This window comes from Leopardus geoffroyi, chromosome D3, assembly GCF_018350155.1.
Source record: "Leopardus geoffroyi isolate Oge1 chromosome D3, O.geoffroyi_Oge1_pat1.0, whole genome shotgun sequence".
In the NCBI taxonomy this organism is placed as follows: domain Eukaryota; kingdom Metazoa; phylum Chordata; class Mammalia; order Carnivora; family Felidae; genus Leopardus; species Leopardus geoffroyi.
This window is the reverse complement of record NC_059339.1, coordinates 33838993-33910076: the sequence shown is the minus strand read 5'-3', so window position 1 is coordinate 33910076 and position 71084 is coordinate 33838993. Positions and strand designations below refer to the sequence as shown.

Sequence of the window (71084 nt, the reverse complement as noted above, 5' to 3'; positions counted from 1 at the left end):
TTCACAGTTCATGAGTTCAAGCCCCACATTGGGCTCTCTGCTGCCAGCCTGTCAGCGCAGAGCCCGCTTCGAATCCTCTGTCCCCCTCTCTCTGCCCCTCCTCCACTTGCGCTCTCCCAAAAATAAATACTAAAAACAAAAAAAAAAGAGTTTCCTCTGTTCATCTTCATATAATTGTAATATCCACATATAAGTAATTGATCATTTAAAAGCCAGTCATTCTAAAGAATAACCTTCAAATGGGAAAAATACCAGAGTTAGCCGGAATGTGTCTTTCCCTTGGATTCTTATATTATTACTTCTCAACCTTTTCTGCCAACTTTGCAGTATTTGAGAAGTAACCTGTGACATGCCGATGAAGCATCATGTATTCGGTCGATAGGTACTCAGTGCTTGGCTGCTTAGAGGTCCATATCCCCACCCAAAGTTTAGCTGGGGCTCATGGGCACCAGGGCCTGTCTCTGTGAGTTGCACGGTGCTCTCTTCCCTAGAATCTTGTCTCCTTAACTTTTTCCTGAGCTGTTTGAGATTACGCCCATGCTCATCCCTCTCTCCTCTCCCACGCCCGCCCCCTCGCAGGCTCTATCTCCTCCGCAGCTACTTGTAATTTTAAAAATATGTTATTTAGGGGGCACCTGGGTGGCACAGTTGGTTAAGCGTCCGACTTCAGCTCAGGTCATGATCTCGCGGTCCGCGAGTTCGAGCCCCACGTTGGGCTCTGGGCTGTCAGCTCAGAGCCTGGAACTTGCTTCGGATTCTGTGTCTCCCTCTCTCTCTGCCCCTCCCCCCCTCATACTCTGTCTCTGTCTCTCAAAAATAAATAAACATTTAAAAAAAATGTTAAATGTTATTTAGTATCTGACACTTTTGCTACAGAGTGAGTTCCTCCAGGGTAGGGACGGTGCCTGACTGGCCCATGCTGTTTCCATATCAGCGGACCTTAGTACTTTGCAAACATGTTCTAGATGAATAAGTGAACATTGAATGTAGCGTCTGGTTTCCCCACCAACCATAAAGCCTCGCTTTATTAAAAACTTCCCCAGAAAGAATTCAAGGTCACAGAATGCTACAAAATTTGAAAATAAATAAACTTCATCATAGCTCTGGCAATACAATTAGCAGACCTCTAGCTTCAGAAACGATCTTTTGATTCAATTCAGTATGTTTAGTTCTGTATAAAACATACCGACTTTTTTTCCTAAGATGAATGTTATTCTAATTATCTATCTAAAACTATGGTCAAGAGCAAACTTAATTATAAGTGCTCCTCTATGCAAAGACATCCAATGCTTGCCTAAGACAGAAAGAGAACCTTTATTCCAGAGGCAGAGAAAAGAATCTTGTCTGGGAAAATTACACACAGATAGTCCCAGCAACAATTGTGAAGATCTATGTCTTTTCCGTTCAATGCCTGGCAAGCAAGGCAGCTGAAGCTGGTCTCTGGGAGCCAAGAGCACCAACTTGGCTGACCTTGACCGGGACCCAGTCCAAGGCAGGGCACTGCCTGTAATGTAAGGGCTTCCAATGACAACCGATAAGTCTTGATACATTCAACAAGGAAAACTTACTAAATTTATCCCTTTTTACAAATTTGTATTTTTAATAAATAAGGTATAGAAGATGATAATTCAGGAGCAGCTGGGTGGCTCAGTCGGTGGAGCGTCCGACCCATGACTTGGCTCGGGTCATGATCTCACAGTTCGTGGGTTCGAATCCCACATCGATCTGGCTCTGTGCTGATGACGCCGAGCCTGCTTGGGATTCTCTCTCTCCCTCTCTCTCTCTGCTCCTCCCCCGCTAGTACTCTCTTTGTAAAAATAAATAAACATTTAAAAAAAGAGTATAGGGGTGCCTGGGTGGTTCAGTTGGTTGAGCATTCGACTTCAGCCTAGGTCATGATGTCATTCTTCCTGAGTTTCAGCCCCGTGTCGGGCTCTGTGCTGACAGCTCAGAGCCTGGAGCCTGTTTCAGATTCTGTGTCTCCCTCTCTCTCTCTCTCTGCCCATCCCCCACCCATGCTCTGTTTCTCTCTCTCTCTTTCTGAAAAATAAATAAAACATTAAAAAAAGAAAAAAAAAGATTATAATTCAGTTAGAAGGTTGATTTGAGAGCTGATTTTGAATATCAAAGACTTACTCTGTAGTTTAAACCGTAAGTTGCCTGCTGGTCGATGCTTACTCAAAAGCGAAACCCATAAAATCAAAGTTCTACAATGATAAATGAGACAGCTTCTAAACGGTGGCTCTGAAAATGAAGCTTTAGCAGGGCTACAAGATCTATTTGTTCAAGTGGATTGCTGCTGTCTCTTCCCCTGCTCCGAAGGGGAATCTTCTCTGTTCCTCTGCAGGACTGGCACTGGCCCCTAGAAATGAAGACACTTAGAGCAAATCACAGCTAATGTAAAAATGCTTCCTAGAACCACTCACAACCACCCTGCATTCTTATAACGGTCTGTCCGGGTGTGCAGACTCCCAGGGTTAAACCCGGAACCCACTAGGTGGAAATCACCAGCCCCCTTGTCTTTCTGTCCCCACTCTGATACTTGGTGGGTGGCAGAAAGCCAAACAAAGGCAAAGAGAAGCCACACAGGGAGTGTCCTTCAAAGGTAATGAGGCCAGTGGGGAGAACAGAAGTGAGCCGGGGCTGTGTGCCAGGTCAACAGAAGAAATCGGGGTCAAGCCTGTGGGAATACTGGAGATGTGTGCTACGGCTCCAAAGGAAGAACTGAAAACATGAGCTCGTGTGACAAGAGAGACCGGAAACATGAGAAATAGAAGCTTGGTTTCTAAATGGGGACAGGGGAGGTCACAGTGGCTGCGTGAGGGCCCTAAGGCAGAGTTGCATTCCTTGGGGAACAGAGGCGTTTGGAAGCATCAGTACGAGACGTGAGGTGCCTGGTCCTAGTCTGCTGGGGAACACGAGCGCCTTCGCTGAAAGTCTCAGTTTTTGCTTTTTGACTTTTCGATTTTAGCGAATCCTGCCTTTTTCCAAGCAGTTCCAAAGCACCGATGGGGACAGCACCTCACTCAGTTATTTGTTCCAATCCCGGCGATTTGAACCAACCTTGAGATTCCCAGGTTGAGGATCCAGGGGCGGATTGTGAGGTACAAAGTCCTTAAGCAAAAGATCCTCACCTCACCTCCCACCGAGTCATCTGCTTCTGCCACCTTTGGGCTGTGACATCCCCACCTTCAGCCCCCAGTCCTCCCCACGTCCCCTCCTGTCTGGGGATGGGCAAAGCACTGGCCTGAGCCATCAGTCAGAGCAGGTGGGGCAAACGCAGGGCCTGCACCAAGAAAGCTGAGCTCCCAGCCCTGGACTTGCTACATTTTCTTCTGTGTGAAGAGGAACTACTGAAGTCGTTGAAACAGGGAGTGGTATTGTCACACCGTGACACTGGGGCTTCGAGAAGGCTGCCGGGAGGATGATGGCTTCTACAGAAATCAGAGCGATGGCAGGATGACTGGCCGGTAAGAACAGGTTGGCCAGTCGTCCAGGCCAGAGAAACGGCCAGTGGCAGCAGGGATGGGAATGTAGGCTCATGTGGGACAGATTAAGAATCAGCACACGCCCTTCTTTGGGATTCTGAGTTCTAGAAGTTCACTGCACTAAGAATACTTTATAGGGGGGCCTGGGTGGCTCAGTGAGTTAAGTGTCAGACTTTCGCTCAGGTCATGATCTCACGGCTTGTGGGTTTGAGCCCTGCATCTGGCGGTGTGCCGACAGCTCAGAGCCCGGAGGCTGCTTCGGATTCTGTGTCTCCCTCTCTCTGTGCCCCTCCCTTGCTCACGCTCTGCCTTTCTCTCTCTCAAAAATGAATAAATATTTAAAAAAATTTTTTTTAATTAAGAAAAAAAAGAATACTTTCTATCCTAACATTACTACCGCCTTGATTATCCCAGGAGGTCTAGTGTCATCACTGGGAGGATCCCCTAAATACCTGTGACCAAAAGATAAGGTCACTTGGAGGCCATGGGGAGGGCGAGTGCTTGAGAGACTCTCAGCCTGGCTGGCAAGCTCTCAACTCCTCCACGGACCTGGGCATGAGCAGCTGCATTTCAAGACAATCTCTTAGGCCACCGTACCTTCTTTAAGCCCAGTTGTGTTCGGTTGCCTACCGAAGTTAGGTGGTCAAAGAGATTTACAGGAGAAAAGGCACAAGGCAGGCACAGAGCTGCTCTTGCATATGTCGTAGTGTCCCTGGAATGTGGGGACAGCATGTCCTGCTCCCGGACGGAGCTCATGTTTACCAGAAGCGCCAGCGAAGGCTGGACTCAGTGGCTCTCCTTGCGCCTGACTTGCTTAGACCGGGGAGGATTTGCAGTCCCGAAGCCCGTGGACTTCCAGACGAGCCAGCTGCGAGGGCTCTCAATGTCCTCTGCGAGCTCAGAGAGGATTTTCTGCCCACAGTCTTAAAACACTGTCCTTTGGAAAGAAAATACAACCAGCAGTAATGATGAGGGCACTGTCTACCAAGCGCTCAGCCTGTGTCCCTTCTGGGCTAGGTGGCTTGGAGGTATTTTTGGTAAAACCGACAACAGCTTCGCAAGATAAGCCCTCAGTGTGCTTATCTGCTGCTGCTTAGCAAACGATCCCGGAGCTCGGTGGCTTCAAACAACGACTGTTATTTATGTGTCTCATGGTAGTGTAAAAAGGCATTTAGATAGGTACGGAGGACCTCACCTCTGCCTCGCGACGTAGGGGACCCCGGCTGGGGTGGCCCACAGGGCTGGGAGCCGCCGGCAGAGCTGGGGGCTGGCTGGGCATCTCCCCCTCCACGCGCACACAGACCATCTCCTGGTAAACTCAGGGGTCTACCCATCATGGTGGCCTCGGGGTGGTTGTGTTCAGGGCTCCAAGAACCGCAGGAAGTAGTTGCTGCCTGGAACAACACTGCCGCCTCCACGTCCTACGGGCCAAAGCGGCCAAAGCACACCTTCCCACCCCGGGTTCAAGGGAGGAGGGGACACAGACTCCACCTCTCAATGGGAGGAGCGCCAGAGATTTGACTGCCATTTTGAATCCACCACGCTATTATTATGCTTATTTCGTACAAGAGGAGACTGAGGTTCAAAGAAGTGAAATAATTTACATCCTACGAGGAACACAGCTGAGACTGGCACGTGGAACTGCCTCGAAGCCTTTTCTTTTTCCAGTACCAGCCCTGTTCTCTCAACATGTGAACATTTGGTGAGCAGCAAAGAACTCTTCCGACCGAATCTAGAAGAAAGCGTAAGAACTCCCTTCGCCACCGCCACCTTTCACCCTCTGTCACTAGCTGTAGGCCCCCCGGTCCCAACATACAGCTGTAGAATCTAAAGTTTCCTTCAGTTTGAGAGGTTGTTCGAGGTAAAAGACGAGGAAAAATTACCAATGAGCAAAATCACCAATTGAAATGAGAACTACCTGGCGTGGGATAGGTTTCTCTCCACAGAGGATAGAAATATATTTACATTATGAAATACACTGGAATCCAATGGGAACCCCTTGTTATTATTAGATTTCCTCTTGAGAAGGATTCATAAGTGAAAACATAACTTGCTATTTTAGTATTTTGTTTTTCGGGGAAGAAAAAAACCCTTTGCAAAAACAAATTTAAAAGGCAAACCTTATCCATTTCAAGCACTTGTTTATTTTTCTTATTTGCCATGCTAAAACCGTCTTCTTTCAACCTCTGATTTTGTTGGGAGCTGGGAGATGAGGTTTTGTTTTGTTTTGTTTTTTATCTTCTTCTTCTGCTTCTTTTTTTCTTCCCCCCCAAATCTGGAAGGTCTCCTGTCTAATGTGGGCATGACTAAAAAGCCTTACCAGAGTCTATTTCTGAGCCCACGCCTTCCTCTGGCAATGGCCGTGGCCCTAGAGCTCCCCCCAGCGGGAAGAACGGGAACCGCGAGCAGAGGGGAGCTTGGTGCGGGCTGTGTAGGTTCACCGGGATTGCAGGGGCCCTACTGATCCCTGTGAACATGATTCGTCTCTGGAACTTTTACGTCTCTTTACTAGAATGTGTCCCACCATAGTGTTATTCTATCTTCACAGCGACACGAGAATCTCGAGAAAAAGGCTGCTTTTGCAACTCTAGTGCACTTGGTGGGCTTGAAATTTTCATGTTTGAGTAAGCTTTCCATCATAGACTATAGGCACTTTTTTTTTTTTTTTTGCCTTGTTTATTACTATTTGTTCATTTCTAATCACACAAGCAGAAGGAAGCTGTCTGTATGTGATCATGAGGCATATTCCTGAAGATTTTCAACCAAATCCAAACTTTGCCTGGCTTTAGATGGGACTCGACGGAGGAGGGGTGTGTTGGCTCATTCACTCAGCAGTTGGTCTTCTGCACTCCGATGGGGCCTTGGCATCGAGGGTCCCTTGTGTTCCCTGGAATAGGCCAGGAACACACCCTGCGACACCAACGTGCTGCTTTGCTTTATCTCTCTATTAGCCACGCTCCTTGACCGGAGAGCCCACTGGCTCAAGCCATCGTGCCTGCGTGTCTTCATTCAGCTGTCACCTGCCCAGTCAGGTAACTGCTCCCACCCTTGTGCGTGCACTGCTCCAGCTCTCTTCCTGCTTTATTTTCCAAGAAGCACAGATCCCACCTAGCATTCCAGCTGGTCGCCCAGACCCCCACCCTTCCCTTCCCTCCCCAGCATATAAACTCTGAGAGCACCAGGCAAGTCTGCCGTCTGTTATGTCCACAGCTGTACCCCCAGGGCCTGGAACAGTGCCTGGCACAGAGAAGCCAGTCCACAAATATCTCTTGAATGAATGCCTAAAGAGTAAACAGCATAGGGGCGCCTGGGTGGCTCAGTCTGTTCAGCGTCCAACTCTTGATTTCAGCTCAGGTCACGATCTCAGGATTTGTGAGGTGGACCCCTGTGCCCGGCTCTGCACTGAGTGTGGCACCTGTTTGGGATTCTCTCTCTCCCTCGCTCTCTGCCCCTCCCCCACTCAAGCATGTGCTTTCACTCTCTCTCAAAAATAAACTTTGAAAAATGTTTTAATGTTTGTTTATTTTTGAGGGACCGTAAGAGACAGAGGGTGAACGGGGGAGGGGCAGAGAGCTATGGAGACGTAGAATCTGAAGCAGGCTCCAGGCTCTGAGCTGTCAGCACAGAGACGAATGTGGGCTTGAACCGTGAGATCGTGACCTGAGCCAAAGTGTGATGCTTAACCAACTGAGCCACTCAGGCCCCCCTCAAAAATAAATTTAAACAAAAGAGTCAATAGCATGAACTCAGTCTACAGCTCTTTGTTCCTGACAGGTTCAAATTGTGCAATTCTTGAGGAATTTTTAATGTGGAAGATGCATGCTATTTGTAAAATTTCATTGATAAAGTCAATGTTGTGTTACTTCAAATTTGTCTAATTTATATTTGCACAAAATGTAGCCACACGAATGTATTCTTTTGCAACAGTATTAAATTATTGCAATTGAAGGCTAAAGCCATCTTTACAGGTGTATCTTTGGGAGGTAGTTTTAAAAAGAACATTTTCAGGATGAAATTAGGTTGTCTGCAAGCAGGCTAATAAAATATACAGTAGGACTCTACTAAGCCGATTTGGTAAATTGGTTTCAACTTTCATTCAAAGATAACTATCAAAGTAAGTTCTACATCTTTTCTCTTCTTACAAGTATTATTTATCAAAACAATTGTGTTGGTTAAAGGGGATTTTAAAAATCTGTTACTAAGCCCATTAATGCTGCAGATGTTTCTAGCTTTACTGTGCTCTGAACTCTTGGGAAACGCTGCCTAACTTTGTGTACAAAATAGTGAGAGGTATCACTTTTATGTGGAAAGTTCAGTTATGAAGGCAGCGTGTTGCCGGAGTCTGGCTCTGTACCAAAAGTAGCAAATCACTGCTGTTTGGATGGCCCGCGGCTCTAAACGCCTGTGCGAGTGGCGCCACCGTGTGTCTACTAGGGAGAAGTACAAGACCACCTCAAGGAGGCAATGAACTGGGAAAGTCTCTGTAAGGTGCACTTACCGCATCTGGCAGGGATGTTTCCTTCTCAGCCATTTGGCAACTTCTGTCAGTCGTATCTAATAAACTCCCCAATTTTTCAATGATTAGTGAAATTTCCAAACACTAACAGATATGTAGTAAAACGTGCTCCGATTTTTTTTTCTTCAGAAATATTTGAACGTCTATAATTGATCCATGCGCCTAAGTGGGTGTATTGTGTGAGTTGTTATTAAACGACTACAAAACAGGTTCCATTTTTTAAAAAAATTTTTTTTAACGTTTATTTATTTTTGAGACAGAGAAAGACAGAGCATGAACGGGGGAGGGGCAGAGAGAGAGGGAGACACAGAATCGGAAGCAGGCTCCAGGTTCTGAGCCATCAGCCCAGAGCCTGACGCGGGGCTCAAACTCACGGACCGAGAGATCGTGACCCGGGCTGAAGTCGGACACCCAACCGACTGAGCCACCCAGGCGCCCCGACAGGTTCCATTTTTAAGTCCACTAGAGTGGCTCAGGTATAGATTTCGGACTCTCATGGTTCTGGGTTCAAGTTCTGCCTTCCCATTTACTGATGGTGTGATCTTAGGCAAGTTACTTAGCTTCTCTGAGCCTCAGTTTCCTCATATGTGAAATGGGATCGTTACCGTGCTTCTGAGGTGGTGCACATGAAATGCTTCGTAGGGTTTCGGGCAGATTTTAGTTGTCCTATTGAGCCGTTTGTCTCTCAGCTGCCAGGGACTGCCAGGGTGGGGGTCTTAGCGGCTGGCCTCCATCCGGAGCCTTCAGGGTCAGGCAATCCGGACAGAATCCACTGCCAGCACTGCCAACACCCATCTCCTCCCCCACTGAGGCAGGGGCGACTGTGGCATTGTGGCTACATGGGAAGCTATGCTCTGGCTGAGGCCACACTGGTCTGCCATCTTGTGCCGAGGTAAGAGGAACAGCACATAGTGTGTCTGTTTCCATTCTCACACCCTTGCCCTCTTGTTCTGTTTCTGGAATTCTTCTGAAGATATTAAGGCATTAACAATGATGCTTGCAACAGTTTCCTATCTATAAATCCATCTAGAAATCACCCCGGGAGGAGCCACACCAAGGCTCTGGAGGAAGCAGCGTCTAAACGTCCTAACTCGTCTTTCTTTTCTTCCGCAGGAATGAGAGAATTGCAGAAGAGCTCTGAGTGAGCTCTGTTCTCCGTGCAGCCCTGTACTGGGTCCTGCAGAAGTCAGGGGCCCTGTCCCCCAAAGCTCACAGGTGAAGGGCAAAGGCAGATACTGCAGACCCTCAGACAATGCCAGATGGAGGCCCTGCGGCCACAGGGACAGGGAACAATTCACCAGTTAACCCCAGGTGTGCACATTGTGTGCCTCTTAAGGGTCAGGCATTGTTCTAAACACCAGCAAACAGACAGTACAAAGAAAGCCAGCCACACAAGGCTTAACTTCCACCAGGAGAGATGAACAATAAACAAAAATCTTCATAAAACAAGAAAATGACATCAGGTAGGGAGATAACAGATGCTCTGGGGGGGAAAGTAGGGCAATGCTGAGGACTGAAAGTGTGGGTTTCTTATTTTTCTTTTTTTAATTTTTTTAAATGTTTATTTATTTCTGAGGCAGAGAGACACAGAGCATGAGTGGGGGAGGGGCAGAGAGAGAGGGAGACACAGAATCCGAAGCAGGCTCCAGGCTCTGAGCTGTCAGCACAGAGCTCGATGCGGGGCTTGAACTCACAAACCGTGAGATCATGACCTGAGCTGAAGTCGGTGGCTCAACCGACTGAGCCACCCAGGTGCCCCAAAAGTGTGGGTTTTTGAGTCAAAATAGTCAGAGTTCATCAACCAACCTCTCTCCCACGCAGTGACAAAGACCCTTCATTTCCCTGAACATTCAGCTGAGGAAGGTGGGTCCAAGAATCTTGCTTTCTGGCAGCAGAGGAGACGAGGGGAGGGAGGTTTGTGCACATGAGGAGCCCGGGGATCCGGACATGGGCATGAAGAACTCTCCCAAGACCACAGCCCAAGACCACAGCCCGCCATTGGAGAGCCGGGGGTAACAAGCTCTACCTCAGCCTTGTTCACCCTTTGATGGAAATCACTGTAGTCAGATCCAAAACCAGGACAGCATGTGGGAAGGTAAATTTTTGTGGAGGCAAGATAAAGAAGGAATTTTTAGAATAAGAGGAAAGGATGAGTTTGATGGGGTCGCTTGAACCAGCAGCCAGCCTGGGGAATGAGTGGGACATTGAGCATCTGAAAAATTTTTTTTTAACGTTTTATTTATTTTTGAGACAGGGAGAGACAGAGCATGAACAGGGGAGGGTCAGAGAGAGAGGGAGACACAGAATCCGAAACAGGCTCCAGGCTCTGAGCTGTCAGCACAGAGCCTGACGCGGGGCTTGAACTCACGGACCGTGAGATCATGACCTGAGCCGAAGTCGGCCACTTAACTGACTGAGCCACGCAGGCGCCACCAAGGGACATTGAGCATCTGAAGGGGTTCAGGAGAGGAGGTGAGAGATGCCCCGGAAGGAGGCGAGGCAGCAGGTGAGTCGGAGGCAAAGGCCACGATGGCAACCTTTGCTTGGGTGCTGGAAGCAGCTGCTGTGATATCAAGAATTATTTTCATGGGGTATACCACCAGATTTAGCTTGAAAGACTACACTCTTTCGCCTTTCCTCAGTTGGTCCAATCTTTTCATTTTTTGGCTCACCCAAGCTGGCTTCCCTAATACCCCTCCCTCAAGCCCTATTTCAACCCTAATGTAGGAAAGGATTGGTGGAGGCGGGGGGGGGGGGTGGGGAAGAAGAAGGTAGAATATTTGTGTGCCCCCATTTACTGTCCCTGTTCTCCCTCCTCTTGCTCCCTTTCCTGTGAAGGAGAGTTAGCATGTACTTACACACCTTCCCTAGTCAAAGGTCTTTGGGAACATAGAACCCTAGCCTTCTTTCTTTTTTCCATTCTTTGTCGCTATTTAGCAAAAGTAGGTTTAATATTTGTGTCCTCTCATAGACCACAAGTTCCATGTGGGCATGCATTATGTCTTGATAGGGTTTAGAACAGGCTACCCCTAAATATGGCACCTTGGCTTAGTGAAAACTTTAAGATGAAGAAATTCGAGAAACAGCAGGTGCAGGATGTCTCTCTGACCTCGCCCTTCTCTGCCGGAGCAGGTCATAAGACCCTGCAGGAGAGGGAAAAGTTTGTCTCAGCTCTCTTGGAATCTCTGGCTGGGTCTGCAAATTAAACAGACAAAGATTAACAGGAGAAAAGCCTACAGGTATATTTCATGTAAGTTTTACATGGCATGGGAGCCTTCATAAGGAAACAAAGACCCCGAGATCCAAACCTGTGTACTTTTATCCTAGGTTCAGTGAAGAGTGGAATATGACAGGTTAAGGAGCAGAAAGCAAGGGTATTAAAGTGGCAGACGCTTAGCAAAGCCTGTTTGTTCAGCTTCTTCTCCTCCGTCTTTGGAGATAAGGATGTTGTTTTCCTCCAGGTGTAGGGAGGCAGCTCTTACGTGAGGGTTTTATGACCTGTTTTCAGAGCAGAAGGGCGGTGGGCAGAGGAATTCAGAGTGATCTTCCTGCTTGTACTGTTTTCTCAAACTTTCTCAGCTTAAAACATTCAATACGCCAAGATGACATATTTTGAGGATCATGTCCTGAACCCATCAGCCCTCCTATGAGATGTGCCCTCCTTATACCTGGAAAAGAGGACCTTCCTTATCTCAGAAGATGCAGGGATGCTGAGGGGACCCTGAATGATTAGTCCTTGTTAAGCTTCCCTCTGGTTACTACCCTTCACTCATACCCTTTGTCCTATTACGTTTTCCCGCAACTTTCCTTTCCTTCATCAACTCTAGCATCACATTCAGGTTTACCCACTTTTGCACGTCTTCATTTCCTTGGGAAGGCTCTTGTGTTCTGTGAAACTTCCATTAAGCAGATCTGTTTGCTTTCCTCCTGTTGATCTGTCTTTCCAGTCTAATTTACAGTGCCCCAGTTGGAGACTCTAAGTTGGGTAGAGGAAGATAATTCTTTCTCCCCTATGTTCCCTTGCTTACAGTTGTATCCTGTGGGTGTGGGCACGGTGCCTTGTGCAGAGTGGGTGCTCAGAAAATGTTTAATAAATGAATGTGTGAACAAGGGAGAATGAGGAGAAGCGTTTTGGTGCAGAAAAACTTCTGGGACAGTCAAATGGTTTTAGAGGTTGATAATGCTGGGTGGGTGTTAAGTCTAATTTCCCTTAAAAATGTAAGACTTTTCCTGTTTTCTGATAAAGGCCCCAGTTCTCTTATACTGAACCAGTCATTCCGGAGCTGTGGTGAACTGGAAGTCAAGGTCACAATATTTTGCAACTCCTTTATTTCCCCACCTTTTGAATCTGGACTTGCCTTGTGACTTGCTTTAACCAGTGAAAGCTGCGGAGGTGATTTTGAGTTGGTCCCAGAAGGCCTAGATTTCCACTTTCGCCCCCCTTGAAATGCTGTGCCTTCATATAGGGAAGCCCAGGCTAGATAATGGGATGATGGCGGGAAGCCCCATGTGTGGATGGTACTTATACCCAAGAAACTAAGTGAGGAAGTGAGGATAGATGAGAGGGGTTCACTGGAGAAAAGGTGGACTATTCGCGAACTGATACAGATAATTGGTAGATGGGCTGATGAGGCCAAATGCAAGATCTCTCTTCAATTGCTATTTCCTATTAACAAGAAGTTAAGAGTTGGCAGGCAAGCAGGCAGGCAGGAAGATTGTGTTGGAATTTTGAGGAGAAAGAGGGTGTGTCAACAGCCATCCAAGTGAGTGGGTGAGTAATTTGACAGGAAAATAAAGAACAATTGCTTAGCAGCACCAAAGATCTCCTTGATGCTTACGATCATTAGAATGAGTAATGTTGGCAAGCTGGCTTGTTTTTTTTCTCCAGCCACATTTCCTTGCTCAAGAGCAGTTCCAGAGTAGGTAGAGAGTTGGGGGTTTTCTAGACAAGGAGAGAGGAGAAAGGGACGGCCACGGAGGTTGAGGTTTAGTTACCAAAGAGTAGCTAAAATGATAGAACACAGAATCTACGCTGGGTAAAGAGGGGGAAATGAATTAAGAGTAGAAGGATAGGAAAAGGTGAGCGTTCTGTTGAAGGTGGAAAATTCCTGGCACGAGGAAAGGTGATGTGGAATGGCAGGAGGAGGTTAAGTGGAGGTTAAGTAGGCAGTTACGAGTAATTAGTAAGGTCAAGAGTATGATCCTGGGAATGGGTGGATGAGTTGGTGGGGTTAGAAACTGAGAGGCTGCCTAGGCATTGCAGGAATCGTCTTTGTGGATATTGAAATCACCGTGAGTTAGCAATTGAGCCAAGGGTGTTACTGGCTATTATTTCTGCTTGAACACTGCAAGCGATCCTAACTCCGTTTCATTCAGAGCGCTCACCGTAGTTTGTAGCGGCTGGGTGATTATTTGACAGTAACCAGGACGGACAGTCTGTTTTGCTTACTGACTGACGTATAGTTGGCGCTCAAAAGGCAGGATGAGTGAATGAATACTCTTTCAGCTATGGGACAAATGTAGTAAATTATAGCACCAACGTATTTTCACATGAAGAGAAAAGCAAGGCTCCACGAGGGCGGGGGTTTTTGTCTGTTGTACCCCCTGCTGATTTCCCGGTGCTTGGAACAGTACCCGGCACATATTAGGTGTTCAATAAATAATCATCGAACGAACGCCGGAACGAAACAACCACCGTCAGTGTCCACGGCGCCTGCGCTAGAAGCGCAAGGCTCACGCGAACCCTGGCACTCTGCGCCTGCGCGTTGTGTGCCTGCGCTGCCTCTAAACGCCCCGCCCCCAGCCTGCTTTGCCGCATTAGGTTTGAGCCCTACAGGCCTCTGTAGCAGCCGGGCTACCGCGTCGTCCCGGCTTTCCCCTCGGCGTTCCCACGCCTCCTCAGCCGGGCTCTCGCCCTCCACGTCAGGGCCCGGACCTTCGAGATGGCGGCTCAGAAGATAAATGAGGGGCTGGAGCACCTCGCCAAAGCAGAGAAATAGTGAGTGAGAGACACTGACGTGGGCCGCTGTCCCGGCGGTGGGTCGGTGCCCCCACCCCCGCCCGGTCCTGGCATCTGGGAGTTGGAGGGAGGGCGCGGGGAAGCGAGCGGGGAAGGCAGCGGCCTCCCGGAGGGGCTGAGGCCTGGGCGGGGCCAGCTTCTCCTCCGGAAGCGGACTTGGTCCCCCCCCCCCCCGCCGGAAGTCGTCTCCTCTGTCTTTTGGGGTCGGTGGGCTGGAGGCTGTGCAGCTGCTTCTGTTCTGGGCTCTCTGGACTGGATGATTGGTTTAGGAGACCGTCTTGGGCGCTGTAGTTTAGCAGCGTCCGTGGCCTCTGGCTACTAAGATGCCTGCAGCACCTCTCCTAGGCCCTGTTCGAGCCGACGAAACTGACCCCCTGGGAGATAAAATCGCCTTCTTGAAAACCAGCACTCCAAAGTAGAGTTGAGAAAGGAGCTACAGATGTACCCTGAAAACTCCGCAGTTGTCTCTTGTGTCCCAATATACGGTTTTTGGGGGGTTGAGCTTCCTTAGTCATTTTATGTGTTCGCCCAGCTTCTGAGATGGTACTAAGTAGGCACCCAACAGACATTTGCGGAACTGAACTGATTCGTCCAGTCCTTGAACACTCTTCTCCTCCTCCGTGTCATTACTGCAACGAATTTTTGTCTAGCGGTTCTAGAACATGAAAAAGTCTACATGGTGCCGTGTGTCAGATGCTTCACATAACTGATCTGAGATCTTTACAACTTTGGACGTGCAGAATCTCATTTTACAGAAGAGGAGGCGAGGCTTGGAGAAGCTTTATGGTGACTTGCCCGAAGCTGTACGGTTGAAAGATGGCAGCGCCAGTTTTTGAACAGTGGGAAAGTTCAAGATCTTTCCGGTGTACCATATCACTGCTTCCAGGCAGTGTGTAAGGTACTGGAAACGACCACAACAGTCTTGCTTTCTACTGAGAGCAAACAAAAGTATCATTAGAAAAGTGTGTGTACTAAGGACCAGAATAAACCTGTGTTAAGTTTGCTTTGGTAGCACAGGGAGAGAAGTTTATTCTGCCTGGGGAAATTTAGGAAGATTTCCCAGAGGTGATTTCTGAGCAGGGTGTTTTTAGACGGAGGGAAAATCCTGTGAGACAGAACTTATGCACAGGATGTAGTCTGAGCACAGCCCTGAAAATATGCTGGGAGAATAGTTAATGTAGAGTAGTTGTAGTGCCAGGGGATGAGCTAGAGCAGAGAATTTGGGGTCGGACTTTGAAGGGGCTGCTCCTCTGATGGTCCTGAACCTTAGCTCTTCTAGGGATCATATAAGGAGTGGGACATGTTTAGGTTTATTTTTGGCAAAAGAGGTGTGGCAGCAACATGGAGAATGGACAGGGAGAGAGAAAAGTGAGAACTTTGGCCTATTCAGTAAGCAAACATCTGCAAAGTTGTCCTGTGTATCTGTCCCAGCCACTGGGGTTATTGAGGTAATGAAAAGTGGTCCTTTGCTCAGGAGCCTAGACTTCACAGGTGGGCATATAAGTCAGATATTAAATGCAGTCAGAATAGAGGTATGCAGTGGTTTCAGTGGATATACAAAGTAAGGAAAAGTTACTATCCTCGGGGTGGGGGAAATGGAAGAAGAGAGCAGGCAGGAAAGGTGACTTTCCCATGACAGGTTAGTAGACTTGACCGGGGTCCAAATTAAAGTAACTGTGCAGGGGGCAGGATTGGGCAACATCTGTCAGACAGAATTGGCAATCCTTAATGACTTGACCGGAGTGAAAAGCTTGACAAGAGTCAGGGTTTCGGAGAGTTTGGAGAGATGAAGTGGAAGAGAGATCTTCAGCTATTGACTCTTCTCTTTTTTTATTTTTTTTTTTTTAATTTTTTTTTTCCAACGTTTATTTATTTTTGGGACAGAGAGAGACAGAGCATGAATGGGGGAGGGGCAGAAAGAGAGGGAGACACAGAATCGGAAACAGGCTCCAGGCTCTGAGCCATCAGCCCAGAGCCTGACGCGGGGCTTGAACTCACGGACCGCAAGATCGTGACCTGGCTGAAGTCAGACGCTTAACCGACTGCGCCACCCAGGCGCCCCCCTTTTTTTTTTTTTTTTTTAATTTTTTTTCCCAACGTTTGTTTATTTTTGGGACAGAGAGAGACAGAGCATGAACTGGGGAGGGTCAGAGAGAGAGGGAGGACTCTTCTCTTTTTTTAATTAAAAAAAATTTTTTAATTAAAACAATTTTTTTAAATTTATTTATTTATTTATTTGTTTATTTATTGAGAGAGAGAATGAGAGAGAGAGAGAATCCTGAAAGGATTCTGCAGTCACAGCACGGAGCCCAATGAGGGCTCGAGGGCTCGATCTCTGGGACCAAGAAATCATCACCTGAGCCAAGGTCAAGAGTCAGATGCTTAACTGATTGGGCCACCCAGGCACCCTTCTTTATTGACTCTTTGGACCAAAATATCAAAAACACTAACAGGTAGAGCCATTAAATTAACCAGTGTGCCTTCTCTCTTTCTTATTAGAGGTATTTAGTTGACTGGGGATGATTTGCTGTATTTTTAAATCTCTAGCTCTTTCCATGTGTAGCACATCAGACAGTACATTCATACTGTGTTTGGGTTGGGATTTAAGAAATTACGTTAGTATACAAAATATAACGAACCCTTTAGTGTAGGGTGAAGGATTAGAATTTTGTCTTATTGGAGTACTTCTCTAGTGTTGTGGATTAGACTGCAATTTAAACATTTTATTTTTCTGAGCAATAATATTCTTGGTGAGCTTAAAAAATTGCTCACACATTTGGATCTTATAGCAGTAAATACGCAAACACAAATGTTAAACATGCTTTTTGGCAAAAAATATTGCTTAAAAGTTAGGGCTGACAAAATAAACATGTATTTCTGAGGGCTCTTGGGGATTCCCCCGTCTTTCAGTTAGGGTGCTCCTTTGAAGCAGCTTACAGTTTTCTGTGTAAGTAGACTTTCCTTATTGAATTGAAATTTAGAAGCTAAAATGACATTTATTTAGCAGTTCTTATGCACACCCAAGTTTGACAGTGACTTTACTTTAGTGACTTTAAAGTCTTACTTTAAAGTTACTTCAAACTGTAAGTCTGAGCTTATTTTAAAATAAAAAAGGAATAAAATATTGAAGAAAGGGCAAGTAAGGTAAGGACTCAAAATTGATGGTCCTTTGCTTTGGTATCTAAGGAACCAGTGGTCATCCTGGAATAGCTTCTGTTGTTTTCATAACATCCTCATCTTTTTTGTTATCCTCCCTGTTCACTGGTGTGAGTTCTCAACCCGTGTTGCTGACTCCCTGTGTTGTTCCTCTGAATGTTTGTATTCTGTAGTCTTTCTGCTCATTCTCTAAGATATCCCTAGGGGATCTTACCTAGGCCCCTGGTGTGGCATAAGCCAGTGGCTCCTTAGTTAATACCTGTAGCCCCTCCTGAGCTTCAGCCTCATGAATCCCAACTGCTTACTTGGATGCTGTGCTGCAGAGGGTCTCAAGCGTTAATGCACCTCACGGTTTGTTATACTGTGATTGCTGCTGCCAGCCCGGGGTTTCTGGTTCTGTAGGTCTGGGGCAGGATGAGTTAGTATTTCTAGCATGCTTTCTGGCAGTGCTGGTCTGGGGACCCCACACTGAGAATTTCTGCTGTATGTGGATGTTATACCAACATTTCAAAAGAAGGAAATCCACATCTATGATAGTGAAAGGGAAAATGGCGAGGTTGTAGTTCATTGTGAATAAATTTGGGTAGAGGTGGGCAAGATGGGGACTTTGTACCTGGTGGCTTCCCCATGTTGTTGTTGGTATTTTGTTTTGTTTGTAATATGAAATTCATTGTCAGATTGGTTTCCATACAACACCTAGTGCTCATCCCAACAGGTGCCCTCCTCAATGCCCATCACCCACTTTCCCCTCCACCCTACCCCCCCCATCAACCCTCACTTTATTCTCAGTATTTAAGAGTCTCTTATGTTTGCCTCCTTCCCTCTCTGTAACTTTTTTTTCCCCCCTTCTCCTCCCTGCTGGTCTTCTGTTGAGTTTCTCAGGATCCACATATGAGTGAAAACATATGGTATCTGTCTTTCTCTCTATGACTTATTTCACTTAGCATCACACTCTCCAGTTCCATCCACGTTGCTACAAAAGGCCAGATTTCATTCTTTCTCATTGCCACGTAGTATTCCATTGTGTATATATACCTCAATTTCTTTATCCATTCATCGGGTGATGGACATTTAGGCTCTTTCCATAATTTGGCTATTGTTGAAAGTGCTGCTGTAAACATTGGGGTACAAGTGCCCCTCTGCATCAGCACTCCTGTATCCCTTGGGTAAATTCTTAGCAGTGCTATTGCTGGGTCATAGGGTAGATCTATTTTTAATTTTTGAGGAACTTCCACACTGTTTTCCAGAGCGGCTGCACCAGTTTGCATTCCCACCAACAGTGCCAGAGGGTTCCCGTTTCTCCACATCCTCATCAGCATCTATAGTCTCCTGATTTGTTCATTTTAGCCACTCTGACCGGTGTGAGGTGGTATCTCAGTGTGGTTTTGATTTGTATTTCCCTGATGAAGAGCAACGTTGAGCATCTTTTCATGTGCCTGTTGGCCATCTGGATGTCTTCTTTAGGGAAGTGTCTATTCATGTTTTCTGCCCATTTCTTCACTGCATTATGTTTTTTGGGTGTGGAGTTTGGTGAGCTCTTTATAGATTTTGGATACTAGCCCTTTATCTGATATGTCATTTGCAAATATCTTTTCCCATTCCGTCGGTTGCCTTTTAGTTTTGTTGATTGTTTCCTTTGCACTGCAGAAGCTTTTTATCTTGATGAGGTCCCAATAGTTCATTTTTGCTTTTAATTCCCTTGCCTTTGGAAATATGTCAAGAAATTGTTGCGGCTGAGGTCAGAGAGGTTTTTTTCCTGCTTTCTCCTCTAGCGTTTTGACGGTTTCCCCTGTCTCACATTCAGGTCCTTCATCCATTTTGAGTTTATTTTTGTGAATGGTGTAAGAAAGTGGTCTAGTTTCATTCTTCTGCATGTTGCTGTCCAGATCTCCCAGCACCATTTGTTAGAGACTGCCTTTTTTCCATTGGATATTCTCTCCTGCTTTATCAAAGATTAGTTGGCCATACTTTTGTGGGTCCAATTCTGGACTCTGTATTCTATTCCATTGGTCTGTGTCTGTTTTTGTGCCAATGCCATGCTGTCTTGATGATTACAGCTTTGTAGTAGAGGCTAAAGTCTGGGATTGTGATGCCTCCTGCTTTGGTCTTCTTCAATATCACTTTGGCTATTCAGGGTCTTTTGTGGTTCCATACAGACTTTAAGATTGCTTGTTCTAGCTTCAAGAATGCTGGTGCAATTTTGATTGGGATTGCATTGAATGTGTAGATTGCTTTGGGTAGTGTTGACATTTTAACAATATTCTTCCAATCCATGAGCATGGAATATTTTTCCATTTCTTTGTGTCTTCTTCAGTTTCCTTCATAAACTTTCTATAGTTTTCAGCATACAGATCTTTTACATCTTTGGTTAGGTTTATTCCTAGGTATTTTATGCTTCTTGGTGCAATTGTGAATGGGATCAGTTCCTTTATTTGTCTTTCTGTTGTTTCATTATTAGTGTATGAGAATGCAACTGATTTCTGTACGTTAATTTTGTATCCTGCGACTTTGCTAAATTCATGTGTGAGTTCTAGGAGACTTTTGGTGGAGTCTCGGGTTTTCCATGCATAATATCATGTCATCTGCAAAAAGTGAAAGCTTGACTTCATCTTTGCCAATTTTGATGCCTTTGATTTCCTTTTGTTGTCTGATTGCTGATGCCAGAACTTCCAACACGATGTTAAACAACAGCGGTGGAGTGGACATCCCTGTCGTGTTCCTGATCTCAGGGGGAAAGCTCTCAGTTTTTCCCCATTGAGGATGATAATTAGCTTTTCATAAATGACTTTTATGATGTTTAAGTATGTTCCTTCTATCCCGACTTTCTGGAGGGTTTTTATTAAGAAAGGATGCTGAATTTTGTCAAATGCTTTTTCTGCATCTATTGACAGGATCATATGGTTCTTATCTTTTCTTTTATTAATGTGATGTATCAACATTGATTGATTTGCGAATGTTGAACTAGCCCTGCAGCCTAGGAGTGAATCCCACTTGATCATGGTGAATAATTCTTTTTATATGCTGTTGAATTCGATTTGCTAGTATCTTGTTGAGAATTTTTGCATCCATATTCATCAGGGATATTGGCCTGTGGTTCTCTTTTTTTGCTGGGTCTCTGTCTGGTTTGGGAATCAAAGTAATGCTGGCTTCATAGAATGAGTCTGGAAGTTTTCCTTCCCTTTCTGTTTTTTGGAACAGCTTGAGAAGGATAGGTATTACCTCTGCTTTAAATGTCTGGTAGAATTCCCCAGGGAAGCCATCTGGTCCTGGATTCTTATTTGTTGGGAGATTTTTTTTCTTTCAATGTTTATTTATTTTTGACAGAGAGAGAGAGAGACAGAGCATGAGCGGGGGAGGGGCAGAGAGAGAGAGGGAGACACAGAATTGGAAGCAGGCGCCAAGCTGTCAGCACAGAGCCCGACACAGGGCTCTAACTCATGGACCGCGAGATCATGACCTGAGCCGAAGTCGGATGCTCAACTGACTGAGCCACCCAGGTGCCCCAAGGGAGATTTTTGATAACTGATTCAATTTCTTCACTGGTTTTGGGTCTGTTCAAATTTTCTATTTCTTCCTGTTTGAGTTTTGGAAGTGTGTGGGTGTTTAGGAATTTGTCCATTTCTTCCAGGTTGTCCAGTTTTTTGGCATATAGTTTTTCATAGTATTCCCTGATAATTGCTTGTATCTCTGAGGGATTGGTTGTAATAATTCCATTTTCATTCGTGATTTTATGTATTTGTATCCTCTCTCTTTTCTTTTCAAGAAGCCTGGCTAGAGGTTTATCAATTTTGTTTATTTTTCAAAAAAAACAACTCTTGGTTTCATTGATCTGCTCTACTGTTTTTTTAGATTCTATATTGTTTATTTCTGCTCTGATCTTTATTATTTCTCTTCTTCTGCTGGGTTTAGGCTGTCTTTGCTGTTCTGCTTCTATTTCCTTTAGGTGTGCTGTTAGATTTTGTATTTGGGATTTTTCTTGTTTCTTGAGATAGGCCTGGATTGTAATGTATTTTCCTCTCAGGACTGACTTCGCTGCATCCCAAAGCGTTTGGATTGATGTATTTTCATTTTCATTTGTTCCCTATATTTTTTAATTTCTTCTCTAATTGCCTGGTTGACCCATTCATTCTTTAGTAGGATGTTCTTTAACCTCCATGCTTTTGGAGGTTGTCCAGACTTTTTCCTGTGGTTGATTTCAAGCTTCCTAGCATTGTGGTCTGAAAGTGTGCATGGTATGATCTCAATTCTTTTATACTTATGAAGGGCTGTTTTATGACACAGTATGTGATCTGTCTTGGAGAATGTTCCATGTGCACTCAAGAAGAAAGTGTATTCTGTTGCTTTGGGATGCAGAGTTCTAAATATATCTGTCAAGTCCATCTGATCCAATATATCATTCAGGGCCTTTGTTTCTTTATTTATTCTCTGTCTAGATGTTCTATCCATTGTTGTAAGTGAGTTAAAGTCTCTTGCAATTAACCACATTCTTATCAATAAGGTTGCTTATGTTTGTGATTAATTGTTTTATATATTTGGGGGCTCCTGAATTCGGTGCATAGACATTTATAATTGTTAGCTCTTCCTGATGGGTAGACCCTGTAATTATTATATAATGCCTTTCTTCATCTCTTGTTACAGCCTTTCATTTAAAGTCTAGTTTGTCTGATATAAGTATGACTATTCCAGCTTTCTTTTGACTTCCAGTAGCATGATAGATAGTTCTCCATCCCCCCACTTTCAATCTGAAGGTGTCCTCAGGTCTAAAATGAGTCTCTTGTAAACAGCAAATAGATGGGTCTTGTTTTTTTATCCATTCTGATACCCTATGTCTTTTGGTTGGAGCATTTGGTCCATTACATTCAATATTATTATTGAAAGTTACAGGTTTAGAGTCATTGTGATATCTGTAGGTTTCATGCTTGTACTGGTGTCTTGGTACTTTGTGGTCCTTGCAACCTTTTACTCACAGAGTCCCCTTTAGGATCTTTTGTAGGGCTGGTTTAGTGGTGATGAATTCCTCCAGTTTTTGTATGTTTGGGAAAACCTTTATCTCTCCTTCTATTCTGAATGACAGAATTGCTGGGTAAAGGATTCTTGGCTGCATGTTTTTTCTGTTCATCACATTGAAAATTTCCTGCCATTCCTTTCTGGCCTGCCAGGTTTCAGTAGATAAGTCTGTTACTACTCTTATGTGGCTACCTTTGTATGTTAAGGCCCATTTATCCCTAGCTGCTTTCAGAATTCTCTCTTTATCCTTGTATTTTGCCAGTTTCACTATGATATGTCCTGCAGAAGATCGATTCGATTCAGGTTATGTCTGAAGGGAGTTCTCTGTGCCTCTTGGGTTTCAGTGCCTGTTTCCTTCCCCAGATCAGGGCAGTTCTCAGCTATGATTTGTTCTAGTACACCTTCAGCCCCTTTCTCTCTCTCTTCTGGAATTCCTGTGGTATGGATATTGTTCCGTTTGATTGCATCACTTAGGTCTCTAATTCTCCCCCTCGTACTCCTGGATTTTTTTTATATATCTCCTTTTCTAAGCTTCCTCTTTTTCCATAATTTTATCTTCTAATTCACCTATTCTCTCCTCTGCCTCTTTAGTCCGCACTGTGGCCGCCTCCATTTTATTTTGCACCTCATTTATTGCATTTTTTAATTCATCATGATTAGTTTTTAGTCCCTTGATCTCTGTAGCAATAGATTCTCTGCTGTCCTCTATGCTTTTTTCAAGCCCAGGGATTAATTTTATGACTATTACTGTAAATTCTTGTTCTGTTATATTGCTTAAATCAGTTTTGATCAATTCGTTAGCTGTTGCTATTTCCTGGAATTTCTTCTGAGGAGAATTCTTCTGTTTCGCCATTTCGGCTAGTTTTCTGTCCCTTATGTGTTTTAAAAGCTTGTTGTGTGCTCTGCACCTGTGAGCACTGCTATATTAAAGGAGGGTGGTACACTGTCCAGGGCCTGGCCCTTCAGGAGGTGTTTTTCTGGAGATTGTTACTTGATCTCTATTTTCGTGTCCTTGGTTATTTTATTACCCTACTGGTAGTAATAATTTGGACCCTCCACCAGATGTGCTTGGATTTGTTCCTTGGAGCAGCCCAAGAAGGCAGCTGGGTAAGAAGATAAATGCCGGTTTGTTTGTTTTTTTTTTTTTTAATGTTTGTTTATTTTTGAGAGAGGGAGAGAGCATGAGCAGAGGAGGGGCAGAGAGAGAGGGAGACAGAATCCAAAGCATGCTTCAGACTCTGAGCTGTCAGCACAGGCCTGACATGGGGCTTGAACCCATGAACTGTGAGATCATGACCTGATCAAGTCGGACACTTAACCGATTGAGCCACCCTGGCACCCTGTTGTTGGTTTTTTAAAATCACCTATAAAGTTATTAAAGCAGGGTTCTGACTTACACATGTAGTTGATAACTTGTGTCTTCATTTCATTTTAGCCTGAAAACTGGTTTTTTAAAATGGAAGCCAGATTATGACAGTGCCGCTTCTGAATATGGAAAAGCAGGTATGTGTGACCATAGCCTTGTAACTCCAACGTGTCATCTTAACATAGGCTGGTAACTTCTCGGCAAAGTACTTAACACTCGATGCTCTCTGTAAGATTTTAATAGTTAAAAAAACCAAAAAACAAAAAAAAATAATAAACCTGCCCAAACCCTTGCTTTGTTCTCACTTGTTATTTTCAGATGTGTTGACTGAGTGAGAGGTCCAGTTCCCTGCAGCTGTCTGTCCTGACGGCAGAGATGGGTAGGGTTGGTGGCACATAGCTGCAGGGTTTTTGCATTGTTCTTACATGCTTGAATTTCAGTCAGTTGTTTGCTACTTCCAGTTTTTCTGTTCTCTCTCTTGTGCTTCCTATAATTGAATAAAAATTTCTCTTAACTTTTTAAAATTTAGCCTTAATCTGAATAGATCTGCCAATCTTGTGTTTGTTTGGCACATGTTTTTTTAAGAGCCGCACTTTTTGAGATACACTGATAAGTGTTCGTGAAGTATGAAGCTGTATAAATCTTTGAATAAATTTATCTGTACATTAGACAAAAATGATCTGCAATATGCAACAGAGAGGGACTTTATCAAAAATTTAGCATTCAGTTATGGAATGATAGCTTTCGGCATATCCACAATTATTTTGGATATAAAGCCTAATGCAGTTTTTGAAGTGCTCTGAATACATTTGCAGTTGTGTTGCAGCCACAGCTTGGATCACGTTTGTTAGCCGAATGTAGAGACCACCTGTGTAATGTGCTTTTGATAGACTTTAGTTTTAGTATATCACCAAAGAATGAAGAAATCCGGTAAGTAGGAACTAATGAGTCTTTGACACTTTCATTTAAATCCTGAGTAAATTCTCTCTGTTGACTTACGCCAGTTATTTATGTTATACTTAAAAGGAAAATTATTAAAATCAAACCTCGTGTGGATTCTGTGGATACCTTGTACAAGAATGCTTTTGTAAGTGGAGGGCACAACGTTTTGCAAATCTCCTGAGGGAAATATAACACAGATTTGTTTTATATGCATCTGAGACCATGAGTTGCTTTCACAGATAACATATTTCAGGTCCTGTTTTGCCATTAAATCATCCTTTGTTTCTTTTCTTTAAGGGGTTATGCAAAATACATTTAATCATTAGAATAACTTTTTTAAAAAGCAAAACGTGGAAGCCCAGGGATGAAAATAGTTCGGTAGTTTATTTTCAACATTTTATTGAAGAGAATTTTAAGAGTTTGATTTTAACAAATACTTTTTTTTTTTTTTAAACAGTATCCTTTTTTACTTATTTGTAAGCAACCCTTGGCAAGTTTTCCAAAATCTGTAAGATCCTATTTTAGGACCATTCCTAATTGTTTTACTCTGATGACACTTTATAACAGTGAGCAATATATTTTAGCTCTTTGGACAATAGAAATGTCATTTTCACAGAAACCTACTGAACAGTGTAAACGCTTTAAAAGACAGACATTGTTAATGTTTTGGGCATTTATTTAAAGATTGTGACCAAAGGAGGGTTTATTACACAAATATTGAATGTGTTTATTGGTCTTCAGTTTCTAAATAACTTGAAAGATGGACTTAGCTGTAACTACAGCACTGTTTTTATTATTAACTGTAAAACTGGCGAAGTAAGGTACTGTCTTTTATGAGAGTACCTTATAAAGGCGTTAAAAAGTAGGTGTTAAAAAGACTTGGCTTTGAGTGAAAGTAGCACTGACTTATCGCCAGTAGTCTACAACGAAAAAAAAAGCAAAAACAAAAACAAACTTTTGAAAGTACTTCTAAGTTACTGGTAATCAAAAAAGTTACAAGAAAATTGCTTTTTAAAAAGTGCTGTTTTATAAAACTTCTTAGGTGTTTGATTAAAATAAGTATATTTTCTAATACTTCCCACGTGATACAAATTTTAGTAATGATTCGTTGGAAGTTTTGTCGTGATGGATTAGGACGTCTGTCTTTGTTGTTGTTCCGTTTCAGCTGTTGCTTTTAAAAACGCCAAACAGTTTGAGCAAGCGAAAGATGCCTGCCTGAGAGAAGCTGTTGCTCATGAGAATAACAGGGCGTATCTTTTTCAACCTTTACAAAGGAGTTCGGGAATTAGAATGATACGGACTGAAACTCGTTTTGTTATAACTTGGCTACGTGTGGAGAGAACAATGCTATTAAGTTAGAAAATGATTAGAAAAGTTCTGCATTTTTAACTGAGGGAGCATTTACAGAGACTTCTCATAATGTTTACACTGTTTTGCAGAACTGTAGTTGAGAGTTTAGTTCTGTTGTTTCTGGATTTTGCTCCATGGTGGTTTTACTTGGGCTGAAGTGAGGGAAATACACAGGTGCTGAAGAGTGAGGCAGGTAGTGGAAATTTTTAAAATACAGTCTTCCTTAGGTATTTGAAAGAAGAGTAGTTTAAATAAATTTTTCTAAGGTATTTGAAAATTTACTCTGTAAAAAATGTCTTTTTTATCTGCTTTGAAATTGTGGTTGTAATAACCTTGCATTTTAGTGAAACTTTACAGATAAATGGGCAGTGGAAAGAACTTAAAAATCTATGGTATTTTTATTTTTTCAGTGTTTTTTGTGAATTATGTAGTTTTAAGCGACATCAATAGGCATAAAATTACTGCTTCATCTGTTTGTAGGATTTGTCTTTTGGAACCAACTGGGGCAGTTGACGTTTTTTAAGTGGTAGATCTGTAGAAACTGTTGATTTGGTTTTTTTCCTTAATTTTAACTTTGTTACATCCATTCAGTCTTTTTCATGCTGCCAAGTAAGTAAATATTTTCCACGTTTTCATGTATTTGCAGTTTATGTTTTAAATGTTGCTGTTTTTCCATAGGTCGGTAAATTTTTCCTACGTTATAAATCCATAAATAGTGAATTATTCTGTATTGATTTAGATAAAATCATCATTTCCATTTGTTTCAGTCTTTACCTGACCCTTAGAAACCGAGTCACTCCTAAGATATACAGCGGTTAAGTTCAATTCACCAAATATTTTTAGGGCCATTTTGTTCAATGACCTATGAAAAAACAAGTATGTTTTCCCCCCTCTTCCTTGATAGTTAATAGTACTTGTGGAGAGAAGCAGGCTTTCTCCTGCTTTTGTGGAGAGTACCTGTTGCAAAACTTGGATTTAGTTTTGTCACATAGAAAGTCCTTTAACCTGTCTGAGTTTTACTTAATTTTGCATCTGCAAAATAAAATCCCTTTAACTCAGATGTCAGTTGTTTCCAAGGCATTATTGCCCTCAAAAATAAAAAGAAGAAAAAACTGTTACTCAAGGCCTAAAGCAGCATATAGTGCCTGAGCCAGTTTTAATTGATCTAACTTCTCCTATCTGTGGTAGAAAGTTTCCCCTCCTCCTTATTTCATTAAGATCTCATCTGAGAACTTGTATTCTCTTTGCAGAGCTTATGAGCAAGCTGGCATGATGTTGAAGGTCAGTAATGTGTCACAACTGTTCTGTAGGTAAAATGAATTAACTGGGTGTTAAAGTAAATTTGTGTTGAGATTGAAAAGTCTCCTTGCTGTAAGGTGAGAGGTGCATTTCCAAAGTATATTCTCTGTGTCTTAAGATAGGGAGTTTTAAAGGTGAAATTTAAGAGAAAACTTAATGGAGGAAACCAGGAACACATTTCTATGCTTTGTAACCAGGAGCTTGTTGATAAACAGAGAGCTCTTTGGGAGATTTCCCTACTCCTGAGAGCTTCAGGATGTTTTAATGCAGTAAAAATTTACAAATACATGTTTTTTGTTACTCTTGGGTTTTATTTTTTTTATTTTTATTTTTTAACTTTTTTTAAAATATTTATCTTTGAGAGAGACAGAGACAGAGCACAAGTGGGGGAGGAGCAGAGAGAGAAAGAGGGAGACACAGAATCAGAAGCAGGCTCTGCTCTGTCAGCACAGGGACTTGAACTCATGAACAGCGAAAGTCAGACACTTAACGGACTGAGACATCCAGGCACTCCACTCTTGGGTTTTAGAAGGAAGAGTTTTGCTTGTTTTATAAAAGCTGGCATTGAAAAGAACCTTAGACTTAAGCAATTGATATTTAATTCTGATTCTTGTTGAATGGAATAGTTGGCTAATGTGCTTGTGCCACTTTTCATATTTCTGCCTTATTAAAGCAGGTTGGGAAGTAATACACTGTTGTGGTGAGAAAAAACATGTTACTTTATGACACTTACAAAGCATGCCAAGTAGCAGTTGACATAGAACATTTCCTTTCCATTTTTATGTTTCCTAATACGGTAAAAGCTGTTTGAATTATTATGAAGCTTTAAGAACTCATGCTTTAGTAAAACTATTTTTTTTATTTTTAATGACTTTTATAATCTTACTGATTTTTTAAAGAGTACATGCTCATTGTAGAACATTTAGAAACTGGAAGGACCAAAAAGCGTTAGTAATGAGTTTATTTTTTTTTCTTTTAGTCATTTTTCTATGTACATACGTATCTTACTATTTACATTTAACTTTTTCATGCAGATTTTCTTTTTCATGCCATTTAAAAAATTACTTGCAAAATATATATCACGGGCTTTAAGAATTTCCATTTCCTTTGACCTAGGAATTCCAATTCTGTGACTCTGTTGTAAAGAGACAGATAGCAAAGATTTATGTGTAAAAATGTTTATTATATATTGCTTAAGAAAAATGGCAGTTACCTAAATTTTTAATAATAAGATATTTAAATAAATTATGGTGCTTCCTTGTGATAAACTGTTACGTTGCTATTGTAGTAAAGCTTTTCTGGATAAAACCTGCAACCAGATTTGGTGATGCAGGTCAGGTTATCAGCAGTTTCTTAGCAACTAGAAATTCTCTTGTAGCCGAAGGAGCTGGGTGTCTGCCCTGACCTTCTGCTGTCCCAGGTCCCCCTGAGAAATAGGAAGCTCCCAGGTGGCTCGTGTCATCTCATTTGTGGCTATTATTAGGATCCACTCTCTTAATACAGAAATGCTAGACCACTATAATTTATAATCCTCACAGCTTCCGTTTATATTCTAACAGCTGGGCTAAGACTTGAGTCTTCATAAAAAGATATTATTTTGACATCATTTCCGTTGTGATAGTATTGGTTTATTTGAGGATTTGAAGGCACTGCTTTGAATGAAGGAAAAATAAACCTAGTAGGTAGGGGAAGAGACAAGAGAAAACGCTTTCTGCCATGCTCTTGTATTTAAATTAAATGCCTTTGGACAGTCCTTAGCAGCATTAGGGGTCCTGAGCTGCTTGGCTCAGTGTTAATTCCGTGGGTTAAAATTTCCATCAGTTTGTCATACAGACCTTCGTAATCATCTGCCAGCAAGGCTTAGGAAGTGACAATATGTGGAAGGAGGCCAAGTGGAGGACACCACTTACTGGAGTCGCCCCTGGTTCTGTCATTGTACGACTGTTAGATTTCATATCCTGGTTGCTCCACAGAAGCAGTAGGGTGACTCAGGCACAAAACCCCTGAAAATAAGCATGTTTTTATTTTCCTCTTGATTTTGCCATGCTACAAGAACATGGGGAAGAGTATAAAATAGTGTAACTTTTCAGATGGCAGCCTATCCTTGTTTATTCCTTAGCTAAAGAATGAAAAAGTCATATTTGGACATCAGTAAGAATGAGACCAACAGGTTTTGTATCCTAAAGAATTTGCCAACTTAGTGAGTGACTGAACAGGCAGATTTGAAAACAACCCATGAAACGTCTGCATGGAGCCTACTTTAAGATCTAAGGATGTCAACCCTAAGTAGGACAATGCCACGTAAACCTTATATCTGGCTTGTAAATGATTATTGTTCTGTTTCTAAAAGAATTTAGATTTGGAGATAATAGATGTAAGGACCACAGGATGCTGAGACCTATGATCTCCTAGTGAGGCATGGAGTTAACGTGTTGGTGGCACTCATTGTGGAAAAGGGCTGCAGACTCTGATGGGCCCAGGGCAGTGGGGACTGAGGCAGGCCTGAGCGTGTAGGACAGCAGGGAGTGTGGTGGGGAGTGCGGAGAGAGGAGGCCACTGCAGGAGATGCCACACCTCCCGGGACATCCACTCAGCCTCAACCCACTCCTGCCATGTGGGAATGAAAACCTGCTGACGCCAGAGCTTGTGATACTTTTTTAAAATAGGAAGCTGTAAAACAGAACCTTTGTGAAAGTTTCTGATTTAAAACTACTGAATGGTTCAAGCAAGATGCACTTGGAAATGAGGTACAGCCCTTGAGCTGCTGGTTTGCAGCCTTTGGCATAGGCTTCGCACCTGGTAGGGACTCAGTAAGTGTTCAGAGAATTATAAATCCTACAAAACAGTCAAGAGCAAGGGTTTTGGTTTCTACCGTTGGTAGAGCTTTTCTGAAACTCTAAAGTGGTGATGAACTCTGTAGAACTCAACTGATAACGTTTTTAGTTTGGCAAAATGAACTTGATGGGGGAGAGTAACCACGTGAAGGCATTTCATCTTAAATCTATCTGTTGTATAACGTATTCAAACGTTAAAATTAATAAATTCTACTTTCATGAATAAGGAATAAAATGAATTTCTGATTGTTAATTCTGTGCTTAAGCTGATGCATTTATCCTTTGCCTAAAGGAGATGCAGAAACTACCAGAGGCCGTTCAGCTGATTGAGAAAGCCAGCATGATGTATCTGGAAAACGGCACCCCTGACACGGCAGCCATGGCCTTGGAACGCGCTGGGAAGTGAGTGTGTGGAACACAAGTCTGCATAGGAGCCATTGGCTTTTTGTCTTAATAAAGTCCTTGGAAAAACAAGTTTTCTATCTCTCATAAGAGTCCAATTTTCTTGTCTCATAGGCTTATAGAAAATGTAGATCCAGAAAAGGCTGTACAGTTATATCAACAGACAGCAAATGTGTTCGAAGTAAGTCTGAATTTTACTTTTTTCCTTTAAGTATACTTAGAATGTTTAGGTTCATTTTCTGTAGGAAAATAGAGAAATGCAGTGACTGCTTTTAAAGTTTTCTGTGCTCACAGTTGAACTGTAGTTTTTTATTAGACAGTTAATAAAATGGATTAACAGCTTTGGCATTTTCCCCCTGCCCACTTTGATTGAGTGCTGTTACTTTTTTATCAAATAATTATTGGGAGGAAAAGAAGATTCCTAGATTAAAGCAGCCAACTGTCTCTTTTCTCTGATTCCTACAGAATGAGGAACGCTTACGACAGGCAGTTGAATTACTAGGAAAAGCCTCCAGACTGCTGGTCCGAGGACGCAGGTAAGATTTCCAAAACTGTGTTGCTGTGTGTCCATGTAAACCTTCAGTCCACATTTGGAACCGTTAAGTAATGTGGGGAATGGCTTGTTAATCTATTTGGTGTGAGCCACAGGCGCACCAGGCCACCGAGTAGAAAGAGTAATGTCTACAAGATGGAACATGGAATTAAATATTAAAAGATCTGCTGTTTTTGTAAATCTGATGCCAAAATGTATCATGCATTGTGGTTTTATTGGTTAAAACCTGGCTCAGCAGTGTGGGAGAGCAGTTGTCTTGATATGTTATTTGGTTGGGTTATAACATGTTTCTCTTGAGGAGAAATTGCCGTACAGGCATAAATAACAAGATCCCCAGTGTTCACCCAGGGAAATTGACCAGTTCTTGAGAGTCAAATATTGTCATTAAATAGGGTATTTGCTTTTTTATCCTTTAAACTTATGACTTAATGCATAAATAGCTGGACCCCAGAAACCTAGAATGCTACTGGATTTTCCTTTATTTTTATTCATTTACCTTAATTTAAGCTTAGTAGGCACTCTCTGTCATTAATAAAATTGTTTGCCAAGACACTGTTTAGTACTATTTAAGATGAACACACTTAGAAAACTGTAAATCTGAAGGTAGATAACCTCATTAAAATTTGCCCCTACTTCCCTTGTGACAGAAAAGACCCAAGATCTATTCTGTGAAGGAATCAAAAAACAAATGACTAAAGAATCAGTTGACCTTTTTCTGAGACTGAATTAAATGTTTTCTTCATGAAGACAACAGATTGTAAAATATAATTCAAACAGGTTTAAAGTAGCATCGGAATAAATTAATATAGAATTAATAACTTTGGTGTGTTTTCATTTAGATATACTTCTTTATAGGACCTTCTTTCATTGGTTAGGATTTTTTTGTTGGGCTAAACGGCGTAGTATTTTTGTTGTGATTTTAAATTAAGAGTTTTGTATTAAACCGTGAGGCAAAACTTAACATATACATAAGCCTTGGGTCATTACATTTATTCATTTTACTTATCTAAGCTTCCTAGAGATCCAAACAACTGGAATGCTAACTCCAACGATTCCCAACTTATAAACGGTGATATAGTAAGTTGAGGTCAGTCCCTGAAAGGGTTTCTTACAGAAACAGAGCTGTCTGTGGTGATGGTCCCAGGTGGTGCAGCATAGCTGAAGTGTACCTGGATTCTGATTCTCTGAGCAGAGCCTCGCACTTGGAGAGACAGGCAACGGTGCCCTGGACTCTTCTCATCCCAGGGCAGACAGGCATGCCCTGGCATACTTTGTCCTCTTCTCATCCACTCCCTGACAGTCCTCCCTGCAACCTCCAGAGCCTTCTTAAGGCCCGACCGAGGTCCCTTAACCACTGAAGGCATCCGAAGCGAAGTTGGAGCTAGGGACAGAAAGTCAGGCCTGCTCTGGGCACGTGTGCGCGCTGCTTCAGTCTCCCCAGGGTATTTCTGCTTTCACATCTGCTCGCCTGTTGTCCAGACTGAGATTATCTAAAGCTGGTTTCTAGGGGGTGGAGCAAAGGGAAGGAGGGGGCCAGGAGGAGCTCCCCAGGAGGGCAGCTGAGCAGCCTTTTCTAGCTACATGTACATGGTCCCCGGCTGAGCAGTAGCCACCACCATTCCCAGAAGTTACTAGTCAACTGTAGCGTGTGTGATGAGAACCATTATTCTAGAACAAATACGGAGTTTTCTTCACAGTCCGAGAAAGTGGTATGGAGATGCTGGAAGGAGGACATTTATATGTCTAGGGCAGCCAGTATGTCTTTTATTTACTTCATGAATGTTTTATTGCTTTTTTTCTTCCTTTTTAGTAAAGGTGCATTGGAAAATAGTATTTTATGTAGTATCTTGAACAAAAATTTTATGGAAATACTTTCTTTAAGTTTTATAAGAACATAAAGATTGATTTGAATTTATTCAGGAGTGGTAAGGAATTTGATGTTTTGAAAACTATCACTGGGTATGGATAGTATGAAAGAGTTACAAGTCAGCTGTCACAGTACTGCCGTCAGAATTTCAGTAGTATGGGATGAGAAAAACCTGGAGGATATATGTTAAAAAAAGATAGCTGTGAGAATTTATGTGATATTTGAGTATTTTGAATATATACTTTGATTCTAATCTCAATTGGGGCTGTCAGTTGTCCAAAAGAACTAAAATAGTAATTTTATATAATTATAGAAAGAGCATCTAATAGAGTATAGCTTGCAGTTTTAAATTTTATGTTTGTTACATTTAGAATAATATATTTTTATATTAACGTGATTCTGTAATATTTAGTCATAACTTAACAGTAGTTTCTAAGTATAGTGACATTAAATATCCTGCCTAATATATTGGTATTAGTCTCGTGCTCTTCCCACATTTCTGGAGAGCCATAATTCAGAAGTGAGTCAGAGTTCATTTAGGTTCCATCTGTGAGGCCTTAAATCCATCCACACCAGTGCCCGTGTCCCCTCCCTGAACAGGCCCTTCCAGTTGGTTTGACTTAACAGACCATTCCTGTGCCTTCCAGAGAAGTTCTGAGGCAGCTGAGCTGGATGGTAACACTGTGTGGCTGGCGCTCAGTGAACCAAGTCAGAGTGCTTTCCAGAGCTTTGTCATAATTCTCAGTGAGGAGGATAATCCGACTTCTGTATCAATTAACCACCCCCACTACTACCTGACTCCCCACTTCTAAGGCTCTCTCTCAGACTCTCCCCTGGTGGCTGAGACAGTCACTGGATTGTAAACACAGGGAGAACTGGGTGTGTGTATGTGGAGTAGGTACTGGTTGAACGGAACTAGTTTCCTGTCCTTGTCCTGTCCTGTCTGTTGTGATGCCAAGGTTTATTAGGGTGATATTAAGCTTAGTTGGCAATGCGATGAATTGGCTGAAAGTTTTGTAGGTAGTTAAAAATACGTTCTGGATTTCAGGAGGCCGTGGAGGAGTTTTGAGTTATTGTGAGGGAGATGTCCGTTGAAAACTGGGTTGAGTGAAGTCCTATGACAATTTCCTGTCGTATGCACATAATTTTTGTGGCGCTTACATTTTATTTTATTTTTGAATTGTAGGAAGATCAAAAACAGTTTATTCTCTTTTCAGCAAAACTGGATGCATTTTATTGTTAGGAGTATTAAGAATTATCTCCATGTTCCATTATAATTTATGAATAATTTCCTGGATACATTTGAAAACAGTTGGCTTTATATGTCAGTTTCATGGACTTTTAGCCAAGTTGATCATTTTTTTAAATCACACATAAATAAACAGTATTTCTCTTAGATGGCTGTTTTGCTAACTAGCTGTTAGCACATGGAAATGCTGTTTTTATGCCAAGGAGATAAGTGAGTCACGTGTGAAGAATACAGCCTTTATCGTTAAATATATGAAAAACTTAAAATGTTAAGATTCCTACTAGAGTGGTGTAATCTGGTATGATGTTCACCGAATGTCCTGATGTAATATGTTTTATAAAACAGGATCTGGAATAAGCTCATGTCGTAATTACAAATGATACAAATGTATGTTACCCAGCATATTAATTTCCTTCTCTATATGACAAGTAACCACAAACCCAGCAGCTTAAAACAACAGTCACTCATTCATTGTCTCACAGTTCTGCAGGTTAGAAGCCCAGCTCCAGTATAGCTGGGTCCTGTGCTCAGAGTCTCATTAGGCTGGAATGAGGTGTCCAGTATGGCTGTGAAGTCATTCTGGGCTCATTGGCTGTTGGCAGGATTCCTTTCCTTGTGGCTGTAGGACGCACACCCATATTTTCTTGTTAGTCGTTGGCCTGGGGGCAGTCCTCAGCTCTAGAGGTACCCATGGTTCCTTGGCATGTGCCCTCTGGACGGTTTACAAGATAGTAGTTCTGTGGCTTCTTCAGGGTTGGTGAGAGCATGTCTCTTGACTTCAATCTCTGACTTTTTTTTTTTTTTTTTTTCAACGTTTATTTATTTTTGGGACAGAGAGAGATAGAGCATGAACGGGGGAGGGTCAGAGAGAGGGAGACATAGAATCGGAAGCAGGCTCCAGGCTCTGAGCTGCCAGCACAGAGCCCGACGCGGGGCTCGAACTCACGGACCGCGAGATCGTGACCTGGCTGAAGTCGGACGCTTAACCGACTGCGCCACCCAGGCGCCCCAATCTCTGACCTTTTAAGAGCTCTTCTGATTAGGTCAGGCCCATCCAGACAATCTCTCTGCTTCCCTCAAAGTCAGTTGATTAGTCACTGAGTCACTCCTCATAGGAGTGAGTTCTATCATATTGAGAGGTCATGCCCACATTCAAGGGAAGACTACATAAGGATATATATAAGGAGCAGGAATCTTGGGGAACAGTCTTAGAATTCTGCTACCATGTGCAATTTATAAACTGGCTTTGTTCCCCAGATTTATCAAGTTGGGCTTAAGAAATTCAGAATGTATTTCTCCAGTGAGCCTTATTTTTTTTTAATATAATTTATTGTCAGATTGGCTAACATACAGTGTGTAAAGTGTGCTCTTGGTTTTTGGGGGTAGATTCCTGTGGTTCATTGCTTACATACAACACCCACTGCTCATCCCAACAGGTGCTCTTATTGTATGAGGTATTAAATTGCCAGGGTAAGGCCCACAGAAATTCAATTTAACTTATAAGAATTAAACCAAGCCAATACTGTGTGTGTGTGGTGTGTGCACGCATATGTGACTCAACTATTCAGGCATAATTTTAAAATTATCTTTTTTAAAAGATAATTGTTAACATTTTTATATGTTAATTTGGGTTACGAAACAGCTCTTTGCCTCTGCATCCAAACAGTGCAGACTGCTTGCCCTTTTGGCTTTTGGGATGAGGCCTGCACACTTTCTTGAGGCAAGGGTTAGGTGCCAAGAAGGGAGTCCCAGGACGGGGCCATGGTACGCCTGTAGAAAGAGATGAGGAGCTGTGTACGGTGTGCTGGGATTGAGGCTGCAGAATGGGAAGGGCGAGGGCCTTGGAGGATTCGGGGGAACAGTGTTAGCAGTGCCTTTCCTTTTCATCCTGCCATCTGAGTGGGATGGAAGAAAAGGAAAACAGATGAGAGTTCATTGAAATCGGTGAATAGTGAGGACGAAAGGGACATTTTTCCTGGCTCACTGAGCAGCAGTGGAGCATGTGGTGGTGAGGACAGAGTTGGGGAAAGAACTCTCCAGCCAAGCACTGCCCTTGGGGTGTCTGGATGGCCTTAGTGGAAGGAAAGAACTCTGGGGTGATTAAATCAGGGCTTGTCTAATGCTTTTCATGGAAATTCACAGAGCAGTTTGTTGAATTGGATAGATGGCTCATTAATGGGTGATCTTTACCAGACTTAAACTTCTCTGTTTGAAGTAACTTATCCTTACGTGCTGCTTTTTGTCTGTCTGCTTGATGCCTGAACGGGTGAGTGGAGTGTTTCAAAGATAAGCCATGGGGCGCCTGGGTGGCTCAGTCGGTTAAGCATCCGACTTCGGCTCAGGTCATGATCTCACGGTTCATGAGTTCGAGCCCCGCATCGGGCTCTATGCTGACAGCTCAGAGCTTGGAGCCTGCTTGTGCTCTGTCTCTGTCTCTCAAAAATAAATAAACATTAAAAAACAAACAAAAACATAAGCCAGATGTGCAGAGCTCATGGAAACTGGGTTACTGAGCTAAAAATGCTTTATGTGTTATTTTCGCTAAAGTCTGTGCTATCAAATACAAAGGCGATCTTCCCTTTAGGTCATTTAGAGCTGCCTTGTTTGACATTTCTTTGTTTTGTCTTTAGGTTTGATGAGGCAGCACTTTCTATTCAGAAAGAAAAAAATATTTATAAGGAGATTGAGAATTATCCAACTTGTTATAAGGTATGCTTTGAAAGTGCTTATTTTGGCTTTATATTTGTTAATTTTTCATATTGGTGTAACTGTGTACCTAGGACTGGATTCCATGGATATTTTTAAAAATTAATTTTGGGCAAGATGGAGTAAGCCCCCTATAGTCTGTCTCTCCTGCTGATTACAGCTAAAACTTCTGGACAAAATATAAAAATTCCTGGACTCTGAAAAATAAAAGCAGAGGGTGAGTAAGCACTTGGACAGGCAGCCAGTACAGGAGATGGTTTCCAGAGTTTTCCCTATTTTTCTTGTGGCATTGCTTGAGAGAGGTCCCCAGTCCTGGAGCTCGGCAGCAGAGGCTCCAGCAGCTAAAACCCATCGACCCCATGTTTCTAACTGGAGGGACCCATCTATCCCGTGTTTCTCCCATGGCTTTGTTCTGAGGGTGAGTCCTAGTCATGTCAATGGCTGTGACGATGGTGCAGGCAGATGAAACACCGCAAGAGGCTTATCAGTCTTTTTGGCAAGAGGAGCTGGGACGATGAGCTAAGAGCAAGGTAGAACGCCCAGGAAGGAGAAGGGAATCCCGAGTGGGTGTGAGCAGGCGCCCACACAAGTTCTGGGTTTACTCTCCAGCTCCGCGTGTGCCGGACAGACCCAGAGCAGCAGGGCATAGGCTTTGGGAGCTGAAGTAAGATTTGACCACTGTCCAGGGCCCACAGCACCCTGGCAGGACTCTTGCTTGGGGCCGAGCTGCAGCGGCAGGGCAGAGGCGCTGAAGACCAGAGCCGCTGCCCGCCAGCCGCAGATGGAACCTGCAGTCTGAGCCTGCCTGCGGTATTGCCTGCTGAAAGCATCCATGCTCTCCTGAGAATTCTAGGAGAGTCTATGCAGCATAACATCCACAGTGTCCAGGATACAGCCCCAAAGCGCTCCACACAGAAGGAGCCAGGAAGTCGGCCAGTTTTCAAGAGAAGACAGTGGACACCCACCCAGAGGTGCCCCAGATGTTGGAATTACCAGGTCACAACTTCCCAACCTTTTTTTTTTTTTTTTTTTTAATGTTTTATTTATTTTTGAGAGAGAGAGACAGTGCAAGCAGGGGAGGGACGGAGAGAGAGAGAGAGGGAGACACAGAATCCGAGGACAGGCTCCAGCCTCTGAGCTGTCAGCACAGAGCCCGACGCAGGGCTCGAACTCACAAACCATGAGGCCATGACCTGAGCCGAAGTCAGACGCCCAACCGACTGAGCCACTCAGGCGCCCCACAACCTCACAACTTTGAAGCAGCTGTTGCAACTGGCCCATGAGGTGGAAAGGCAAACAGATGAATAGACAAAAGGACTGTTGTTTCCTCTTCTTTTTCTTTCTTTTCTTTCTTTCTTTCTTTCTTTCTTCCTTCCTTTCTTTCTTTCTTTCTTTCTTTCTTTCTTTCTTTCTTTTTTTCTGTAAATAAAAACTAAAGATGAGCTAAATGAAAATTTTGGAACTGAAAAGGCAATGTCTGCAATAAATATTGGATGAACTTAATCTGATAATGGAGATGATAAAAGATACAGTGAACTTAAAGATGGATCAGTAAAAGTTGTCTGAAGAACGGAAAAAGATTGAAAAACCCGTTTTGAAGAGCCGTTCTGCCAATAAGATCTTATCAGTCATATCTTTGGTCTTAATGATACTTTTGTGGGCTTATAGATAGTATTGTTCCTATTACCTAAAGTTTTTATGCATTCATTTGTCTTTTTCCTACTGTCTAAGAATTCCAGAGTATGATTGTGGCCTCACAGGTCTCCCCTCTTTTTCATTCCTTTTTCAAGATTGAGCCTGTGTAGATACTTAAGAGACGTTTTCTTACAGCGTGTGGTAGTTGTGTTCTAAGTTGTGTTATTCAGTGTGGTCCTCAGACCGGCAGTGTTGGGTCACCTGGGAGCAAGCGGGATTGCAGGCTTGCCTCGGACCCCCTAAATCAGCCTTCATTTAGCAAGACCCTGCGTGGCTCGTGGGCACAGTACAGTTTGACCTGTGCCGTTGTGTGTTCTCCTTCACGCGTCCTGTGGAAGCTACTAAGAATTTATAAGTCTCCGTAGGACTCCAGATGTCAGGGGATTGACTTTGCTAAACAGATGTAAATTTGGGCCATAATCACCTCTTCTGTTTTAGAAGACAATCGCTCAAGTCTTAGTTCACCTGCACAGGAGTGACTACGTGGCCGCGGAGAGGTGCGTCAGAGAGAGCTACAGGTAAGACGGAGGCAGCGCTGCCCGGATGTACGGTGTTAACGTCTGTAGTTCTCAGTGTCAGACCACTGCTTAGACAGCTGCTATTGGTCCTGAAGCCATTTTTGGTTTTTAATACATTTCATAGTGGTGGGGGGACTTCCCTAACCACTTCAGCAGGATTTTGACAAGTTGGGACCTTCCCTGTGTTTTTCTCCTGGGGATTTCGTGGGAGTGAATGATTTCAATGATTTTGTTCTGTTTGCCTTCTAAGAAAAAAAGAACAACAAAAAAAGGAGTAAAGAAATGTTCTCAGATTATATGTTACAGGAGGATCATGTCTTACTGAAGGTAGTTCAAATGAGTGGTCTCAGCCTGGGCACTGCTGACATTTTGGGGCACATACATAATTCTGTGCTGTCTGGCCTGTCCTGTGCCTTGTGGGGCGTCTGGGGCATCCCAGGCCGCTACCCACTTGTTAACAAAAATGTCTCCAGATATTGCCAAACATTTGCTGGGAGGCAGGATGGCTGGGGGGCAGGTGGAGATGTGTGACTCGTGCTTGCCACAGCATTCCAGGGTTCAGCGGGAGCGAGGACTGCGCCGCCCTGGAGCAGCTCCTTGAAGGCTATGACCAGCAAGACCAAGACCAAGTGTCGGAGGTCTGCAACTCGCCCCTTTTCAAGTACATGGACAATGATGTAAGTGGCCTCTTTTCTTTCCCCTTCAAAGGTGGAGGCTTCTAGTGAGATCATTTTTCTCCTGTGGGTGTGTGAGACGTTCCCCCTCTATTTTTCACCTCCGGCTACTGCCCGACAAGGAATGCGGCACTTGCCCTGAATTTCACCATAGTCTTAGACTGTTGAGATGTCAGCCATGTGGGTTCACAGCCATTTATGTAGCCTTCTAACTGTTGACCATATCTGTAGTTTTTAATTCGGTTCCAGTTCTCAGCTTTGCCTTCCTCCCGTAGACCTCTGTAGGTCGCTTAGTTTGAGTTTTCTTTTAGGCTTCACCGAAAGAGGCTCCTCAGATAGTGGCCTTTGTAATTCAGGGGCCTTGTCGGAGGCCCACTTCCGTGACAGCTGGTTGTGTGACACAGGGTATTACTGAACTCCTGAACTCTGGAAGCCTCACGTAACTCATCTGTAAGAATGGAGCAGCAGGTCCCTGTCTTGCCCACCTGTCTCGAAGAATAGATATGCATGTGGGAAACAGCCTCGCACAGTGCCGTATACAGAGCGCGAGCCGTGTCTGTGGGTCTCCCTTGTGTGTTTCCCTTTTCAGTAGATTGATGAGCCCCTGTTCCTTTGATTTGATATTAGAGCAGCTTAAGACCTTCGGTTTTTTGTAATGATGTATATAGGTTTTTTTCTTGATAAATTCTTCTGTAGGTTTTTGTAAGTTTGATGATTTTTGAAGAATTTGTCTCTAGCTTAACTTCTCATTTACTGCACAGATCTTTATTTTGTAGGTACCTGCCAGTATTACTTAGCGGGTCCCAATGATCTCAGATTCCTAGGTGTGGCAGAGAACTGATGTTTTTACTGGTTGCGTACCTATCACGTCACGGTCATGAGCCATCCGCTGGCAGAGCAGTGTGGGTTGTGCTGTGGGTGTTCTTCCATCTAAATGGTAGTATTGGTAGAGAACTAAGATCTGTCTCGTATAGATACCTACTGTTGACACGTGGCACACTGAGATTCTGGTCATCCAGCTCCTGAGAACATGTTTTGTCGTTGACAGTATGCTAAGTTGGGCCTGAGTTTGGTGGTTCCAGGAGGGGGAATCAAGAAGAAATCTGCAGCACCACAGGCTAAGTCTGAAGGCGCCACTGCCCCTGCCACCGAGGAAGACGAGGACGAGTACGCCGGAGGCCTGTGCTAGGGTCTTGGCTCTGCGGAAAGGAAGAGAAAATTTCTGACGTGCCGTTCATGGACTTGGACCTTGTCTAAGGGGATCCAGACTTCACTGCAGTCATGGTTTTGAAAATGCTAATAAAGACTCATCTTTAGTCATCATTTCGCGAAGTCACCCATTGTACCCACTACCTGAGAACTTTTTTTTTCTTTCCATAAGAGCCTTTCTAAGACACCCAGCAAGAATGAACAGGCAAATGTATTGTCACATTTTAATACAGTTGATTTTAAAATTTGCAAGCCACAAATGATGTTCTAAACAAAAGGGACAGTAGACATAGAAATTCTTTTCTCTTGGGCTTTTTTAATTTATTGTTAGAGAATTTTCATTTTATTTAATCATTGCTGCTAAAAGTAAAGTTTACTGGTTAAACAAAGTAGTATTTTAAACTTTTGTTTTGAAAAGGAGATTTATCCCCAGTGATATCAGATACATTTAAATTATTAAATCTAAGTCTTTTCAGAGGCAAGACCTGGACAGGATGCTATTTTGAGCCTTACAATATTGTTTAGCCCAATGAAAGGTACATTTAAAGTCTTACACGTAAACTGAATCCTTTGAAGGCATATTTAGCTCCTCTTTGAAATACATTTTTTCCACCTAAAAAAACACAGCGGCTCTCCCCGAATCCACTTGGTTTTGACTAAATGGGAATTAATGAGGACTGTTTTTATGCATTCTAATTCCCAGCAGTCTAGAACATTTCTTCCCTCCAAAGTAATTTTTGATTCACTTAGAGCTGTAACCGGACGGTAACTAGATGTGGGAATGCCGTATACCATAGAATTTTAGCTGAGAGGGAAGAATGGTTTCTGAAGCACTTCTGTTTAAAGGACTGACTACCAGCATTTTAGTCCTGGTGGGTATTCCTGAGAGATTATTTTTGAAGCATTCCTTTTTCACCTCTGTCTCCCAGTCTGCTAAGTGGAAAGAGGCACCGGTCAGCAGCAGGGTGCCTTCTGCAGGCAGGGTGGTTTCCTGTCCGTGTGTCCTGTCTTCACAGAGCCCGGCCTTATGTGAGTGCAGTGTGTGTCTGTTCGCTGCTCCCTGAAGACCCCAGGGCCGATCCATCACAATGTGTGGTGTTTAGCCATGGTTTTAGCCGAGGGAGAGGAGGGCTTAGCCAGGACGTTATCTTCATGTGGCAGGTGCTCTTGGGTGGGGGTGGGTGGGAGGGTAGACAGATTTATTGAAGACCCTATTTAAAATACTAGCAAACACAATGTTTGGATTCCCCAAGTTGCTCTCCTAGTTCTGGTAGCAGCCCATTTTCACTGACTGTATGGAGATTAACTCTGAACAATCTCAGTAAAGCTGCACTTAGACATTTGTACTGAAGGACATACTAGAATGCTGCCAAGGTCCCGCCATTGCTGCTGTGCCCTTTAGATCTAGTCGGAAACTTCGGGAGCCTCGTATTAACGCTCCTGTGAGCTAAGCCACCATCTGTCTAAACAGATTTGGCAGCACTTGAAAGATACTTTAGACCATTTGTTTAAAGACCATATTACCCATTGCAGCCTTGGAAAAATCGGTAACTTTTACATTCTAAGAACGAGGAGTGATTCAGTGCATTCTGCATCCGCAGGGCAGCTGACCCTTAGCAACGTAAAAGGCTCTGTTTCTTCCAAGTGCAGCCTCCTGCCCACGCTCAGGGACTGATGTGCAGGGCGCACGCTGTGGTGTCCAGGAAAGAGCCCTTGTTCCATCCTCACGCAGTTTAGTGTTCCACGCACGGAAGTCTGTGTCCTGAGTGTGGTCCGAAGTGGGAAACATGTGTTTACAACAACAAGAAAACCTTTTGCAGAGCTCGCGCCATCACTTTTACCAAAGTGGAAGTCTGCATGAGTATGCTCAGAATTGAATACTCAGTGTTCTATTATATTGTAAGTGAAGTCGACCTACAAATCTATTTAATATATTGAATTTCTTTGTACATAGAGTATGTATGGTATTTGTGTATGGAATCTGTGCTTCCTTCCTATTTTTTCCAGTTCTTTGCTGAGAAAACATTAAATGTGTTGGTACGGAAATGTAGATTATTGCTTCAGTGGGAAGATACTATGAAAATAAAATCTGTAACTATGATATATATATATGATATGAAAGTATGATTATTACTGTTACTCATTTCGCTTTACTTCCTTTCTTCCAAGAACATAGTCTCATTTATGTGATTTCCAGCCATACATATACAAGAACAGTATTTTGTTAGGTCCTGTATTCTGCTCTTTGGGAGTCAGTTAAGTACCTTTAGGAGTTAAACTATTTGAGTTTTTAAGATACTGATCCTCCAGTTAGTATAATACTGTACTATCTGCTGCTTGTTGAGGTAGAAGACTTTAATACCTCTTCCAAGAGAGTAATTCTTTCACGAAGGGAGGCGGTGGAAGTCAAGTGCATCATTTCCAGGCCAGACCACTTACTGCTGGAGGGACACTCACGAGTTCCCTTTCCCCTGCCACTCAGATCTGGAATGCTCCCGTGTCCCGCCCTGAGAGCGGAAGCCGTAAGCAGAGCCCTCAGCTGACCTGTGATGCACACAAAGCAGGAATGAACTTGGTTTCCAGTGCGTCTTAGTACGTAAAGACTGTCCCAGGATTTGTGCAGAAGTTGACTAATTATTCAAGAAATTTTTCCTGAAAAAATGTTATTACTTCTGTAAGAATATAAACCTGGAGTAAGGCACGTTTTGTTGTAAAGTGTTTTAGTTGGTCTTCGAAAAGCGTGTATGACTTGACTGTTAAGAGTTGATGGAAGCTATATTGTGTTTTTTGTGCGGCGCTGGTGAGCCAGGCTCCTGGACAAGCCGGCCCGCGGTGCTCCCAGCTGACTTGCTGTGGATCTTGGGCAAGCTGGCTTCCTCACTTAACCACAGGAGTCTCATGGCGTCTACTTAAAGGGGCTTGGGGGATTGAGTTCACAAACGCAAAGCACCTCACAGAGTAATTGACAAATAGCGGGTGCTCAGGGATGAATGAGATCATGAACTCTGGGAGAGAAAAGGTCAGTTAGTCGTTCCAATTTTGACAGCCAAACTTCCTTGCGAACTTCTGCATTTCAGACTCCGGCGTAAGTCATTTGATCTAAGACTTCATTTTATTCTCATTGTGGCCGGATGACAACTGAGGCCAAGTCTCTGCTAGAGACTTGTGTCCCTGTGCCTGTTGGCACCTCCCGGTTAGACTGACTGATGGGCCGCAGCCCTCGGGCTTTGCGTACCCAGGATGCTGCCTGCCGGCCTCTCCCACAGTTCCGTTTGCGTCCTCTACTGCCCCGTGATCTCTTGGAGGCTGACCTCTGCCTGCCTTCAGACCAGGACCAGTGGCTCTGAACCTGGGGGTGGAGTGCGGGGACAGCCCAACGTCTCCCTCCTCCCTCTGCAGGCTGTGTGGTGGGCCCTCAGCAGTCAGGTTCAGACACTGTCCCCACCCTCCTGGCCACAGTGGTTTGGTCCCAGACTTGGCTTCTGACTCCAGCTGAGCAAATTAGGGTTCGTTCCCTCCCAGAGAATGTAGGATTTGTTTTCACTCTCCAGATCGCCCTTTCTTCATCCTGTGTTATTTTGCTTCCTAGTGCTTCTCAGTACTTGAAATTATGGCATGTGTGCATGTGTTTTTTGTGTACGAATTGTGAAGAAAATGTGAACTCCATTAGGTTAAAATACGGCCGCCATGAGAGCAGGGCCTTCATTCTCTCCCTCACCTGTGAGTCTTTCAGAACAGTTTCTGGCACATAGTGGGCACTGAATAAATATTAATAGATACGGGAACAAAAGCACTCAGCAAATGTTATTCCGTTTGCTCTTACTGAAATCGGCTGGTCTCAGGGCGCCTGGGTGTCTCAGTCGGTTGAGCGTCCGGCTTCGGCTCAGGTTGTGATCTCACGGTTTGTGAGTTCGAGCCCCGTGTCGGGCACTGTGGTGACAGCTTAGAGCCTGGAGCCTGCTTCTAATTCTGTGTCTCCCTCTCTGTCTGCTCCTCCCCTGCTCATGCTCTGTCTCTCTCAAAAATAAATAAACGTTAAAAAAAAAAAATTAAAAAAAAAAAAAAGAAATTGGCTGGTCTCTGGTCCTGTTCTTTGTCACTCTGAATTTGTATTAGCCAATATTTATCCAGTGCTTTCAAACCCAGTAGATGTAGCATTTCTAAGGTCATGAAATGTTAACTTAGGAGCTTCTCTGTTTTCCCTGTCCCTCCATGCCTCATTTAGAGAGACTGAACATTCCCTGCTAGGTCTTAGGCCAAGGCACTCATAGGACAAGGCTCCTTAGGGAGGCTCTGAGAAATACCTGAGCACATGGAGATGCGTTTGGCTATTTGCCTTCCAGAGCCCAGCGAGGCCATGTTGGGTGAGTCTCAGGCTGCAAGTTCTCCAGATATCAGAGCCAGACCCTGAAGTTGTTTTATTGCTCGAAGCTGAGGTCCAGTCTGGCTTTGATTTCACAGGGGCGATCCATCAGAGGGGCGGAGATTGGAGAATCTGAAAACAAAATTGGTTTGAGCTGTGCTGTTCAAATCTTAGAACTTGTACACAGAAACCTTGCCTTTCCTCTTCAAGCCTCTCTGAAGCTCTTTCTAGAACCTGGGCTTCCCAGTTCAAGAGAGCAGAACATCCTGCCTTCTTTGCACCTACGACCTTGATGGTGAGAACAGGTGACATTCCAATAGCTTATTGCATGGGCAGCTTGCAGAAGTCCCCTTGCAGAAGATTTCTGTTCAAAATGAAACCAGTGTTTCACCTTTTTGGTGTGTTTAGGTTTAGTCCTTTGGCCAATAGCTCTTTTTAACTGTGATGTTAGCAAATGTTTCTTGAGATTTGATTGAATATGATTTTGATGAGGGAGGCTTTATAAAATGTCTGGGGCAGAGTGATACCTCCCAGAACCGTGCAGATGAATATTTCTAACTTCAGGGCTGACGTCAAGCATGCTACGTGAACTCACTCACAAAATTGAACTGTGATGTGTAGAGCGTTGTAGAATGAGCAACACGTTTTGATCTCTTCCCGTATTTTGGAAGTCGCTTTGTAGCTGTCTTGCGTTCTTCCAGCATCTTCCACGGCTCGGTCTCTGAATGTTTTCCTCTTCATATCCTCCGCTGTCTCATCCACACCTCTCAGAAGCCGCTTAGCTCCGGGGCCGTACCCGTGGCTTCTGTGGGCATATAGACAGATGAACACCCCACCGGAAGCTGGACCGTCCTGTCACCTGGCAGACGTATGAGAGGCATGTCCGGACTTGTATCTTCAGAGCTGAACATTGGCTTAAACGTTGCAATACGATAATCCTAACCAATTCTCTTGGCAAAAGCAGTGGGTTTCTGTAGCTGTGTTATCCGAGAAGGGTGCAGAAGGCACGAGAAGAAAGATGAATGGGACGGAAGTATTAAGATTTATCAGGACCCGACTGCCATTGTGACGCTGGCGACTTCTCCCACCGCTGGTGCTTACTCAACCGGGATGTATGGGTTGGCAGGTTACCGTGTGGCTACCCAGGATGGTGAGCGGTGGCCCTGCCCCCCCCTTTCCTGCATCCCCCTGCATCAGTGGTGTGCCTGTGGACAGCTGCACAAGGGAGGAAATGCAAGGATCCCCAAATGACCTAGAACTTCAAGGCTGCCACGAGTTGCCCCACAGCTGCTGGCGACCCATACCCAGCTCCAGTGAGTCTGGAGTTTGGAGGCCTTCTCTAGCCAGGGTCGACTGGATGATTTTTCTGGGCCCAGTGTCACATGAAAGAACAGGCCCCTTTGTTCAAAAACAGAAAAAAAATTTCTGTTTCTTTGCGTGTGTGTGTCTCTCTCTCTGCCTATCATAGTGTTTGCATTTGCTATTCAATGTGGGTGCTTCCGGAGCAGACCCTCATGGGGCCTTGGCCCTGCCGTGCACCTCTGCACAGGGGTGCATGCCTGACGCCGACCCTTCCCACACCCAGGCCGCCCTCCCAGCAGAGGCGGCCCCAGGTCGGTGGGCAGGGGCAGGGAGCCGGCTGCTGAGAAGCCTTCCCATGACGATGGGGAGGCGGACCCCGCATGAGCCAAGGCTCCAAGGTCCTGGCACATCCCCCACTATCCCATCAGATTGGCTTACAAAAGACACCTCCAAAGACAAGATTATTGAGAAATTCAAGATGACCCCAGGCGTGGGGCCCTTTGCGCGTGGACCCTGTGCAATTGCACCGGTTGCCTGCCAAAGGCCAAAAGTGCCGGAGCCCAGCCCAGACCTGTGGCAGCTGGGAAGCAAGGGCTTCAGGTCAGGTACGCATTTCTTGCTCTTGGCATCCCAGATGTTATTCCATCCTGGAGGAGTTCCTCAGGGGCCCTGTGGATCTTCATTCCAGAAGGGGGCTGACGATGGACCCATAGGAGTGCAGATGTTGTCACTGTCATTAGCAGGAGGGGGCCAAGGCCTTCCAGGCTCTCGAGTGCAGAGTAAATAAACACAAATAGCACTTCTCATGCTAATACCGACCCCTTCTCATGATCCATCTTCCTTGAATTATTAAGCTAAGAGACACCCCTGGGGGTGAGGGAAAAGTGGGGAGGTCTAAGGGGACCCAGACTTTATCAGTCTGCCGTAGCCAAGCCCTAGACCCAATGGGAATGCGTAGCCAAGCCCTAGACCCAATGGGAATGCCAGGGAAGGGCTGCTGGGGACAGGATTCTCGTACTTTACCAACAGACCCTCGGGGGCTTCTCTGCCGGCTGTGATTCTGGCTTGCCTGGATCCATGGTTTTCCCGTTGTGATTTCTCTTCCGCCTTCTCAGGTGCGGGGCACACGTCGGCCTCTCTGGGTGCCCTCTAGAAATGTCCTCAGACCAGGCGCCCGGGTGGCTCAGTCGGTTGAGCGTCCGACTTCGGCTCAGGTCATGATCTCACAGTTCATGGGCTTGAGCCCGGCATCGGGCTCTGTGCTGACAGCCCGGAGCCTGCTTCGGATTCTGCGTCTCCCTCTCTGTCTCTGCCCCTTCCCCGTTCGCATTCTGTCTCCGTATCTCTCAAAAATAAATAAACATTTTTAAAAAATAAAAGAAGAAATGTCCTCAGACCCAGTCTGTGCACGCCGATTGTCTGATAACTGACACAGAAGCCAGAGGCCTCCCACTTTAGAGATGCAGTAGGGGAAGCAGGGCAGGGAGAGCACATGGCCAGTCCATCTGGAAGGAGCCTTGGAAAATGGATGGAGAAGCAGAGAGTGAAGAAGACCTCCAACCAGGGCTGAGGGAAGCCACCTACCCACGTGAGAGGCAGGAAGCCCGTAGACCCAAATCAGACCGAGCCCCGGTTTTTCCCCGGACCCTGGGGATGGGAGGTGGGGGGGGGGTGTGTTGGAGGTGAGGACGTCCTCCTGGGGAAGGCCTGCTGCAGGGTTCGTGCTCTCATGAAGACGCTCCTCTCAAATCCTCCCCAGATTTCACCTGGGAACAGAGCTCTGAAGACACGCCTCATGCCATTTTCCACCAGAAAACATTTCTGGAATGGAACCTTTATTTATTGCTCATTTCTCTCCTCCCTTGGGGGGGCATAATAATTTAGGTTTATCAGGACAGTCCCAGGGCTCCAGGGTTAGAATTTTCCAGCCACCAGGTGGCGCTGCAGAGCAAGCTTAGAGCGGGCCTGAAGGGAGCCTGGGGGGGGGGGGGGAGGGGGGGCGCCTGGGTCTGTGGCCTAGGGCGGGCCGTGCTTCGCACAGACCAACTCCAAAGTTACTGCTCACAGAGACTGTGAACAAACTATAGGTTGGCTGATTAGGATTCAAAGTTACCACTCAGATGAAAACTTGCAGCTCTGTGTCTCTCTGAATCGTGCACTCTGTAGGCAAACCCTTGGTTATATTTATTTACGTGTCGTTACTCTTTTAGCATAAAATTATGTAGTCGACGTGAACAGGACTGGGCCTTCCTGAAGGCTCTGTCCTGGGCTACTTTCAGTTCTTCCGGTGGTGGTGAGGGGAAGGGTGGGGGGGGGGGGCGCGGTGGAGAGTAAGGAGGCGTTAACTTTGGCCAGGGCAATTCTTTGTATGGACCTGTTCCCCTCACTGCAGGTCACTTAGCTTTCCTTGACTCCCGCCCGCTAAATGCTGGCTGTGTCCCCCACGCATTGTGACCAACCAGTAATGTCCTCCTACATGTGCACGTGCCCCGCCCAGGGTTGGGTTAACGTCCCTTGTTGTGAACCAAGACCGCTTTGAGAATACAGTATCTCTCTGCCCTACCTTCTAAACAGATCTACCGTCAGAGCATCAGCAACATGGCTCTAGACCGTGTTGCCCTATATAATCCCCACATGGAGCTGCTCGAATGCAAAGAAATCAAAAGGAGATCCAAGTAAAATTCCTCTCTTTGGCCGCGCTAGTCACACCCCAAATGCTCGATAGCCCCACGGGTCCAGTGGCTACCGGACTGGGTGTGCACAACAGAGCATGTATTCGACCCCCCTTGAGTTTCACATACGCCTGATGCAGGGGACCTGGTATCCAGGCCCCCAAGTAACTGTTTTCGGTCTGACCCCACTGGGTTTATTCCTTCTCCCGAGAGTCACAAAGTTGCCTAAATGCAAAGTCCTCGGCCCCTCCTCTTTCTCCTTTCAGACTGGATTACTGGATTAGAGGAAGGTTTCCCAGGCTAGCAACCCGGAGACATTTAAACAGAGGACATTAAACAGAGGACACGGGGGCTCAGTTCCACAGCAGGCACCAGGCGGTGGCGGCTTGGGAGCAGGGAGCATGGACCCTCCCCAGGGAGGTCCTGTGAGCGTGGGCTTCAGCTCCGTGTTAGGCGGGCTTCTAAGTTGGCTCAACAAGTAAGAACTGTTAGCAGAGAGAGACATACTTTAAGTAAAATAAACATCTCCTCACCCCAGAGAGGAAGAGACACTCTAAGCGGCATCCTGGAGAAGCAATGAGCCCGCCCGACACTTTTCCATCTCAACTAGCGGTTTCTGAAACCCTTCCAGCACGTAGCATCTCCCAGGGTGTGTCTCAGACCATGTTCTCGTGAGATGCTCCTTGAGAAAACAGTTCTAAGAAAACAGCTCAGTGTTTAAGAAAGTCTACATAGTATTTTCTGGAATGCACTTTAGCATATTAAAGATTCAGGGAAGTTCTGGGGCTCCGGGGTGCCTCAGTTGGTTGAGTGCGGTGGTGGTGCATAAGCCGTAGCTAATTCTCCCCAACTTCGTCATCGATAACTTGACCTCGGTAGCTTGGAACCAGCCATGGTGGGAGTAGCGCCACCATGGAAATTGACAGAAAGCCCTAAGAATCAGGGCTTTTTCCGCTCTCTCGACCCTTTCTTTTCTCCAAAGAGTTGATGTCAACCACTGTGCCAGCACACCCCGGGGGGAGGGGGGGCACCAGCTTTTACCTGTGCAAATGCAGTGGCCTCCTGGCTCCCTGCTCCCATCCATTTTCTACCCAGCGGCAAAAACGGGGCTCTGGAAATACAAGTGGACCCATGCCTTGCTCTTCCTTAAAGCCTTTTGATAACCTCTCCCTGCACTTGGAAGAAAATGCAGGCTCTTAAGATGCTTTACGAGGGTTGTCCATGTGTCCCACCTCATTCTGTGCCAATCGCTTGCAGAAGTCAAGTGCATTTGGACTCGGATGAGTCAAGTCCATCTGGGCGGGCTTTGCCAGGAGAGCTGAATCATGAATGCCTGTGTTGTGAGATTGAATTTTATAGGCCTCATTCCCAGGGTGCAGCACGGACACTTTCTATATTTTGTAGAATTTTCCTTTCTGACTTTGCTGCCTTGTTAAGTCTGATGAGGAAAATAATCTAGACCAGCGCCGTCCGATAAAAATATAATCCGGGTCACGTATGTAATTTTCAACGTTCTAATAGTCATATATGTGAAAGAGTAAAAGGAAACAGGTGCAATTAACTCCAACAAAACGTTTTCTTTGGCCCAGTTCGTGCTGCTCCAGATATGACTTCTTCCCACTGGCCCTCTTCTGTGCCCTGGTTCGCTTCCACCCTCCCAAGGTGCACGGTTACCCTGGCTCGGACTTGGGGCATTTGCCTTCTGTCCTGTGGCATCCAGGGAGCCCTCTAGGGTGCCATCCCTGGAGACAGGCTCACAGGTCACTCTGGGTGGCTTCCCAGTCCTGATGGCTAGCCCTTCTTCAGGACAGCTGGTTTCCCAGCTCCAAGGCCCTATTCTCAGACTCCCAGCAGACCGGAGACTGTTACCAGGCACTTGCTGTGATCATTCCTTTGTGGCAAAGCAGCAAAGGCCAGGGGTCAGGACGGGCCACGCGAGGCCAGACTCCAGACTCCCCTGGGCTCTTGTATCCTTCATCCGGTTTGGGAAACCCTCTCCTTCCATGTAGCTTGGCCGGGGGGGGGGGGGGGGGGGGGCGGGGGGGGGTTGGGAGGGTGGGAGGGGGGCAAGACACCTACAGGTGGGGTCCGCTTCCAGGTAGGGGGATTTATCCTGTCCCGGGGGCGGTCCTGGAGGGGGTCGGGCTGGCACCGGCTGGCATCTTCTTTCACGTATTTTCACAAGGGCAGCCTTGCTTCCGGCTCCCCTCTTCCCGGGGATGCTGGCTCAGTTGGTGTCCAGGGAGACCTCTGCTGACACCCGTCCCCACAGGGGTGCCCAAGGCACGGATGGGAAACAGGGTCAGAGATGTGCAGACATCTGCTCAAATCTTCTTATATTCATCCCTTACGCAAGTTTTCACACACGAGTCAACGTTTTCTCACATGAGTCTGCCTGTGTCTGTAGGTTACGTGCATATATACGGACACACCTGTGTATATATCTGTATTTACACCCATCTGCATATATCTGAAAGGCAACAGTACCAAAATTTAACCAGGGCAGTTATTTTTAATGTCTATTTATTTATTTTTGAGAGAGAGAGAGACAGACAGAGTGTGGGAGGAGGACAGAGAAAGAGGGGGACAGAGGATCTGAAGCAGATTCTGCGCTGACAGTAGAGAGCCCGACGTGGGGCTCGAACTCACGAACCACGAGATCGTGACCTGAGCCGAAACCAAGACTCCGACGCTCAACCGACTGAGCGTCCCTTAACCAGGGCAGCTTTAATTAATTAATTTACTTTCCAAACACTCATAGAGCCCCTGCTCTGTGCCGGGCACTGTTCTAAGTTGTGTACAAATATGGCCCCGATTAACCCTCCGAACAACTGTATGAAGTAGATACTATCGCAGCTTCTGATGGGGACACCGACTCACAGTACCGTTTCTGTTACCCAATTCATCGCTTACTGCTTGGTTATTGTTTTAGAAAAAAACCTGACTCAACTTGAGGCGCCCTCTACTTCCTCCAAAATGTAAAAAGGACCACTTTGCATGTGTAAATAATGCAAGCTAAGAGCTTCCCTAGGATAGGGTTCAAGACGACCTCATTGATTTTCCTGGGTGAAGATACGATGCGGTTTGTGGCAGAGTTTCATTACCATTGTAATTTCCACCAGGAAGCAAACCGTACTTTGATTCAGCGGATGGAGTAATTGACGACTGTTCTCAGTGCTTTCTCTCGGATTTACACATTTACTCGTATAGATCCCTGGGAAGCAGTTTAACCATCACCCTGACAAAAGAAAATAAAAGTAGGGAACAACAAATAATGCTGAAATTATCTGAAGCGTTAGGGTGACCAACCAAGTCGATTTGCTCAGGTCTAGAGGTTACCTGGGACCTGGGACTGTCTGTTCTAGAACCCCAAGGGTCCCAGGCAAATAGAGCAATTGCTGTCCCGACTCTCGGCATAAGGCTTCTGACAGTAACAGATGCAAAGCAGTGAGAAATCGACACCAGTGAGGCTTATAATCCGGAGAATGTGCCCCTCGGACTCTTCACTTGGGACCCTGCAATGAACTCAAGAATGAGACTGTGTTAAAAATGGATATTTCCTGTTTTATACAAAATTTTCCTGGCCTTTTGCTGCTTTCTGTATTAATGTAGCTGCTCTGTATTTTAGATGCAATGCATTTTTAAAAAAGATCTCTTCTTAATTATTTTTAAGCCTCTTGACATGATTGCCCTTTAATATGCGACTTTTTTTTTTCTTCAAAGTCTGTTTTTTTTCAATGTCTGGTCTGCCTCTTGGTAAGAAGGTGGATCTCACCAAATAGAGGGGTATAGCTTATCTGGGAGGATTTCTTTTAAGTCTTCTGACTTACAGCTTTATAATTTGGCTATCCCAAGAAGAAGGTGCAATTCTCACCTTTCAGGGAAGTTGTTTTTAATGTTTATTTATTTTTGAGAGAGAGAGAGACCAGGGCTTGAACTCACGAGCCTTGAGATCATGACCCGAGCTGAAATCAAGAGTCAGATGCTTAACTGACTAAGCTACCCAAGTGCCCCTCAGGGAAGTTTTAAGAGTAAATTTTTCCACTTTACATCTGATCACATGCATGAAAGCCTATATGAAAAGAGTTCAGTTAGTTGTTCTTCTAGAAGTACAGCCTTTTTTTTTTTTTAATGAGCAGCAGACAAAAGTTTATTAGGATATAAGATCAGAAAATAAGAATAGCATGAAATCTCTCTTTACGGAGAGGGGGCATTTGAACATGAATGCCCTTAGAAGTAGAGCATTTTTCAACGTTTATTTATTTTTGGGACAGAGAGAGACAGAGCATGAACGGGGGAGGGGCAGAGAGAGAGGGAGACACAGAATCGGAAACCGGCTCCAGGCTCTGAGCCGGCAGCCCAGAGCCTGACGCGGGGCTCGAACTCGCGGACCGCAAGATCGTGACCTGGCTGAAGTCGGACGCTTAACCGACTGCGCCACCCAGGCGCCCCAGTAGAGCATTTTTAAGTTTGCTCAAAGGGAGCCAGGAAAAGTGAGCCACTAAAATCTAGATTAAAGATGACGTCCTGTCCCCTTATCACCAATGACTCCATATTTCCTCTCCATCACTCTCTTCTCCAGGCATCACTTGCTTAAGACAAAGGCAAGTTCTATGCCAGTGATGGGCGCATAAAGCTAGGGCAGCCAGTCTCACTAGACAAAGAATACAGTCAAAGACTCACTGCATAGAGACCATCACTTTCTAATTTTCTCTATTTTTTTATCTTTATTTTTGAGAGAGAGAGAGACAGAGACAGAGACAGAGTGTGAGCAGGGGAGAGGCAGAGAGAGAGGGAGACACAGAATTCGAAGCAGGCTCCAGGCTCTGAGCTGTCAGCACAGAGCCTGACGTGGGACTCGAACCCACGAACCACGAGTTCATGACCTGAGCCGAAGTGGGACGCTGAACCAACTAAGCCACGCGGGAGCCTCTGATTTTCTCCATGTTAATTAGTTGTTTTGGCCTCCTGCTGGTGCGGTTTTAGGTATTACCACGTCCCCACCCCTACACCCCCTTGTCCTTCCCGACAGGGAAGCCGAACAGTCTTGCCGTCAAAAAAAAGCCAATTAGTTTAGTCAAATAAGTGCACAGCCAAGGGAAGATACTTAGACTTCAGCTCAATCAGTGAAATGAATAAGGGATTCAAACTGTGTTTTCATGGTGCCAGAATAATTGTTTTAAATGAGGATAGTCCAAATACACTGGTTGTCTTTAATTTTGTGTAATTGATTTTATTTTTTTCTTGAAGGTTCTTGTGCGGATTCAGTGGCCATATTGCTTAATTGTGAAGACCTAGCTTCCGATGTCACCTTTCAAGCTATTTCGGGGCGCCTGGGTGGCTCAGTCGGTTAAGCGTCCAACTCTTGTGTTGGGCCCAGGTCATGATCTCACCGTTCGTGAGTTCGAGCCCCACCTTGGGCTCTCCACTGACAGTGTGGAGCCTGCTTGAGATTCTCTCTCTCCTTTTCTCTCTCTCTACCTCTCCCTCACACACTTTCTTTCTCTTTCTCAAAATAAATAAATAAACTGAAAAACATGCTATTTCGTGCAGAGTCAATTAGGATCCAAATGTACTATTTCTCTCCTGGTTAATCAACCAGTGATTCAGTGTCTTAGGGCAGCCTGGTGTGGCAGGAAGGCAATGGCCTTGGGCAGTGCACCGCACTCCAGCTGTGACAGTGGCCAGGCCACCACACCCCTGGCTTTCATTTCCTCTGCTGTGAAAAGAGGGGCTAGGCCCAGGTGCACTCAAGGTCCCTAAATGTTGAAGACTCAGACTTTATGACAAAATGACCTAATGCCGTCTTTCCTCCAGGTTGGCCTTAATTTATTTTCCTCCTCGTCACAGGTATAAAAATTCCATTTCTTAGGTCTCACACACTTACCACACCTGTAAGCCCTGTGAAGGGCAAGTAAGGTTGACATTGGGCGTCATGCCAAACTTCTCATCGCTGATGGCTATGGGAAGCCTGCTGTTAAGTTCGCTGCCTGGAAAGCTCCAGGCTCCCACGGTATGACCGGGCTTCCGAGTGGTGGAAACACTCGGTTCTGGGTCAGGCTGGAGGAAAGGTCTCAACACCTTCGGTTAAAACTTTACGATCTTTTAAGGTCCTGGACTTCTGCCACTTTTTCCATGAAGCATCCAGCATCTACTTTCCACATCTGCCCCGTCCTTCCTTGAGCTCCGAAAGCCTCTACCAGCCACTTAAGGACAGGGACTACGCTTTCCGGGCAAACTGTCTTTTCATTCACTCATTCCTTCGCTTGCTCTGAGCATCTGTGTTTGTGGAGGATTTTACATTTGAAGGATGTCATGTGAGTCCTGACAACCCCAGTGCCTGCCCTGTGATGCGAACCTGGATGCTCCTGAGAGAAGGGCGCTGGGTTCCCGGGCCGAGGGAACTGGTTGGTTCTGGAAGCAGCTTATGTCTCGGGGTCTTTCAGGACTGGGAAAGGGGCCAACCAATGAGCTTATGTAAATTTTTGTAAGATATTTTAAATATCTAAACCTTTAGAGAGAACCTTTAGAGGAAGGTTTAGAGGAGTCAAGGAAGGGCAAATACAGGGGCGCCTGGGTGGCTTAGTCAGTTAAGCATCTGACTTTTGATTTCGGCTCAGGTCATGATCTTGTGGTTCATGAGTTCGAGCCCCCAATTGGGCTCTGCGAGGACATTTTCTCTCTCTGCCTCTCTCCCGCTCACTCTCTCTCTCTCTCTCTCTCAAAATAAAGAAATAAACTTTTAAAAAAGATACTTTAAGTACAGCTGTGTTGGGCAGTGTCTTTCAATCCCAGCCTCTCTTCCCCTTCCCACGTGAGGAGTGAGTGGCCAGGATAATGATGGAGTCCGGATAAGGGGACAGTTTCCTAGTTTGTGCAGGCTGCTGTGACGAGGTACTATCAACTGGGTGGCTACAAACCATGGGAATCTATTCTGTCAGTTCTAGAGGCTAGAAGTGCAAGATTCAGGTGCCAGCAGGACCGCCCCTTCCTGAAGATTCTAGAAGAGATTTTGCCATTGCTCCTTCCCACTTCTGTGGCTCCTGGAAATCTTTGGTGTTCTTGGGCTTGTGGCTGCTTCACCAGTTTCTGCCTCCATCCCCACGTGGCCTTCATCTCTCCGCGCCTGGACCTCCCTCCTCCCCTCTTCTCATAAGGACGTCCGTCATCAGATTTGGGACCCACCCTGATCCAGCATGGCCTGATCGTAACTAATCACAGCTGCGAAGACCCTGTTTCCAAATAAGGTCCATCTGAGGCTCATGTTCAACTCGGTATAGGTTGGCTCTCCAGAAACCAACTCCGGGATGGGGATTTGCGTGTGAGTTTGGCTGGGGAGGCTCTTAACAACAGCTTCCCGGGCACGAGGGAAGCTGGGGAGAGAAATTAACAGAGGCAGCCGCGCACGAAGAGGAGTGGAGAGTGATAACACACTGGAGAAAGATGTGGGTTTCTTGCTGACTTGTCAAAACGCTGACATCATCCATGGAATCTGTAACGCTCCGTTACGCTGAGAACGTCAATTACATTAATGAACGTGGTTATTTTAAAATGTATTTGTGGGGCGCCTGGGTGGCGCAGTCGGTTAAGCGCCCGACTTCAGCCAGGTCACGATCTCGCGGTCCGGGAGTTCGAGCCCGGCGTCGGGCTCTGGGCTGATGGCTCAGAGCCTGGAGCCTGTTTCCGATTCTGTGTCTCCCTCTCTCTCTGCCCCTCCCCCGTTCATGCTCTGTCTCTCTCTGTCCCAAAAATAAATAAACGTTGAAAAAAAAAAATTAAAAAAAAATTAAAAAATAAAAAAAATAAAATGTATTTGTGAAAATTTGAATTATCCCGAAATCTTACGGTTAACATGTAGAAGAAACATGACAGAGGTTTCCTCAAATTTGACAAAAATTCAACCCACGGAAATATTAATAGTGAGCCGCTAACGCAAAAGAAACTTCCCTAAATTGCCAACGACAGAAAACAACATTTGTTCGATCACATTAGAGGAAAGCGGAATTAGCTTCTTCATAGAAAAAGGACAATATAAAACCGTTGTCATATAATAAAAGATGAGAGAATATGAAACCCCAGAATATTAGGAAAATGAAGTATTATAACATTACGACAGAGGGTAAGTTAATTAACAATTTTTTTTCCCCTGGGTTTTGGAATGCTTATGGTATTTGCCAGCTTTCAACATTTTTAGAGTGCTGTGGTTTCTTTCTCCTTCTCAATAAACATGCACTTCTAACCTAATTTTGTTTTCCAATTTTTCTTAAGGAAGGCTCTTTAGACTGTACACGCTTCAGGTTCCACGAAGGCTGGATCTGCCCTGGCTGTTGGGACCAGGAGGCTGTCCAGCTTGCAAGCAAGGGCCAGGAGGTGAATGTTTATGCCATGGGAACTCAGGACTCCCGGAACGCTACAGCACAGAGCCCCGTGCCGGTGAGGTGGCTCGTGAGCACCTGGGGGTCTGGCCCAGAGCAGCGCTGTAGGAATGGCCCCGAGGTCCCCCAAGGTCTGTCCCCTCCAGGACTCTGTCCAGCCCACTCTGGGAGGGTGAGGTACTACTTGACTTCTGGGCTTGGCTGCATTTGGGTCGCAGGTGTGAGGCTGAAGGGCAGGGGGAAGGGATAGCTTTTCTAGAAAGACTTCCCTGGACAAATTGCGATCATATCCATCAAGATGGAGGCCCCAGAGGCACCACAGAACGGCAGCTGTGTGCCTGTAGGGTCACACCTCCCAGCAGACATTGGACCTCTAGCTCATGTGGGGGCCATTTTGTTCCCATCACCTCACCAGGGAAAGAAAGAAAAACCAGACCTGTGACCCCCTCCAGCTGGGCAAAGGCCAGAATAATGTGTATTCCCAGCATAACATGTGATGACCAGGAAAATCTGGGTCCATTTCACCTATGAGCTTAAGAATTCAGCCTCCTTGGGTCCCAAGGGATTCCTTTGGAAAACAAGGTATAATAGAAGCTCTTTGTTGACACTGGCAGTGGGAACCCGAGAGCAGTGCGTGTCTCCACATCCGGGAGAACATGAGTCTCAGTATGGGCAAGAGAGCCCCCCAGCACTCCTGGGAGCACACAGCCCTCCACCCAGGTTTCCTAGAAGCCAGCGCTGAGGATGGAGGGAAACTTCTGCAGGGTCAGGGAGGCGCCACAATTCTCTCTTCAGCCCTCGCTGGCCATGCTCTTGCCCAAGCCACTGACCTGCCTCTGGGAGACTCAGAATTAGTCCCTGCAACAAACCAGTCCCTGCTCCTCACAGGGGCAGTGCCATTATCCAGTGACCCCGTCTTTAGCCGGGGATGGATTGCAGGTGTGGATGCGGAGGTCCTTCCGTTGGGGCGGACCAGGATGTGTGTTGCTGGCTGCACATTTTAAGCCACGCGTGCAGCTCCAGATGCGCAGGGACTTGGAAAAGAAACAATGGGCCAAGCACAGAGCTTGATGCCCCTTGGGCCCCCTCAAGCTCTACTCGGTTAGGTAAATATAATCTTGAGCTTTCTTGTCCTGAGTCGGAGGTACAGAGACTCGCTTTGACGCCGATCTCCCTTCTTGCTGGGAGTATTGCAGGACCCCTCCCTGACAGGTCCTCTCTGGTCTCAGGTGATCTCCAAGTGGCTGCCTCCCACTCACAGGCTGGTTGTGCAGTGACACAGCCGAAACAGGGAGGCGTCAGGCCTCACATGTCTGCGTCACTAGACGTGGGCACCGTGGCTCATGGCGTGCACCCTGGCAGCAGCCTTGTTCCTGTCTCCTCACTGTCTGGGTTGTCAAAGTCAGCAGCAAGTGTAAGGGGCCCGGAAGTGGACATGAAGTAGCGTTGGGCTCCGATTTGCACGGTGGCTGGAAGAGCACGGGTGACAGTGAGGCGGCCCCTGGAGGTTCCCCACTCTTGTTCCGGTCGGTGCTGTCCCCCCGGGTGTGAGCTTTGGGGCAATATGCCTTCCCCTCCCGCCCTGTTCCAGCCCCATTTCTCTTCTGGCTCGATAATAGTCCTTGTCAGGGGGCGCCTGGGTGGCTCAGTCGGTTGGGGGGGAGGGTCCCTTGCCTGTGGGTACTCCCGCCCTGGCATGGTCCTCCCACAGTGAAGCTGGGCTGACCTGGAGCCATGCTGTCTGCCTTTAGAGGCAAGGTCTTAAAAGACGCTGTGACTTCCCCCAGTCGGTCAGAGGCCACTCAGGCGGCTTTGTGGGGAGGCCCACACGTGTTGGGGTGATGGAGGGGTTCGTGGGGTCTGGAGCCAATGGCCGAGAAGGAATTCTAGAAGATGTCTTTGGTGCAAAAGGTGATTTTATTAAAGCACCTTGGACAGGACCCCAGGGGAGGAAGAACTGTGCTGGGGATGTAAAGAGTGGCTCCTTATATATTATGCAGTTGGGGAGGTAAAGTCAAAAGAGAGGCCTCCAGAGGGACTTTGATATGCTAAAGAGGACTCCTAAGATACCTGGGGCCTAGCTATTGTCAGGCTAAGGTTGTTTGCCCTCTGGTAAGGCACTAACAATTCTGATGGCAGGGGGTTCCTGGAGAAATGGGATACTCTGTATTTGCCTCAAGTATTTGTCAATGGGCTGCAGGTTATGAGGAAATTTAATTTGACCTGCCATTTCCTTCTTGCCTTTGTTCCTCCTATCACTATGGAGGGGTGATGTCGGGGCTCCAGGAAACCGAGTTTATAGGTTTCTGGAGATTAGGCTATTGATAAGAAGGTCTGTTTCTTGTAATTTACTAAGGTATTTGCAAATTGATGGAGACTCCTGTCCCGTATGCCTGCGATCTCTATCGGTGAACCATTTGTTTTCTTTCCTTTGTTCTTGGACAGCCAGGAGTGCCCGAGGAATATCACACATATCCCACCTGGGGCGCGGGGGGGGGGGGGCGGTGGTGTTCATAGCTTGCATTCTGTCCTCACCCATCTCACGCTCCCTCATCAAAAGGATGCCTCTGCCCACAGCCTGCACGAGCCTTCCAGTCACGTGAGTGAGCCGCCTTGGAAGCGGATCCTTCACCCCCACCCAGGCTTCAGACCTGCAACTCGGCAACAAGTGAAGAATGTGAGAGCAGATAGGCAGAGGGAGCCTGAACCCTCCGCGATATTGTGAAGCCACCGTTTAAACCCATTCTCACTATGCCCAGACTTCCCCGTTACACAGAGAAAGCAAACTAACCAGTTTGTTTAAGGCACCACGGAACTTGTTTGGCCTCATCTTTCCTGCAGTTCAGCCTCTCCTTTTTCCCTAGGTCCCAAATAAAACTTCACACCATTAGACCTGCCAAGGAGCTGCCTGCTTCTACCTTGAGGACACCCACCTTCGCCCTGCGTTCTTGGCTCACCTGGGCCGCCCTGCTGCTCGAACGCTTTCCTGTACCGTGGAACGTGCAATGGCCCTGGGGTGGGACAGGAGGAAGGGGCTTTTTTCTGGGGCTTTAGGGTGGATCTAAGTCTTTAGGGATTATTGAGAAGGGCAGAAATCTGACCTAAGTCTCTAGGAGTTGTTGAGAAGTCCCCCCCACAAACAAGTGGCTGTGCCCTCCTGGGAAAGCACTTTGTCTTTCCCCAACTTCCACATGAAAATATTGATGGGGGTCACCACCTTTGGAAAGGGAAGACACATGGGCTTTCAAACTAGCATTCCTGGAAGAAGAGCCTGTATGTTGGCATCTCAATAATTCATCCACTTCATGTTCCATGCTGACTGGGTGACATTTACTGCTCTGTGTCTAGATTAATGTGATTTCTTGTGTCTGTAATGTGATACAACATGGCCAGTGTGCAAGAGGCTTTAATAACACACTCCCCACGAAGGCACTTTAAAGGCGTCGGCCTTCCACTCCCTCAGAGAGGCAAATATGTACACCAGATCTTTATTGCTTAAAGCTCTGACTTTGGAATAGAATGAGCATGAGGTCCTGGACTCCCACGAGAGAGAGAAAGACCCTTTATCTTGAACAACTCAGAATTCAAGGGATAAAGATGAACACAGAAGATGCCAAGTATAAAAAGACAAATGCCGATTTTACTTCTTTGGCCCCTGGAGCCCATCACAGTGGAGGGAACTTGCTAGAGCAGCAGGGTGTGTGCCTGGGGCCTCAGCAAGGGCTGCCTCCTCAGCACCTGCTCGCAGCCCTTTGACCCTGGTTCTATCTTTCTTTCACAGGTGAATGGTAGTGATAGGTTGTAAAGGCCCCTCTGTCTGAAAAACTAGGCTTCCTTTACGCATGTGTAACTTAGCTAAAAAGAATAATAGCCATTTCCCCTGCAATTTGCAAATCTTACACTCTTTTAAGAATCTTTATCAAAACCATCCAGTATATCCAGGTTGAATATTAGCACAACATTCTTTTTTTTTTTTTTCAAATAGAACGTGGGATTATGAATGAAGGAACTAGAGAAATATCTTAACAAATCATAGCACCCAGGTAGGGGGGTTTCTCTCTCCCTGAGCTAGACAATATGGTAACATCCAGAAAATCGTCTTGCTTTTTTTTTTTTTTTTTTTTTAATGTTTATTCATTTTTGAGACAGAGAGAGACAGAGCATGAATGGGGGAGGGGCAGAGAGAGAGGGAGACACAGAATCGGAAACAGGCTCCAGGCTCTGAGCCATCAGCCCAGAGCCTGACGCGGGGCTCGAACTCATGGACCGCGAGATCATGACCCGAGCCGAAGTCGGATGCTTAACGACTGAGCCACCCAGGCACCCCTAAATAACACACTTATAATGCTGTTTCTTGATTTTTAGATTTTAGAAGTTATTTAATAACTTCCTTTGGTGGAAGGTAAGATTTTTCCTCCTACTCTTTCCACCTTTTCTCAGCTAACATAGTTTGATTGATTAATGCCTTATGATTTCATTATTTTAAGTGTATAAATAATGTTTATTGCCTATCTGATGTTGCCATGACTAACACAGAAATTTTCCTTGAACATCCGAGAGCTGTCCTCATGTTCCTTACCCTGAGGTTTCTTTTCCATAACCCTCTCTTGTCCTTCCTCCCCTCAAGAATGCAAGGCTTAACCTGTGTTGTTCCTGCTTTACCCCAGGGCTAAGAACCAAGCCTGTCATGAAATTGCTCCTCCTTAAATCCTTGTTAAGTAAATAAATGCTGAGAAAATTAAGCCCTGTGATTATATATCCTATTTTGTGCATTTTTAATTTTTTCCCCTGAATGAATAATTGCCTACAATTAATCATTGCCTCACATTTTACTTCCTTATATGTTTGGAATTATAATCAATCCTTTCCAGAATTTCCAAAAGAAATTGTAACCTCCATGCCCACCCCCGAACACTGTTTCTTGATGTTGTGATGCTAGACCCGGGGATCTCTCCCCTACCCCACAGCCTCCCTGGTGTCCAGACTGCTATAGCTGTCTGCCAGGGACCCCGTCCGCACATAGGGCGCTCCTTCCGGGTCCCTGCCTCCTGATTCTCCGTCTTCCTCTTCTTGGTTTCCTCCTTCATTATAGTGGAGCACAATCTTCCAGCAATTCCCTGAAAAATGCCTCTGTGCACTGTTTTGAGCTAGTGCATGTATGAATGAACTGTTTCGTTATAATATTTGTGATCGGGCTGAAACTAACATTCCGGGTTGGAAACCCTTAGATATTTGAAGACATTGCCCCATTATCTTCTAGTTCCCACGTTGCTTTTGAGAAGTCCATTGCCATGACGGCAGCTTTTCCTCTGTATCTCTCTCTCTCTCTCTCTCTCTGGAATTATTTGGGATGTTCTCTTTAGCTGGTATTCTAAAATATCACGATGATGTGCCTTGGGGGATTCTTTGCATAGATTACACGGGGAATGCCAAGATCTTCATTTCTTTTATTTTTCAAAATAATTTCCACTCTTTTGTTTTTCCCTTTTTAGATTTTCTCTTTTCGATTTTTCTCTAGTAGTGGGGTGTTGCACATCCTGATTTAGTTCTCTGATTTTTATTATCCTTTCTCTCCTGTTTTCATCTTATTGTTACATAATGGAGGATTTCCTCAATTTTATCTTTCAAATATTTTGCATGCATTTTTCATTTAAACTCTCATATTTTTAATTTCCACCGAGCCCCCTTCTCGTACCTTGCTTTCCAATTGTTCTTCTTCTCCCTCCTAACATGAACTGTTATTTCTTGAATGCAATACCGTATACCGTATAATCTTTTGGAGGATGTTACTGTGCTTTTGAAATTCAGCCCCTCAGTTCCATTTGTGTGTGTGTGTGTGTGTGTGTGTGTGTGTGTGCGTGTGTGTTGGCCTCTGCCTTTCCTGTTAGAGGTGCTCCCCACGTGTCTGGTGATACTCTGAGACTCTCAGTTTGAGAGGGAGGGGCTAAGCGCTTAGTAGGAGGAGCTATTTGTGGGCGGGCCTTACGATGAAGGGGCTGTGCCGCAGGCTGGTGTGCACAGGTGTTCAGAAGTTTCTTGGGAGGATCCCCAGATCGCCGGGAACTGAAGGTCTCTTCTCTAGATCTATCCGTTTTTGCGGAGAAGGCACCTCCAGCTTCCGTGAGCAGGTGGGAGAAGGGGCCGGCCGTCTCGCAGCAGCCCGTGGACACTCCTGGCCTTCCAAGACAGGCCATCCTGCCTGCCTCGCACCAGACCCGGGGATCTGGGGTCTCACTGCTCCTTGGCCAGATTTGGTCCCATGTGCCTGTTTCCACCCTTCACCTCACTTCTCTAATTGCCAGCACCTCCAGCTCTCCAGACCCCCCCGGGGGTCCACAGGCACTTAAGGTGTAGCCTTCTCTGTGCTTCTGTTTCTTACCTTGCAATCTGCCCAATCTGTTCCTGCTTTAAACCCACACAAGTCCAACTCTTGAGGGTTCTCCTTTGTTGGGGTTTGAACCCTGCTTTCTTCCTTCCCCCTCCCTATGCTTTAGGGAGGGGGGCGGGGAAGGGGAGGGGTTGGCAGTGCCGGAAGTGTGCTTTGGGCCGGCTGGAATCAGTCATTATGTCTTCTGTAACTTTGAGTCTTTTCCATTCCGTTCGCTCTTGCTTCTTCCGTGGCAACACCCTTGTAAGTGAGCTTGTTGGACTTCCCTCAGGCCCACCTGCCATCTTCTACACGACCCCCTGGAGAACTGTCTTTGTGGGCCGCTGCCTCCTCTGTCTCCAACTGTGTCTGGAACCACGCCATTGTTGGTATGTTTGCTTCCAACGCCATCTCCATCTTTAAAAAACTCTGGTTGTGTCTTCTCTTTCTTCCTTGAGAAGATTGCCGTGGACCCCAGTACCTCCCCCTTTCCACATCGCCGCCACGTGTATGCACGGTTTCTTTAAGGCTCTGGAGAACTGAGGGCCACCCGGGCACCTCAGGAGGCTACGTGTCGGACTCTTGATTTCAGCTCAGGTCGTGATCTCACCGTTAGTGAGCTGGAGCCCTGTGTCCCACTCTGTGCTGACAACGTGTTGCCTGCTTGGGATCCTCCCTCTCTCTCTCTCTCTCTCTCTCTCTGTCGCAAAATAACTAAACGTTCCATAAAAAGACTACGGAGAACTATTTCTCTAAATCTGCCTCTTTCTTATGTGGCATCTCTCTCTTTTTTATGATTGTGTAGTGTTTCTTTCTGTTAAAATGTATTCGAATGTAGTTGACACACAGTGTTCCGTTCGTTTTAGGCGTACACCGTGGCGATTTGACAAGAGTGTGCGCTGTGCTCGGCTTGGCACGAGAGTCACTGCCGTCGGTCCCCATCCAATGCTCTTACGATGCCATGGACCGTCGTCCTTATGCGACATCTCTTGTGATACACCTCTGTCCTCTGCCTTTCACTTATATTAATTTCCTACTTCAAATTATTTAGGTATAGACCCTATGCGCGATCCTTTCTGATCATTACTCGTGTTCAAGTATTACTCAAAACTTACATGGGGAGGCTGGTATCACCTCGCAAGACCTATTGTGCACCCCTGCACAAGCCTGCGGTAGGTGAAGGAGAGAAGCTGGCGTTCTTACGCGCTCCGAGGTGTGCGAACGCCCAGCATCTGCTCTCTGAGCTCTGCCGCCAGCCACATCCTTGAGCACTGAGGGTGATTTATTGATTCCATTGGCTCGGTATTACTTGGCGGTCAATATTTCCAGAGCTGTCTCGGGGATTTGACTCATCATCCTTGAACTCGGGTGAGAAAATTTCACAAAGTACACAAAGTTCACAAAGTTCACAAAGTACAAGGACGTACAAATGTCATTGAGAGGAAGTAGTGTCACTGGGGTGGATTGGCTGACCTGCCAGGAACCTGGGGCCTAGGGGCCTCACCCCCTCCTTCTTCAGGTGGGGCCTTTTCCAAAGAAAGGGAACCCAGAGAGGGGCTTACAGGAGAGATCAGCTCTGTGACCTCGGCAGAAGGCTGCTTCAGTTATCCTAGATGACCTTGGGGGGATTCACTCCTGGTGTGGTTTAGCCCCTGAGCGGGTCCTCTGGCTGCGGGGCAGGGTAAGCTGGCTGAGCAACTTCCAATTCAGAACAGAATTGGAAAAGAAGTAAGAGTGTCCTACCTGTAAGTCAATAGAAAGGGGGCCCTGTGGCAGGAAAAGATCCACAGTGAACGTGATCCTTCCGAACCAGCCATGCTCAATGAGGCTGCAGTGTTGGAGGGTGAACTTATATTCTGATTATCCATGGCTACATTGCAAGCCATCCTAAAACTCAGAGGCTTAAGCCAGCGTTTTATTGTTACCTCTCGTGGTTGTGTGGATTGACTGGATTCCACAAGGCAGTCTTAACTGGGGTCTCTGGATTGCTGCTAGAAGGAGGTGGGGGTTGGAGTCAGAGAAAGGCTGAGCTGGCTGATTATCAAATATGGCGCTCTCCTTCTGGAGCTGGCAGTTGATGCTGGCTCTTGGCTTGGAACTCAGCTGCGGTTATCACCTGGACCACCTCCATGTGGCCTTCTGGCGTGGCTGGGCCGTCTCCATCATGGCAGCTGTGTTCCATCATGGCTGTCTACATCATGGCAGCTGGCATCCCAAGAACAAAGATTCCAAGGGACCCTAGTGGGGGCTGTAAGGCTTGTTACGGCCCAAGCTCCGAAGTCTCCACATGCCATTTCCTTCTCATTCTGTTGGTCAAGCAAGTTGCTAAGGCTGGCCCACCCTGAATGGGGGGGGGGGGGTGGTGGTGGTGGTGGTGGAGGAGTTAGATTCTACCCTCAGATGGAGAAATGGCAAGGCCAGCTTGCAGAAGAGCATGTGGCTACTGCCGGGTGAGGGAAGGAGGCAGCGACGAAAGCTAACTTGAGGCCCACCTCTCACCTTCCCCTCTAGGGAAAGGGACAGCCAGACCACCCCTTACAGCTTTCATTCTGACACCTGCTGTGCAGAAATGAACTGGGGGCAGCTAGATATGAGCAGAAGGGCAGCTTGTGGAAGGATTATTATCCCTTCAGCCCTCCAGGATCAACACATGCTTACCTGAGTATCTCTGCCCCATAAGCACAAAGAAGAGCTCTGCCAGAACTTGGCCAGGAGCGAGCCAGAGGCATGGACTCTGCTCTCTGCCCTGGCTCCGGGAACACTGTTTCAATCCCACACTGCATCCTCAGGCCCCAGAGGAGGGAAACCACCAATGGTTGGAGACCATATAGGAATCCATGGATTTTCCGTGAACCCCTCCACATGCCTCCCTGTCCTGTTTTGTCCTGATTCTCCAGTTCTATTGCCCACTGGAGAGCAGTGGCCCAGGAAGGCCGATGGCAATGGTGAACTCGACTGGGGCCTTTTTCTCCAGGGAAGTCAGCCAGCGTGAGAATGCAGACTCAGCCACGAGAAGGCCCCTCCCCACAAACGGTGCAAATGGCAGACATCTCCAGGCTTATCTTCCCAAACTCGTTTTGGAGGGTGGGCCCGAGACCTCTAGATACAGAAGTTTCCTACTGGGTCTATCTCTCAACCCAAAGATGAGTCTTTTCATTTTCCTTTATGAGTTGGCAGAGCATGACATTGCATTCATAAAATAACACCTGCGGCCATCCCTGGGAGGGTCTTCCCTGGGGACCAGGATGTCTCCATGGATAGGGACTGGCCAGCCCACGGCTGCCAAGGCTGAAATAGGGGGACATAGAGCTAAGCCTCTTCCTGGAACGGCACTCTGGAGCAGGGACAGGTGGAAAGCAGCTACAGGAACCGGGGTGCACTCAGGGCATAGGGGACCACACACGGAAGGCCCCCTAGAGGGGGTGGGCATGTGCTCAGCAGGCATGCACGGGAGGTTCCCTGTAGGAGCTCAGTGACCAGCACCGGGTCCTGGATTCCTGGGTGAGCCTAAGGAGAGGAAACGTCCCCGTGAACGGCTAGTTGGTGCAGGCACATTCCCACATGCCCTCCTCTGTAGTCACATCAGCTACCGTCAGCGTACTTTTTCACCTCTTTTTACCTCAGGAAGGGGCAAAGGGGAGGAAGAGGGAAAAAGAAAGGTGGTCATCGCTGTACGACATTGCCTCCTGTAACACCATTTGCAAAATAAGAAGTGTTGTGGCTCTTTTGACAGATGAGGAAGCCGAGGCAAAGTAATGCTCACGACCACTGAGCTGAGAAGTGCTCCTGCTGTGCCAAGAAGGCGGGGGGGGGGGGGGGGGGGGGGGGAGGGGGGGAGCCCTTGTCTCCCCTCCCCCCTTCACATTGTCTTAACACAAGGCCTCATCTGATGGCCGCCAGGGCGCTAAGTGCCAGGATTTGTTTACAGCCCCTGTGGCAAAGGAAGCGAGGGTCTGTGGGCTTCTAGGGAAAGCAGATGTAGAAGGGCTGGGACAGGGCGAGCACCGTGGTGAGACCCAGAGGTGACAGTTCTGTAGTTTACTCTGGACAGCTCCTGGAAATCAATGACCCCTGTTATGTGAGTTCTTTCTCTTCTCTGGCCAGCACTTTGGGACTTTACCTGAACAATCTTGGGAAAATAAACCCCATGACCAAGACGTAAACTTCCCTATCGTTTTACCACAAAGAATCTCCTTCGGTTAATTTGGGCAAACACAGATTCATTTTTTTTTTTTTCTTCAAACTTGAGGCAAAATGACTTGAGTTGTGCTGCCCAGCAAATGCAGTTTGGACTAACACCAGAGCACATTAATAAATTTCTCTTTTATGTCTTAAGAGCTTTTTGCTGGTAAATCCTGAGTTTGGTTTAAAAAAAAAACAAAACATGATTAATAGCTGGAAAAGGGTTGCGAATTATGTATGAACCTGTAGACTCACATATGGGGGGGCGTATGGAGGTGACAAGGGGAGGACACCACCACTATTCTCCAGAGCTTTTATCTTCCCAGCTGCGATCAAAGTCACTGAAGCTGAAACAGGGTGCTGTCGAAAAAAACCACCGGATGCCGAATAGAAGCGAGGCAAGATTTTATTCACGGCCAGGCCAACCCTGATCTCCTGATCTTAAGGAGAAAAGCACAGAGAATGGCCCCGAACAAAGGTAGCTGTGAGCTTATAGGGATTTTAGCAAGTCAGAGTACGTCATTATTTAGTTAACCAATTCCAATTTACAGCATTTCGTGGTAGCCAATTATATTGTGACACACAGACATTAGTTTTGGCGGGAACCTATCAATTTAAAGGTCTTTGTCCTGAGAGGGTTTAAAATGGACAATCATAGTTTGCATCCTGAGTTATCTATTTAGTAAGCAGGTCACAGAAGCGAGATAGGGCAGTTAGTAATTTCCCATAACCCTAATAGGGAACTACATAAGCCTTTTATCTCAATTATTCATGAAAGGTGAGTTTAAGCCGAACTTATATACAATAAGCTTTCTGATATCTTAGAAGGTGATCTATTACAAAGCAACAGATGCCTTGCTGCACAGTGGAGATATAAATGAGAATCCAAGACGAGGCAGGGATGAGAGGCCAGGGGCCATAGCCATCAACCAAGCTTTCTTTCTTTTCTTTCTCTTTTCTCCTTCCTTTTCTCCTCCCTCTCTCCCTCCCTCCCTCTCCCCTGTCTTTCTCTTTCCTTCCCTCCCTTCCTTCCCTTCCTTCCTTCCTCCCTCCCTCCCTCCATCCCTCTACCCTTTCTCTTTCCTTTTCTTCCTTCCTTCCTTCCTTCCTTCCTTCCTTCCTTCCTTCCTCTTTCCTTCCTCCTCATCTCACTTCTACCTCCCTCTTTCTCTCTCTCTCTTTCTCCCTCTCTCCCTCCCTCTTTGTCTTGGCAGCGAATACTCTCATTTACCAGAGGAAAACTGTCTAACAAATAAAAACAGATCAACCACCTGAGACAGAAATACATACAACCTCAAACTAAAGGGCAAAGCGTTAATTGCATTTGTATTTCATCAAAGGGGGGCATGTGGTCCCCAAATGCTGGGAATGCATGTCTATCTCTTAGAGTAAAGAATATTTGATAACTTTAAATCAACACACCAGCCCCCTGGCACTCCTTCTGGAAATGAAGAGATAGTCATGTGCATGATTTGGCAGCTGACAGGCTATGAACATAAGTATTCATTGGCTCAGGTCCTTGGAGTGCAGTTAGACATGGCACTATGGGAACCCAGAAGTGCAGGAGGTTTGCATGCCCACCAAAGAGAAAGTGTGGACGAATGAGCAGAGAGGTTTGGTCATTATTCTGTGTTTCCTTCATGTGCCTTGCCCCTGCAACCTAGTGACCACCACGGCCTGAAGAGTGACCGTCACTGTCTACACAATTACCAGCACACCCTAGAGTTACCGTCACAGGCCACACAGTCAGCGAAATCGATTATAAAGTTGTATTTAAAAAAAAAAAAAGAGGGGCGCCTGGGGGGCGCAGTCGGTTAAGCGTCCGACTTCAGCCAGGTCACGATCTCGCGGTCCGTGAGTTCGAGCCCCGCGTCGGGCTCTGGGCTGATGGCTCAGAGCCTGGAGCCTGTTTCCGATTCTGTGTCTCCCTCTCTCTCTGCCCCTCCCCTGTTCATGCTTTGTCTCTCTCTGTCCCAAAAATAAATAAACGTTGAAAAAAAAATTAAAAAAAAAAAAGAGTTATGGGGAGATTTTAATTTTTCTAGAAGGTTCTGTTTTTATTTTGAAGCTTACACAGAGTTGTGAGCTGGTAGGTTTTCATTCACCCATCCCTTATATATATTACAAATGTCTGAACGCCGTCAGTTAGAAAAAGCCCAGATTTCAACAAGATGATAAAAGAGCATGATGAGAGGAGCCCTCCTGCCTTAGGAGTCATTTGGACTAAGCCTTCAGAATGGAAAGAATGTGAACTGAAAAGGCTCATGGGTAGTGAGGCAGCAGGAGGGGAAGGATTCAAGCAGGAGAAATGTCTCCAGTTGCTGAACCCCTCTGATCGCCCCTAGAAGCCTTGTGTGCATATTCGTAACCCTCACAGACCACCACACGTTAGGGCACGTCGGTTTGTTTGTCCCTTCTCTGCCCCCATCTTGCACCACGAGTTCCTAACATTGTACCAGGCATATAGTAGGTGTTCAATGTATGCGTGCGAAATGAATGAATGCAAAGGGGGAGACAAGCTGCAGGGTGAATCCAAGAAAGAGCAAATATGGCAATGAACACTTGCTGAGGGCTTTCAGTGGGTCAGAGTATAAAACTAGGTCTTCTGGGGTACAGAGAGGACAAGGTCCCCACAATGGTTTCATATTCCCTAGGATATTTCCTCATTTAAAAATAGACAAGCTATTCCTATTTTGTTCACACATGGTACTTATATATGAGTGGGTGAGTATCCTACTGGGAGGGGATCATAAGTGTAATCATACTGGGCAATCTTCCCGCTACAGGATATCATACCAAAAGTTTGTTGGGACGCTATGCATGCAAAGCATTGACACCCTATCATCTTATTTAATGCTCACAACAGGCCAGAGACATCAGACGGACATATTTTACAATCCATATTTTTTACATGAGGAAACGGAAGCTCACGGAATTTGGATACTCACCCTATAGGTTTATCTCCAGTGAATT

General features: G+C 45.6%; 1 protein-coding gene across 1 annotated transcript; it reads left to right on the top strand.

Moving 5' to 3' along the window:
- The first annotated feature begins 13864 nt into the window (after positions 1 to 13864).
- NAPG (NSF attachment protein gamma) lies at positions 13865 to 42957 on the top strand. The gene is made up of 12 exons (XM_045456881.1): positions 13865 to 14002; positions 23622 to 23689; positions 25660 to 25744; positions 26436 to 26453; positions 27095 to 27125; positions 30270 to 30379; positions 30494 to 30560; positions 30845 to 30915; positions 36679 to 36757; positions 38888 to 38967; positions 39515 to 39644; positions 40690 to 42957. Exons 1-12 carry the CDS (start codon positions 13947 to 13949, stop codon positions 40828 to 40830), a joined length of 936 nt encoding a protein of 311 aa, XP_045312837.1. The 5' UTR covers positions 13865 to 13946; the 3' UTR covers positions 40831 to 42957.
- The last annotated feature ends 28127 nt before the right edge of the window (positions 42958 to 71084 follow it).

Coding starts and splice junctions, on each gene's coding strand:
- NAPG (XM_045456881.1), top strand. CDS start 13,947: ATGGCGGCTCAGAAGATAAATGAGGGGCTGGAGCACCTCGCCAAAGCA. Junction 23,690..25,659: donor TTCTGAATATGGAAAAGCAG/GTATGTGTGACC, acceptor GTTCCGTTTCAG/CTGTTGCTTTTAAAAACGCC. Junction 36,758..38,887: donor ATTATCCAACTTGTTATAAG/GTATGCTTTGAA, acceptor CTTCTGTTTTAG/AAGACAATCGCTCAAGTCTT.